This window comes from Camarhynchus parvulus, unplaced genomic scaffold, assembly GCF_901933205.1.
Source record: "Camarhynchus parvulus unplaced genomic scaffold, STF_HiC, whole genome shotgun sequence".
NCBI lineage: Eukaryota > Metazoa > Chordata > Aves > Passeriformes > Thraupidae > Camarhynchus > Camarhynchus parvulus.
In genome coordinates, this window is record NW_022148930.1 from 33,897 (window position 1) to 89,655 (window position 55,759).

Consider the following 55,759-nt stretch of genomic DNA (forward strand, 5'->3'; position numbering starts at 1 on the left):
TGAAAGATTTCGGCGTCCTGTGGCTGCTATCTGGTGCGAGTACGTCGTTCCTTTCTTTAAAAAATATCCCACATACGTAGTTTCTATTTTAACATTATGTTTTAACCTAGAACTATATTTAACACACTACTTAAAAAAATTAATACAGCATAACTTCCTAACATAAAAAAATAATACTAATTTTGATATTTGCAAAAAGCCAATTATAAAATACCAATTTTTCACAGCTGGTTAAAAATATTGCAAACCCCAGCCAGCAGATGTCAGGAGAGCGCCCTGTGAAAGAAAGATGGGTGTGTTTTGAACAAGAAAGTGAAACCAGCCTAGAGGAAACATTCAAAGAGAAAGAAGTGCAACTGAAAAGACAAAGGGGTAGAGAGGGACAAATATATGGAAATAATCTTTATATCGCTGTGGTTGAAAAGATGACAAAAGAATTTAATCTGACTGATTGTTGGGTGTGCGGGGGGATACACTGAAGTGAAATCTGGCCATGGGATGGTATCAGTTAAGGTCCCCTAAACACTTTAAAATGGATTCCATCAAGAAAAAGCGTAGTAATTCCCAAAAGAAGGGAAGGAGAGCGGAAGCTGAAATCAACAATAATCGGGGAAGAGTGTTGATCAAGAAAAGGGAACATGGATCCTATAGAAGCAGGAGAAACGCCATGTAAAACATCTCTGGCACCAAATGACACACACACACCAGGTGGATCCCAGAAACTCCCCGTTCATATTGGTCAGGAGGAAAAACTGAAAGTCGATGTGTATACAGTGAAAAAGAAAAAATGTTTGAGTGCTCAGGAGATTGTATCAACCCATTGTGGGTAAGAGAAAACCTATCCAGATCTTGGAAACATAAATCAAGCTTCTAATTTCTGGGATGGTTTTGGTTTGAAAAGGAAGTGAGTTGTTTGAGAGTTTGGTGGTTAAAGGAATAAGTGTTGAGATTGGAATATTGGCAATGGGTGTGGCCACGGAGGATATGGATACGCTTCTGAGAGGGGGTTAAAAGCAGAGAGCTCTCAGGGGAAGCTCTTTTAGCTGTGGTCTGTGGCAGAAGCCAGAGCTCTGCTGCTCAGCTGCGGGCTGAGCGGGGCAGGGGAAGCCGTGCGCCCGGGTGAGGGAGGTGAGAGCTTGGGACAGAGAAGGGCAGTGAAGGCTTCGGCAAGAGAGAAGGGGAGGAGAACGCTGAGAAGCAGCGGGCAGCTCTTCCCCTGCCCCGGGAGAGAGACAGAGAGCTCGTGCTCGTGCCTGTGTTTGTGCTCCTTGGAAATTCGCTATCATGTGCTGGCAGCACGGCTGCTGAGAAGGAGAAGGGGCGGGCGGTGCAGCGAGGGTGCAGCGAGAAGGGGCTGGGCAGGGCAGTGTCAGAGTTCCAGACAGGCAGAGCCCGAGATCTGAACTCTTTTCTCAGATGGTAGAAACTTTACACACGCTGATTATTCTGGAGCTGGGTGAGAAGAGAGATAGAGATGGAATAAAAAGAAATAGGCGAGTGTGATGAAAGTGTGTGCAAGTGAAAGATGTCTGAAGAGTCGAGAAGGATCCGAGGTGGGAGGAGATGATGGAGTGGCCTTTGGCTGGACTGTTCTTGCATAGCCACGGACAGAACTATTTTTTTTCTGTGACACAGAGAGTGCATTTAGGGGAGGCAATGGCTTGGAGCCAAGGGAGTGCAGTGATGTGATGTGGAGGAGCGGCGTGAACAGGGACACGTGAGGAGGGTGGTGGTGCCCTCGATCTTCAGTGAAGAAGAAGATCTCTGTCCTTGAGCCCCTCGCCCCCACGGGGTGAATTTGGGGGGACAGGTGTCCCGAAAGTGAGAGACTGTTGCTTTTATGGAACTGGGCAAAGCATCCTTAAAAGGGGAACCCCAGAAGCAGCTCTGGCCCATGTGCAGTGGTGAGAGCACTGGGCAGGGAAGGAAGATGTCACGATGGCAAATGATCTCCGGGCTGTGCCGCGTGTGACATGGAAACAGAGGAGGTCTCAACTGTGTTTCCTGGGGAAGCCTGTGGTACAAGAGGGACTCCTCTCTCCTTGATAAACTGAACATTGATTACCTGAACAATGGTGATGGACTGAGAGTTTGTTATCTGGAGAGCAGTAACTGAATTGAGAATCCAAAGTTCTGTCTTACTGTAATGTGTTAGAAATTCAGTGGTGGGAGGAAGAATGTTTCAGAAAGTTTTCATTCTGAGTTCTGTGTGTACTTCTTTTCATAAAGTTGTAGGCTAATAAAGTTTTTTTTTCTTTCTTCCTAAGCATGAGCCTGCTTTGCTCTATTTCTAATCACATCTCACTGTAGACACCAGAGACAATATATTTTCATAAATGACTTGCATTGTGCCAGCGTCAAACCGTGACAGGGATGCACCTAAAAAATTTATTTTGGATCTGTGGTAACGGTTACTGGGAAGGGTGGACAAGGAGTAGCACAATTGGAACAATAAATCCATCCTTTTCCATACTGCCTAAGGATGCGCAATCAAACTTGGGAGCTGACGTGGTTTGAGAGGAAGCAGGTTTTCCGGGATATGCTGTGGTCACACCAGCGGGTGCTCAGATTTTAACATTGGCACCTGGTTTGGCCACTGGGGCAGTGGCTGCGCCTCTGAGAGCACCGGGGTTAAAAAGCAGAGCTCTCCCCGGGGAAGCTCTCTTGGGTTTGCGGCGGGGAGAGTTCGGGTCTCTGCCCCGGGAGGTGCGGAAAGCCATGCGGCCGTGGGAGGTGGGCCCGACCCTGAGGGTGGAAGGGCGGAGGAGAGAGAGAGAGACACGGGGAGCTGTGGGGCAGCCCCCCAGGAGAGAGAGAGACACCGGGAGCTGTGGGGCAGCCCCCAGGAGAGAGAGAGAGAGAACATCGGGAGCTGTGGGGCAGCCCCCCAGGAGAGAGAGAGACACCGGGAGCTGTGGGGCAGCCCGGAGAGAGAGAGAGAGAGAGAGACACCGGGAGCTGTGGGGCAGCCCCCCAGGATAGAGAGAGAGACCGGGAGCTGTGGGGCAGCCCCCCAGGAGAGAGAGAGAGAGAGAGACACAGAACACCGGAGCTGTGGGGCAGCCCCCCAGGAGAGAGACAAAGAGAGAGAGAAGAGAGAGACACCGGGAGCTGTGGGGCAGCCCCCCAGGAGAGAGAGAGAGAGACAGAGAGACACCGGGAGCTGTGGGGCAGCCCCCCAGGAGAGAGAGACACTGGGAGCTGTGGGGCAGCCCCCCAGGAGAGAGAGAGAGACACAGCGGGAGCTGTGGGGCAGCCCCCCAGGAGAGAGAGAGAGACACCGAGGTGGGCCCAGCAAACTGTGGGGCAGCCCCCCAGGAGAGAGAGAGAGAGAGAGACACCGGGAGCTGTGGGGCAGCCCCCCAGGATAGAGAGAGACACCGGGAGCTGTGGGGCAGCCCCCCAGGAGAGAGAGAGAGACACCGGGAGCTGTGGGGCAGCCCCCCAGGAGAGAGAGAGAGAGAGAGACACCGGGAGCTGTGGGGCAGCCCCCCAGGATAGAGAGAGAGGGATCACAGCCTGTGCCTGGGACTGTTACCTTGAAATTTGATATCATGTGCAGGCCGCACAGCCCGGCCTGCGGAGAAGGGGAAGGGGGCGCAACGAGAAGGTGTCTGGCCGCTTGTAGGAGTCTTTAACCCCTTCTTGGACAATGAAAACGTTGCAGAGCATTGACCTTTGCTGGAGGGGAGGTGGAGTGGAGGAAGGAGAAGGAAACGGGCAAGTGTGATGAAGGTCTGGGCCAGTGAGAGATGTGGGAAGGATAGAGAAGAACCTTGGGTGGAAAGAGAAGATGGAGTGGCTTTTTGCTGGACTCTTTTTGTCCAGCCATGGACAGAACCGTGCTTCCTTGTGATACAGAGACTGCATCCGGGGGGGCAGTGCCTCAGAACCAAGAGAGTTCAGTGTTGAGACCCCTCGGCCCCAGGGGTGACAAAATGTGGGGGGCACAGGTGTCCCAAAGGTGAGACTGCGCTCTTTTTGGAACTGGACAAAGCATCCTTAACAGACGACCCTGGCAGCAGCTCTAGTCCGTGTTCAGTGGTGAGAGCACGGGGCATGAAGGGAAGAGGTCACTACGGCGCAGGAAGGACTCCTCTCCTCTTGAGGAACTGAGAATTGATTATCTACAGGGTGGTGATGGACCGAGAGTCGGGGATTTGGGAGACGGACGTATTGGAAATTTGGTGAGGGAGGAAGAAATGTGTTTGTAAGGTTTTCATTTTCCCCGTGTGTGTTTCTTTTTACTTGTAGTGTAGTTAATACACTTTTCTTTATTTCTGAGCGGAGGCCTGCTTTGCTTGTTCCTGGTCACGTCCCGCAGCAGAAACCAGGGAAAGTGTATTTTCATGGGGGCACTGGCATTGTGCCCGCGCCAAACCGTGACAGGAGTCCCGGTGTGTGATGGTCTGGCCTGAAAGAAACGGAGTTTAATTGGCAGAACCCAAAATTGTCACAATGACATTTGGACCCCAGAAAGGATTCTAGATCCTGATGGGCCGGCTGCCTGGGCCCAGGATGGACCCTGGGGGTACAGAACCCCAGAATACATGCTCAGTCCGATCATCCATCTACAAGCAGCGCTTGAAATCATGTCCCATAAACAACCCTGACCATCGATCTCCTAAAGCAGCAGCAACAACAAACACCATCAGTGATTCACCAGATTCACCCAGAGATCCCATTGGCAGCGGACTCCCTCCCTGCAGAGGAAGGAGGGATCTGCGGGAAATTTAATACTTGAGAATGGTGCCTAGAGATGGATGGACATGGTCATGTAATTAAAAACACCACTCAAAATATAGAAAACTAACCCATGTTGGAGCACAAAAATGGACCCCTCTGTTTGGAGACACGGATTGGTGGGACAACTTGTTCAGCTGGAACGGTAAACGGTGGAAGAAATTGGTCTGCTTTGTGCTGTGTGCACTGGCGAGTGTAATATTCCTGCCATGTGCAATTCCGTGTCTAGTCCGGACAGTGACCAGCATTGCCCGCAGCAGCATCGTGCTGCAAGGGAGCGTGGGAGGGAAAATGGTGAAAAAGCCACGTTAATGAGAGAACAGAGGGATCAGAATGCCAGAGATGTGCTTGAACAGCACGAGAAACTGAGAAAAGTGGAATTTGAACTCTAAAATGTTGATGCAGGCTGGAAGCCTGATCAAATAGTTAGAGGGGGGAATGGTAAAAAATAGGTTAGGGACTGTTGTAAAATAATTGATAGATCGTTAAGCATGTACTGTTTGTTTGGTTATTTTATTGTAAAAGTTATATTTCTTAAAACTACACTTTTTATTTATATAATTATATATTTATATGCATTTATTTTTATAAATTTATACATATAGATTTATATACAAGTATATATTAAATTGTCTATTATCTATTTTTATATATATACATTAAATATATGTTATATATACTATATACTATATACTATATATATATACTATATACTATATACTATATACTATATACTATATACTATATATTATATATTATATATTATATATTATATATTATATACCATACACTATATACCATACACCATATACAATATACCATATACTATATATTATATATATTATTATACATTATTTTTTATATAAAATATACAAAAATATATATTTGTATATATAAAATATATATACATATATATTTATAACTACTCTTTTTATATTTAAAAGAGTATTTATCAGAAATACGGTGCTCAACGTACCATAACACACCTGAGTAAAGTGCACCACCCACCAAGGGAAACCAGCCAGCCTGGACAGAGCTGTAATGAGCCAATCAGGCGCCTTAAACCTTCATGCAAATGAAGGATCCAAAAAGAAACCAATCCAAAGAGACAAAAAACAGGATAAAAAGGGGTTTCTGACGCACCGAATCTGTGCCGCTCCACCGGGGCCATCGCTGCTGGAGCAGCCCCAGCGCCGGCGCTGCAGCATCCTCGACAGGAACGCTCCTGCTCGGCCCGGGGCTCCCGTGCTTTGGGCCTTTCCTTTTCTTGTAATAAATGCTGAAATCACTTCAGCACCGGGAGCCTGCTCTCGTTTTCAACATAAAATTCAGAATTCCTGGCGCACACGAAGTTCAGGAATCCCAGGGCACACGGAATTAAGGATTTCCAGAGCACACGAAGTTCAGGATTCCCAGGGCACACGAAGTTCAGGATTCCCGGGGCACACGAAGTTCAGGATTCCCAGAGCACATGAAGTGCAGGATTCCCGGGGCACACGAAATTCAGGATTCGTGGGGCACACGAAATCAAGGATTCTTGGGGCACATGAAGTTCAGGAATCCCAGAGCACATGAAGTTCAGGATTCCCAGAGCACACGGAGTTCAGGATTCCCAGGGCACACGAATTTGAGGATTCCCGGGGCACACGGAGTTCAGGATTCCTGGGGCACACGAAGGTCAGGATTCCTGGGGCACACGGAATTCCGGATTCCCGTGGCACACGAATTTGAGGATTCCCAGGGCACACAGAATTCAGGATTCCCAGAGCACACGGAGTTCAGGATTCCCAGGGCACACGAAGTTCAGGATTCCCAGGGCACACGAATTTGAGGGTTCCCAGGGCACACGGAGTTCAGGATTCCTGGGCACACGAATTTGAGGGTTCCCAGGGCACACGAGCAGACGGTGATCGGTCCCTCAGCGCCGAGGCGCTCCCGCGGTGCCCGTGAATTCTCTCTGCAGCGACAGCCTGGCCGCCCTGCTCCGATGCCAAAGAGCCACAGAGAGAGGCTGCCCCCACCCCTGCCCCCATTCTCCCGGCATCTCTGTGCCCCCCTCCCAGAGAAACTCCCAAAAACCAGAGGATTCCCCCTCCCCGCCTTCTCCAGCACTCGGCCATCAGCGCCTCTCAGCAACTCCATGGGGAAAAATCCACACGGAACAAGGAAAGAACAGAAAATCCCAACCCCCAACAAGGGCTGGGGGCGGCTGCGCTGTTTATTTTCTAGAATCTTTCTAATCCATAGTTTTGTCTATGGAAAGATCTTGACAGTTTGCTATCTAGGCAGCAAGCTAAAGAATCTTCCTGTTACAAGACGCCAAATACCTGTCTTGGCCAATTACACAGAGCAAAGGAATATTGATAGTGATTCTCACCAATCAACATAAACACACGTAGCTTGAGCTAAAACAATGCTTGCTTGTTTGTTTATAGGAAGACAATGCATAAAACCCTATTCATAAGTCTAACTTTGCTATAGAAACTTTTTGCAACTTAGAAAGCTATTCTGAAATACTAAAACATAAATCTATTGTTCTATTCTTCATGTCTTCCCTAGACCTCATGTGTTGCATCAGCAATATTAATAATTCTGTCACAACTGAAGCCTGTCTGTTTTCCCACAAACCTAAAACCCTCTAACTTTATAGATTCTCACAGTGGCTGCGGTTTTTGGGGTCCCAGCGACACCCGGGGCGGGGTCAGTGCTCAGCAGCGCGGGGACCCCCAAACCACAGCCGGGTGTGAGAAACAAAGTTCACTCTGTGAAAATGGTAAAAGTTTAATTGGGGCTATAAAAGGATTTTGGCAATTGGCCAAAGAACTGGCCCCTAACTTAACCCATTGTTCTCCGGATCCGGTTCCACGGCAGGGCTACAAACACGTTCCTGAGTTCGGACATTATTCAAACATCCCCGGGAGGTTTGGGTGTTCCAGGAACTCCTGTTTGCTTTGAACCCCTGACTCGTCTGCAGCACATTCTGCAGATTAGGTCAATGTATTTGATTCCTGCTCCTGGTTCCATCCTGTTGTTTCACACCCCCTGATCAATTCAGAAATCCTTCTCAGGTTTGTGTCGCTGTTATCGTCACCTGGAGAGGCCGGGCCCAGGTGTGAGAAGCAAGGGAATTGTTTTGCACCTGAGTCAGTTACACAAAAGCATTTTAACATTGCAAAGTCTTATTTTAACATTTATTACCTATCTATTTAATATTTGTCTATTTTTAATATTTCAATGCCTATGATATAATATCGATTTATTACTCCAGCATCAAATCAGTGACATGGTGCACAGATAAACTGATCGATTATATTGTACCATTGGGCAGCTGCAAGGAATACCAATAATCAATAACCAAGTACTAGAGCAAAATACTTGTGAAAGTATTTTTTTGTACCAGCCAATACAAAATTGGAGTATTGCCAATGCAGAATGGCAAAAACCAATTATTAAATTGTCGTCTATGACCCAGCTCTGCTGGAGGAACAGTGGAAGGCTGGAAGCTGCTGAGGGGACTCAGTCACCCCTGTCACTTGTCCCTGAGTGTCTCTGAGTGTCCCTGAGTGTCCCTGAGTGTCCCCAGTGTCCCTGAGTGTCTCTGAGTGTCCCTGAGTGTCCTCAGAGTGTCCCTGAGTGTCCCTGAGTGTCCCTGAGTGTCTCTGAGTGTCCCTGAGTGTCTCTGAGTGTCTCAGAGTGTCCCTGAGTGTCCCTGAGTGTCCTCCGTGATTTTTCCTGAATATCTTCCGTACATGTCCCTGAGTGTCTCTGAGTGTCCCTGAGTGTCCTCAGAGTGTCCCTGAGTGTCTCTGAGTGTCCCTGAGTGTCCCTGAGTGTCCCCAGTGTCCCTGAGTGTCCTCAGAGTGTCTCTGAGTGTCCCTGAGTGTCCATGAGTGTCTCTGAGTGTCTCTGAGTGTCCCTGAGTGTCCCTGAGTGTCCTCAGAGTGTCTCTGAGTGTCCCTGAGTGTCCCTGAGTGTCCCTGAGTGTCCTCCGTGATTTTTCCTGAATATCTTCCGTACATGTCCCTGAGTGTCCCTGAGTGTCCTCAGAGTGTCCCTGAGTGTCCCTGAGTGTCCCTGAATGTCCCTGAGTGTCTCTGAGTGTCTCTGAGTGTCCTCAGAGTGTCTCTGAGTGTCCCTGAATGTCCCTGAGTGTCCTCAGAGTGTCCCTGAGTGTCTCTGAGTGTCCTCAGAGTGTCTCAGAGTGTCCCTGAGTGTCCTCAGAGTGTCCCTGAGTGTCTCTGAGTGTCCCTGAGTGTCCCTGAGTGTCCTTGAGTGTCCTCAGAGTGTCCCTGAGTGTCCCTGAGTGTCCTCCCTGATTTTTCCTGAATATCTTCCGTACATGTCCCTGAGTATCCCTAGACTGTCCCAGCATGCCCCTGAGTGTCCCCAGTGTCCCTGAGTGTCCCTGTGTGTCCTCCCCACGTGTCCCTGAGTATCCCCAGTGATGTCATCCCAGGAATGTCCCATCAGAATTTAGGGAAGTATCAATGAAAATTCCCGCAAAATTCCTCAAATTTATCTCCGACCCCACATGGGGAGGGGAGAGGGCACAGGTGGCGGCAACAATGACCCCAGTGATGTCACTGCTGCGATGACGTTGCAGCAGTGCTGTCACTGTCCTGCAGCAGCCTCGGGATGTCCTCAATGGCTCTTTGGCACCGCTCGGCCACCGCGCGGCTGCCGGGGCCATCGGGGCCACCACGGCCGTTATAGGGACTCAAGAGGAGGTCGTGGATGTCCCCATGTGTCCCCAGCAGGTGATGTTCGAACAGGAGGGTGCTGGCCTCCCACAGCTGCTCAAAGTTGGCCACTTTGGCCACCAAGGCCTCGGGGACATCGGGGGACGTCTCCTCTGTCTTCTCCAGGGTGACTTTGATGTCCCAGAGCCGGCGCTGCAGCTCCTCGCGGAAATATGTGGCACTCTTACCCGCATCCACCAAGCGTTCCAGCGGCCCCAGGGCCACCTCTGCCCAATTTCTCCTTCTGGTGGCCGCCGTCGCCCGCCTGGTGGGCACCACGGCCTCTCCCATGGCCTCGTTGGTGGCGGCAGCCTCCTGGGCCTCCTGTGCAGTCATCGCCAAGGCCACTTTCTCACTCTCCAGGGCCACCATCAGCTGCTGAGCCGTGGCCACCAGGCCGCTGCCAGCTGGCGCTGTTAGTGAGAGCCTGAATGAGAGATGTGGGTCTCCAGGCCTGCTGCAGCTGGAGGTGACAGATGTGGGCACAGGCTCTGACACCCAGGGCCCTGGACGGATGTAACACCTTGGATGTAATAATGTGCATTTTGAGGAGCTGCCTGGAGTCCCGCATCTCTCACTCAGGCTCTTACGGTGGCGCCCAACGTGGGGCGCTGTTAGTGAGAGCCTGAATGAAGGATGCGGGTCTCCAGGCCTGCTGCAGCTGGAGCTGAACGCTGTAGGCACAGCTCTGTCACCCATGACCCTGGACTGCTGTAACACCTTGGATGTGATAAACTGCATTTTGAAGAGCCGCCTGGAGTCCCGCATCTCTCATTCAGGCTCTTACGGTGGCGCCCAACGTGCGGCGCTGTTAGTGAGAGCCTGAATGAGAGATGTGGGTCTCCAGGCCTGCTGCAGCTGGAGCTGAACGCTGTAGGCACAGCTCTGTCACCCATGACCCTGGACTGCTGGAACACCTTGGATGTGATAAACTGCATTTTGAAGAGCTGCCTGGAGCCCCACATCCCTCATTCAGGCTCTTACACCCCCTCATCCACATCTGAGACAGAAGGGTCCCCCTGGGAACTCCGAGAGCTACAAAACCCAGACCTCCGCCAAATCGCGTCAAACTTTTTCCACTGCACCAGCAGTGACCCCACGTCCATCGTGCAATCATCAAAAAGCGCTTGGCCTCCCACGAGAGACCACGCCTCCCTAGAGAATGCCTCTGCAGGCTTGGAAAAAACCCCTTGCTGTCTGAAACACAGAAATAATGTTTCAAAATCACTCCAGGAAACGGAAACCCGTTTCCGCTCCATGAGACATTTCCAGAGGTCCAAAACCAGAGAACCCTCCATGAAACCCACAGGGGTTGCTCTCATTATCACAAGAGCTGCCGGCAAAGTGCCAAACGGCTCACAGTCACCACACCAAGACAAGCACGGGGAGTAAAACGATATGACCTGACCCACGGCTGTTCCACACACGGCGGCCACCCCATGTCCCTATAAGACATGAAATAACATGACACGGACACGCCGCTCTCCCAAGGTAAAAAAGAGCATTTTTAATTTCTGACTCCAACATTTACAGATTTCCAAAAGTGACAGTGGATTGGACGGTGAAAGTGCCGCCTCTCCAATGACACTGGACAATCCAACAGTCCATCAAATTTCTCCTCCTCCATAAAAGAATGCAAAACAATCAGTTATTTATATAAACTGTGTGAGAAAGTTTGTTACAAGAATGTAAACATCAGAAGGTTTAAAAAACCATAAAAACCAGGGCCACAGGGCATTGTTTTTTCCTTATCTCCTGTCACTGGGCCCATCACTGCCTTGCCCCGTGACTCAGAGATAACTCCCTCCAGGAGCCATTTCTCTTTGATGGGCAATCAGGGACCAATCATGACTCAGATCGATATCAGCCCCCTGGGAGATGCCCCGCCCAGGGGGAGGAGCTCAGCATCCCCACCTGGATACAATCTGGGCTTTGGGACAGAACAGGCAGCCCTTACCCACTGGTTTCCAGAGGACAAGAGCCACCAGATCTTCTCTATGGGATCACCACTTCAGCGAGACCATTTCATCTGGACAGCTGCCACCACCCTCACTAGCAGGGTGTCAGGATGTGTTCTGACTCTATCAGTGCTTTTATTTTGTACTACTGCATGTCTTTTGGGTTTATTTCCCTTTTCCTAATAAATTCCATTTCTGACTTGGAGTCTCTCACTGCTTTTGCTTTCTAACCAGAACATAATTTTGGTGCCCAATGTGGCACAGCAAGGTTTGTGCTCAAGGACCTGGTTACTCTGGGTGGGTAATGCAGAAGGACGGGGAAACCCCTTGTGTACCACAGGGAGACCGCATTTTAAGTGAGATCTGTGTTTGGTTTCATTCTGTATTTCATCTATATCTGTATCTATAAATCTATATATCTTTTATATTCATTATTATGTACATTATACATTTATATATCTTTTTCTTTTCTATTTCATGTATTTTGGGGTTTTTCCTTTTTCCTAATAAATTGCATTTCTGACTTGGAGTCTCTCGCTGCTTTTGCTTTCTAACCAGAACAACTGGCCACTGGCGATGGTTGTTTGGCTGGACTGACCAATTGGAGCCACGTGTGTGCTGTGACTGGCTGGCAAGGGCCATGGGTTTTCCTCAGCAGCAAAGTGTGGTATAACAAAGGGATCGATCAGCCTGCTGCAACCATGGAGTCAATGCTCATTATTCCCCGCTGGGCACCGCTGCTACGACAGGACTGATGATTTTTCTTTCAGCACTGCACAGTCCTTTTCCCAACGCCCCCATTTCTTACAGGATGCACTCTGAGCCTTCTCCACAGGGGAAGCTTTCTTGGGTGACTTTCCCTGAGCTGCCTTCTTGCCAGGTTGGGATTAACTCTTTCAGCTGGGCCCCTGTCTCAAAACACCTTCCAGGCAACCTCCAGCAGTTTATCCATGTCTCGAACTCCCTTTATCTTTTCTTCTTATGTCATTTGAAGCCTGACCCACACAAAACAAAACCAGATGTACTTTACCATCAGCTGATACAGGATCTAGATCACTATATTTGATGGCAGTTTGTTTATCAGTGTGTGATTCATCATCATTTTGCCTCACCTGGTGAAGCTTTGACCAATTCACAGCTTTACAGACCCCCTGTTTTAACCCACATTCCACGAGGCTTTGACATCATTTTAGTTTTGCCATCTGCTCGGGTGTATTTCCATCCCAGCCAGGGTTCCCAAGGGGAAATGTCTCAGTGACAGCGCCGTGAAGCAGCTCCCTGGCTGTGCTCCCCTCAGGGAACGTTGGGATGGATTTACTGACCACTGGTCTCTCGATGGGGTCAGTGATGTGTCTGACACAGAGTTCAGATCAGCCCAGGCTGATTTATAGAGTGGATATTAATTAATTAATTAATTAAATTAATTAATTAATTTTTCGTTTGTACAGTGCACACATGAACTGACAGATTATATTGCACCAACCAGCAGCTACACAGAATCACCGATAATCAATATCAGTACCAAATACCCTATCAGATTGCTGGTGATCAATAACCATGTGTGAAAGGCAATACAAAAGTGCAAAAGGAAATTATTAAATTGTCATTTACGACCTGGCTCTGCTGCAGGCACGGTGGAAAGCTGGAAGCTGCTGAGGGGACTCATTCAGCCCTGTCCCCTGTCCCTGAGTGTCCCTGAATGTCCCTGAGTGTCTCTGAGTGTCCCCAGTGTCCCCTGAGTGTCCATTGTCCCCTGTCCCTGAGTGTCCCCAGAGTGTCCTCAGAGTGTCCCTGAGTGTCTCTGAGTGTCCCCAGTGTCCCTGAGTGTCCCCTGAGTGTCCCCAGTGACATCGCACCAGGAATTCCCATCAGGATTTGGGGCAGTACCATGGAAAATCCCCCGACAATTCCCCAAATCTGTCTCAAACACTGCACGGGGAGGGCACAGGTGACAGCAGCGATGTCCCCGGCGATGTCTCTGCCCCTATGTGAAACTTTCCTGCAGCAGCCTCGGGATGTCCTCGATGGCTTTGTGGCACCGCTCGGCCACCGCGCGGCTGCCGGGGCCACCGGGACCACCACGGTCACCACAGGGACTCAAGAGGAGATTGTCAATGACCTCAAGTGTCCCCAGCAGGTGCTCCTTGGCCAGGCGGGTGCTGGCCTCCCACAGCTGCTCAAACTTGGCCACTTTGGCCATCAAGGCCTGGAGGACATCAGGGGACACCTCGTTTGTCCCCGTCAGGATGGCCTCGATGTCCCTGAGCTGCCACTCCATGTTCCAGCTGAACAAGGTGGCTCTGTCACACGTGGCCACCAAGCGCGGCAGCAGCCCCAGGGCCAGCACTGCCCAATGTCCCCTCCTGGTGGCTGCCACAGCCTCTGCCATGGCCTCATTGGTGGCCGCCGCCACCAGGGCATCGAGCATGGCCATTTCCCCGGCCACCTCCTCCCTGTCCAGGGCCACCATCAGCTGCTGCTCCGTGACCACCTTCTCACGGAGCTTGGTGGCCTCCCTGGCCAGCCAGTCCCAGCGTTCCACAAGCCTGGCCACCGACTCCCGCCAGGCGCTGGCCGCGGCTCTCACATCGGCCCAGGTGGCCCCAGGGGTGGCCCAGAGGGTGGCCAGGGCCCGGCACAGAGAGGGGACACCAGGGTGGCCCAGGGAGGTGACACCGCCGTGGTTCAGGATCGCACGGAGGCTCCGGGTGAAGTTCTTCAGGTCCTCATGCAGGGACTCTGGGCACTTGCGCGGGCACTCGGGCCTGTGTGGCCCAGTCACGGTGGCCACCACCTTGCCCAGGGTGGCCACCACGGCCACCAGCGCCTGCAGCTGCGGAGGGGACACCTGGGGAGGGCACAGAGGTGTCAGGGACCTGGTGGCACTTACGGCATCCTGCAGTGACCCCCGCGCCCCCAAGGCGTCCCATTTGTCCCCTCCATCCCTTTGTCAGTCTCTTGTCCCCGCTGCCACCCCCCGTGTCCCCCACAGTGCAGTCTCTGCAGTGTCGCCCCCCAACCCACCCCCCGTCACCGCTCTTGGAGCTCCACACTCACTGGGGACGCTTTGGGGACGCTCTGGGGACGCTCTGCAGGTCGAAGGAGCCTTGGGATGTCCTCGGTGGCTCTTTGGCACCGCTCGGCCACCCCACAGGCACAGGGGCTGGCGGGAGCACCATCGAAATAGAACCTGACGATGTTGCCAACTGTCCCCAGCAGGTGATCCTTGGCCAGGCGGGCGTTGGCCTCCCACAGCCGCTCGGCCACGGCCACCTTGGCCACCAAGTCCTCGGGGACATCATAGAATTTCTCCTTTGTCCCCTCCATGGCGGCCTTGATGTCCCCAACCCTGCGCTGCAGCTCCCGGGGGAACGCGGTGGCTTCGTCACACGCGGCCACCAAGCGCTCCAGCAGCCCCAGGGCCGCCTTCACGTCCTCTCTCACCACGCTGGCCCTCGCTGCCTTGCTGGCAGCCACCATGGCCTCTCTCCTCGCCCGGGCTTTACACCACCAATCCTCCTCCTCGCCCAGGGCCTGACCCAGCTCCATCGTGTTTTCCTGAGCTGTCCCATCACGGCCAGCCCTGCGCTGCAGCTTCCTCGCTCGGGCGGTGGCGATGGCCGCCATGTCGGCCACCTCGGTGACCACCTCCGTGCAGGTGTCGTGGAGCTGGGTGGCCTTCCTGGCCAGCTCGGCCCAGCTGTGCACAAGCACAGACACCGACCGGTGCCACTTCCTGGCTGCCATTGTCACATCGTCCCAGGTGGTCCCTGGGGTGCTCTCATAGTTGGCCAGGGTCTGGCTCAGGGAGGTGACAGCGTCATCATCATCGGAGGTGACAATTTGTCGCCACCAGGTGCCATCAATGCAGGACAGGGTGACCCAGAGGTCCTTGGTGAAGTTCACCAGGTCCCAGTACAAGTCCGCTGTGGACACGAGCATCATCTTGTCCCGCCTGGGCAGGGTGGCCAGCAGCTCGCCCAGGATGGCCACCACAGTGACCTGTGGCTGCAGCAGGGCCGGGGACAGCTGGGGAGGGGACAGGGGAGGTGTCAGGGACCTGGTGGCACTTACGGCCTGCTGGGCTGGCCCCTGCCCCAGGGCTCCTTTTTGCCCCTCCCTGGAGGGCTCTGCTGCCCGTCTGTCCCTCCCTTGTGCCACCCGTGCCACTTCCCTCGTAGCCTGTGCCACCCTCCTGTCCCCACTGCTGTCCCCTCTGCCACCCTCCCGCCAGCCCCCGTATCCTCTCCCCTCCCTCACTGCCCCTTTCCCCACGTTTCCCCTCCTCTCCCCCCCCGTCGCACCTCTTGGGGCTCCATGCTCACTGGGGACACCTTGGGGACACCTCGAGGAACGCTCGGCGTGGCGAAGGAGCGCCCGGCCGGCGCTCCGGTCCCGGCCCCCAGAACCGGCCCCGGGCGCGCCGAGAAAATGGCGGAGCCGCCTCAGGAGGTCGGAAAAAGGCGGGGTGGGGCGAGGTGGCCTCACCGCCCGCCCTTTCCCGACGCCACGGGCTCCTGATTTGGGTGTTTGGTGGATGTTTTCGGAGGGTGGGGGGGGGTCTGGATCACCATGGGGCGGCTCCCGCATAGACGGTTGCGCTGGTTGTGCCAAGGAGCGCTTCGGGGGACGCTGCTGGATTTTTGGGCGCTTTGGTTGAATCCCAAGGGATTTGGGCTCAGTCCCGGCATTGGCTGGATTTGGGTGCTTGCTGAATCCCAAGGGAGTCCCCCGGCATTTCCAGGCGGATTCCGCCGTTCCCGGCCGGATTTATGCAGGAACCCGGAGCGCTCTGAGGGACGGGCGGAGCTGCCCTCAAGCAAAATGGCGGCGATGCCTCCCGCCAGAGACGGGCAGTTTGCGCTGGTTGAGCCTAAGGAGCGCTCCTGGGGGACGCTGTTGGCTGGATTTGGGCGCTATGGCTGAATCCCAAGGGATTTACGCTCAGTCCCGGCATTTCCAGGCGAATTCCGCCGTTACCGGCCGGATATATGAGGGAACGCGGAGCGCTCTGAGGAGCGGGCGGAACTGCCCTCACCCAAGATAGCGGCGCGGCCTCACGCCAGAGACGGACAGTTTGCGCTGGTTGAGCCTGAGGAGCGCTCCTGGTGGACGCTGCAGGGTGTATTTGGGCGCTTTGGTTGAATCCCAGTGGATTTAGGCTCCATCTTGCTATTTCCAGGCGGATTCCGCCGTTCCCTGGATTTATGAGGCTGGATTTATGAGGGAACGCGGCGCGCTCTGAGAAGCCCATAGAATTGCCCTCAACAAAGATGGCGGCACAGCTGCCCCGTCGTGGAGTGCGGACCAATCAGAAGCCGCGCCTGGCAGAAGTACTGGCGGAAGTTTCCCCGCGGCGGTGTTGGCGGCCGCTTCCGGCGGCTACGCGATGCATTGTGGGCATTGTGGTCCCGGTGGGGCCCAGCGGCGGCGGCGGAGCGGGGCTGAGGCCGCGGGGGAGGGGGGCGGGCGGGAATTTGGGGGCGCCGAGGGAGCCCCGGGACCCCCTGGCAGCGCGGGATGGGCGACAGCGACCGCGGTCAGCACCGGGAGCGGCGGGGGGAAGCGATGAGGAGGGAGTTGGGAGGATTATGAGAGGACTGGGGAGGGCTGAGGAGATGTGAGGGGATTTGGGGGATTCTGAGGGGATTTTGAGGAGTTGTGAGGGGATTTGGGGAGTCCTGAGTGGTTTGGGGGCGTCCTGAGGGGATGTGGGGGTTTTGAGGGGGACTGGGGGGTCCTGAGGGGATGTGAGGGGTCCTGAAGGGATTTGGAGGGTCCTGAGGGGATCTGTGGGGTCCTGAGGGGATGTGAGGGGATTTGGGGGGTCCTGGGGGGGTTTGTGGGGTCCTGAGGGGATTTGGGGGATTCTAAGGGGGACTGGGGGGTTCTGAGGGGGTTTGTGGGGTCCTGAGGGGGACTGGGGCGTTCTGAGGGGATTTGGGGGGTCATGAGGGGTTTTGGGAGGTCCTGAGGGGATTTGGGGGGATCTGGGGTGTCATGAGGGAGAATTTGGGGTCCTGAGGAGAAATTGGGTGTTCTGAGGGGATCTGGGGGGTCCTGAGGGGGTTTGGGGGCTCCTGAGGGGGTTTAGGGGTCCTGAGGGGATGTGAGGGGTCATGAAGGGATCTGAGAGGGTTTGGGGGTTTTGGCGGCTTCTGAGGGGAAACGGGGGGTCCTGAGTGGGTGTGAGGGGTCATGAGGAGATGTGGGGGATCCTGAGGGGTTGGGGGTCCTGATGGGGGTCCTGAGGGAGTTTGGGGGGGTTGTGAGGGGGTTTGGGGTTGCTGAGGGGGTTTGGGGTGGATTTGGGGGGATCTGAGGGGGAATTGAGGGTCCTGAGGTGGTATGAGGGGATTTGGGGGGGTTCTGAGGGGATTTGGGGGCTCCTGCAGGAATCGGGGGGATTTTAAGGGGTCCTGAGGAGATTTTGGGTTGTCCCGACTTCGTTTTGGGCATCCCGAGGGAATCTGGGGGGTCCTACAGGGATTTGGGGCTCCCTGACTGGATTTGCGGCAATGTTGGGGGGATTTGGAGTCATTTTATGGTCCCTGACTGGAGTTTCGATTTTTTTGTGGTAATTTTGGGGTATTTTTTGAGTATTCCGTGGTCCTTGACTGTAGTTTGGGGGGATTTGGGGCTTTTTGGGGTAATTTCGGGGTAATTTCACCCCCGTTCCTTACCGGCCCCTTCCCGCCAATCCTAAACCACGCCCCCTCCGCTCTCCATTGGCCTCCTCCAACGTGGCCACGCCCCCAATCCTTACCCGCCTCTTCCCGCCCATCTCAGGCCACGCCCATTCCGGTCTCCATTGGCCGCCGCTCCCGGGGCCCCACCTTTTCCCACGCTCATTCATAATCCTTTCCCACGGCCTCCGCTCCGCCGCTCCCCATTGGCCGCCCCGCGCGTCCCCGCCCCCCTGTGGGCGTGGCTACAAGACCGATCGGCGTTTATTGAAAGGCTCCGCTCAGCGGCGGCCCCGGGGGGTGGAGCCAGCCCGGCCCCACCGGGGGGGCTCGGGGGGTCCTGGGGGGCCCGGGGGCTCGGGGGGGCCCCGGGGGGTGGAGCCAGCCCGGCCCCGGCGGGGCCCAACGCGGGCCGGGGGCTCGGGGGGCCGAGGGGGGGGGCTGGGGGCGTTTCGGGGGGGTTCGATCAATGGGGGAGGGGGCCCGGGGGGTGCCGAGGTGGGGGGCGGGGTCTGGTGAGTGTGGGGGGTCCCATGGATTGGGGGTCCTGGTGAGTGTGGGGGGTCCCATGGATTGGGGGTCCTGGTGAGTGGGGGGCGGTGAGGAGGGGGTCCCATGGATGGGGGAGGGGCGGTGAGTGGGGGGTCCTGGCGCACTGGGGAGGGGGCTCATGGACTGGGGGGGTCCCAGCGCTTTGGGGGTGTCGGTGAAGGGGGGGAGACAGTGAATGGGGGGTCCCGGTAAATTGGAGAGGGCTCCCTGGTGATAACGGGGGGTCCCGGCTGATAACGGGGGGTCACTGGATTGAGCCCCAAGGGACCCCCCGGTGCTGGGGACCCCCTGTGCCCCCCCAGCGCTCGGAGCCCCCCCGGTCCCGCTCCTGGCCCCCCCCAGTCCCGGTGCTGTTCCCGGGGGTCAAAGGGGAGGGGGCGGAACCCCCGTGATGGGTGGGGGGGGGCACAAAGGGGGGTCCGGGCCCGGTGCTCGGGGGAGGGGTCGGTACACGAGGGGGGTCCGGTCCCAGTCCCGGTGCCCGGGGTGGCGCTGCCCGGGGGTGTCCCGGTGCCCGGGGGGGTCCCGGGGTTCGAGGGGGGTCCAGTCCCAGTCCCGGTGTTCGGTGAGGGGGGGTCAATGCACGGGGGGTCCCGGTGCTCGAGGAAGGTCCAGTCCCGGTGCTGGTGCACGAGGGGGGCGGTGCAGGGCACGTGTGTTGGTACGGGGGGGGGTCCCGGTGCTCGGTGATTCGGGGGGGTCTCCGGTGGTCCCGGTGCACGAGGCTGGCGATGTTTGAGGGGGGGTCCGGTGGTCCCGGTGCTCGGTGATTTGGGGGGATCTCCGGGGGTCCCGGTGCACGATGGCGGGGGTCAATGCTCGAGGGGGGGTCCCGGTGCTCGGTGACGGCGCTGATTGATGGGTGGGGGGGTCTCCGGTGGTCCCGGTGCACGAGGAGGGGGCAGGGGAAACTCGAGGGTCCTGATGTCTGAGGTGGGGTCCCGGTGCACGAGGATGGTGAAATTTGGGGTTCCCGGTGCTCAGGGGGGTCCCGGTGGGTGCCCAAGGGTGGTGTGTGACACAGAGAGAGACCCCAGTGACACCAGGGACCCCCACACGGCGGCTGGGCCAGTCCTGGTGACACTCGGGGGGCTCTTGGTGGCACAAGGACGCCCCGCCCGAATGAATTTCTTCTGCACAAGGTCCTGGTGACACGAGGAGCTGGTGGCACCCGAGGGGCTCTTGGTGACACGAGGAGCTGGTGGCACTTGAGGAACTGGTGGCACTCGGGGGGCTCTTGGTGACACGAGGAGCTGGTGGCACTCGGGGGGGCTCTGCCACGAGGAACCCCCCCCGTTCCTCTTGGTGACGCGAGGACGTGGTGGCACCTGGGGGGCTCTTGGTGGCACGAGGAGCTGGTGGTGGCACTCGGGACCCCGGCACTCGGGCTGGGCTGGCCCCGGTGACGCTCGGAGCCCCCCAGATTCCTCCGGGCGCCACTCGGAGCCCTCGGTGCGCAGCTGGTGACACTCGAGGGGCTCTGGCACACGAGGACCCCCCCCAAATTGCTCTTGGTGACACGAGGTGATGGTGGCACGAGGAGCCCTTGCAGGGGGACCCCCCAAAATTCTCACACCCCAATCGCACGGGACCCCAAAATTCTCACACGGGGCCCCATTCCTGGACCCCAAAATCCTCAATTCGGGACCCCAACCCCACGAAATTCTCACACGGGGACCCCAATTCCTGGAACGGGGACCCCAAAATCCTCGCACGGGGACCCCCAAAATCCTCGCACGGGGACCTCGAAATTCGCACACGGGGACCTCGAAATTCGCACACGGGGACCCCAGATTGTCGCACGGGGACCCCCAAATCCTGGCCCGACCCGCACGAGGAGCCCTTTGCACGAGGACCGCCCCCCCGCCAAAAAATTCCTCGCGCGATCCCCCCCGGATTCCTCGCGTGAGAGAGACCCCCCCCCAGCGCGAGCCCCCCTCGCCTCCTCCTCCTCCTCCTCCTCCTCCTCCTCCTCACCCCGGGGGTCTCCGGGTGTTCCCCCCTCCCCCCGCCCTCCCCTTTCCCCCTTTTTTCCCCCCAGGGCTGGGGGGGTTTTGGGGGGACTCAAGGGGGGGTGCGGGTGCGGATTTTTTTGAGGGGGGGGGGTCCCGGCGACCCCCGGGGCGGGGGTCAGTGCTCAGCAGCGGGGCCGCGCCGCTCGCAGCCGTTGGCCGTGATCGGGGGTGGCGGGGGCGGAGGCGGGGGCCGCCCGGGGACCCCCCCGGCCCCCCAAATCACACCCGGGTCTGCTGCACCCACGGCGGAAAGCTGCCTCTCCTGCAAGGCACCGAGGGGGCTCATTCACCCCCCCGCCCCCGCCGGCGCCGCCCTCGGTGTCCCTGAGTGTCCCTGAGTGTCCCCGAGTGTCCCCTGAGTGTCCCTGAGTGTCCCCGAGTGTCCCCGAGTGTCCCCGAGCGCCCCCCGCCCTCCCCCGGGCGGGGCTCACTCACCTGCGGCACCGGCGCGGGGCCCTCGGGGCGGCCCCAAATCAACGCGAATCCACCCAAAACCAGCCCTGACCCGGCCCGGAGTTAACCCTGAACCCCTCAAGTTAACCCCGAACCCCTCAAATTAACCCCTGACCCCCTAAAAATAACCCTGACCTCCTAAAAATAACCCTGACCCCGAAAATTAACCCTGAACCCCTAAAGTTAACCCCGAACCCCTGAAATTAACCCCGACCTCCTAAAATTAACCCTGACCCCGAAAATTAACCCTGAACTCCTAAAGTTAACCCCGAACCCCTCAAATTAACCCTAAAGTTAACCCTGAACCCCTCAAATTAACCCCGACCCCCTAAAAATAACCCTGACCCCCTAAAAATAACCCTGACCTCCTGAAAATAACCCTGACCCCGAAAATTAACCCTGAACTCCTAAAGTTAACCCCGAACCCCTCAAATTAACCCTAAAGTTAACCCTGAACCCCTCAAATTAACCCCGACCCCCTAAAAATAACCCTGACCCCGAAAAATAACCCTGACCCCCAAAAGTTAACCCTGAACCCCTCAAATTAACCCCGACCCCCTAAAAATAACCCTGACCCCGAAAATTAACCCTGAACCCCTAAAGTTAACCCTGAACCCCTCAAATTAACCCCGACCTCCTAAAAATAACCCTGACCCCGAAAATTAACCCTGACCCTGAAAATTAACCCTGAAGTCCTAAAGTTAACCCTGAACCCCTGAAATTAACCCCGACCTCCTAAAAATAACCCCGACCTCCTAAAAATAACCCTGACCCCTCAAATTAACCCTGACCCCCTAAAATTAACCCTGAACCCCTCAAATTAACCCTGACCTCCTAAAAATAACCCTGACCCCCTAAAATTAACCCTGAACCCCTCAAATTAACCTCGACCCCCTAAATTAACCCTGAACCCCTAAAATTAACCCTAAAGTTAACCCTGAACCCCTGAAAATAACCCTGACCCCCTAAAATTAACGCTGAACTCCTCAAATTAACCCCGAACCCCTCAAATTAACCCCGACCCCCTAAATTAACCCTGAACCCCTCAAGTTAACCCTGACCTCCTAAAAATAACCCTGACCCCCTAAAATTAACCCTGAACCCCTCAAATTAACCGACCCCCTCAAATTAACCCTAAAGTTAACCCTGAACCCCTCAAATTAACCCCGAACCCCTCAAATTAACCCCGACCCCCTAAATTAACCCTGAACCCCTCAAATTAACCCTAAAGTTAACCCTGAACCCCTAAAATTAACCCTAAAATTAACCCTGACCCCCTAAAATTAACCCTGAACCCCTAAAGTTAACCCTGAACCCCTAAAATTAACCCTAAAATTAACCCTGAACCCCTCAAATTAACCCTACAATTAACCCCGACCCCTAAAATTAACCCTGACCCCCTAAAGTGAACCCTGACCCCCTAAAGTGAACCCCGACCCTAAAAGTCTCACCCCCAAATTAACCCCAAAAAATGAAGGCGGGGCGCCCTCGGTTTGTCCCCACCCCCTCCCAAAACTGAGGGGATTCGCCCCCAAAAATTGTCCCCCCCCCCCCAGCCCCAAAATTATCTCGGCGCTGCCTCAGTTGTCCCCAACCCCCCCTGAGCTGTCCCCGACCCCCCAAACTGTCCCCACCCCGGTGACAGGACATGGCACACGGACACGGGTGTCACCTCCCCCCCGGTGAGATGGGGACAGACACAAGACACGAGGATGGTGACGGTGACGCGGCGCCAGCGCTGGGGGACAATTGGTGACAACCCCCCAAACCCCCTCCCCAAACCATGGGGACAATGGTGGCACCTCCAGGGGGTGGGGACAGGGCCGGTGGTGGCACCTGAGGGGACATGGGGACACCTGGGGTGGTGTCCCAAGAGGGTCCCCAGTGTCCACAAGGGACATGGGGACACCAGGAAGGACATGGGGACACCAGGAGGGACATGGGGACACCTGGGGTGACGTCCCCAAAGGGTCCCCAGTGTCCATGAGGGACATGGGGACACCTGGCGTGGTGTCCCCAAAGGGTCCCCAGTGTCCCCAAAGGGTCCGCAGTGTCCACAAGGGACATGGGGACACCAGGAAGGACATGGGGACACCAGGAGGGACATGGGGACACCTGGGGTGACGTCCCCAAAGGGTCCCCAGTGTCCCCAGGGTGTCCCCAGTGTCCACAAGGGACATGGGGACACCTGGAGGGACATGGGGACACCTGGGCTGGTGTCCCCAGGGTGTCCCCAGTGTCCCCAAGGGACATGGGGACACCAGGAAGGACATGGGGACATCAGGAGGGACAAAGGGACACCGGGGACAGTGTCCCCAAGGGGTTCCCCATGTCTCTAAAGGACATGGGGACACAGAAGGGACAAGGGGACACCTGGATCCGTGTGCCCAGGTGACACGGGAGGGACACAGGAGGGACAGGAGGACACCAGGAGGGACATGGGGACACCTCGGTCCATGTCCCCAGGGGACATGGGGACACCAGGAGGGACACGGGGACACCGGGGGTGGTGTCCCCAAGGGGTCCTGAGGGACATGGGGACACAGGAGGGACACGGGGACACCCCGATCTGTGTCCCCAAGGGGTCCCTTGTGTCCCTGAAGGACATGGGGACACAGGAGGGTCTTGGGGACATCTTGGACCCATGTCCCCAAGTGTCCCCAGGTGTCCCCAGTGCCCCTGAGGGACATGGCAGGGACATGGGGACAATGAGCGTCTTGGGGACAGCTGGATCCGTGTCCCCAAGGGGTCCCAATGTCCTCTGGGGACAGAAAAGGGTCTTGGGGACATCTGGATTTGTGTCCCCAAGGGTTCCCAATGTCCTTGAGGGACATGGCAGGGACATGGGGACACAGGAGGGACATGGGGACACCTGGATCCGTGTCCCCAGTGTTCCCAAGGGAGGGGTAAGGGACATGGGGACACCCAGATCTGTGTCCCCAAGGGGTCTGTGGGGACATGGGGACACCTGGATCCGTGTCCCCAGTGTCCCTTGGGGACAGAAAAGGGTCTTGGGGACACCTGGATCCATGTCCCCAAGGGTCCCCAATGTCCCCTGGGGACACCCGGATCCGTGTCCCCAAGGAGTCCCAGTGTCCCTCAGGGACATGGGGACACAAGAGGGACATGGGGACACCTGGATCTGTGTCCTCAAGGGTCCTCAGTGTCCCTTGGGGACAAAAAAAGGATCTTGGGGACACCTGGATCCGTGTCCCCAGTGGTCCCCAATGTCCCCTGGGGACACTCCAGATCCATGTCCCCAAGGGTCCCCAGTTTCCCCTTGGGGACAGAAAAGGGTCTTGGGGACATCTTGGATCCGTGTCCCCAAGGATCCCCAGTGTGCCTGAAGGACACGGGAGGGACACGGGGACATGGGAAGGACATGGGGACACCTGCCAAGTGTCCCCAGTGTCCCTTGGGGCCAGCAGAGCGCTTGGGGACATTCCAGATCCGTGTCCCCAAGGGACCCCAATGTCCCTTAGGGACACAGGAGCGCCTTGGGGACACCTGGATCTGTGTCCCCAAGGGTCCCCAGTGTGCCTGAAGGACACGGGAGGGACACGGGGACATGGGAAGGACATGGGGACACCTGGATCCGTGTCCCCAGTGGTCCCCAGTGTCCCTTGGGGACACCTGGATCTGTGTCCCCAAGGGTCCCCAGTGTCCCTTGGGGACACCTGGATCTGTGACCCCAAGGGTCCCCAGTGTCCCTTGGGGACACCTGGATCTGTGTCCCCAAGGGTCCCCAGTGTGCCTGAAGGACACGGGAGGGACATGGGAGGGACATGGGGACACCCGTGAAGTGTCCCCAGTGTCCCTTGGGGCCAGCAGAGCGCTTGGGGACATTCCAGATCCATGTCCCCAAGGGTTCCCAGTGTCCCCTGGGGACACGAGAGGCTCTTGGGGACATGTGGGATCCGTGTCCCCAAGGAGGGTCCCCCTGTGCGGCCTGGGGGGTGACAGGGAGGGGACAAGGACCCACCTGGGGTGTCACCGGTGGCCGAGGGTCCGGTGCCACTGGCGGGGCCGGGCCGCGCTACCTGACGGACAGCTGTGACAAGAGAGACACGGGAGGGGACATCAGGGCCACCGCGGCCACCGCGCCGCGCGGGGACACGGCCCGGCCGGGCTGGCCCCGGGCTGACCCCGAGGTGGCCCCGGGGTGGCCCTGAGGTGACCCTGAAGTGACCTGGGGTGACCCCAAGGTGGCCCCGAGGTGTCCCTGAAGTAGCCCTGAGGTGACCCTGAGGCGACCCCAGGGGTGGCCTTGAGGTGACCCCAAGGTGGCCCCTGAGGTGGCCCCAAGGTGGCCCTGAGGTGGCCCCAAGGTGGCCGGCCCCTGGGGTGGCCCTGAGGTGACCCTGAAGTGACCCCAAGGTGGGCCTGAGGTGGCCCCGGGTGGCCCTGAGGTGACCCTGAGGTGGCCCCGAAAGTGACCCCAAGGTGGCCTTGAGGTGACCCTGAGGTGACCCTGAGGTGACCCCAAGGTGGCCTTGAGGTGGCCCCTGAGGAGACCCCGGGGAGGCCTTGAGGTGACCCCGAAGTGGCCTCAAGGTGGCCCCTGAGGTGGCCCTCGGGGTAGTCCTGAGGTGACCCCGAGGTGGCCTTGAAGTGGCCTTGAGGTGGCCCCGAAGTGGCCCCAAGGTGACCCCCAGGATGGCCCCAAAGTGGCCCCAAAGTGGCCCCAAAGTGGCCCTGAGGTGGCCCTGAGGTGGCCCTGAGGTGGCCCCGGGATGGCCCCGACCCGAGGAGGGGGCTCGGGAACGGCCCCGTCACTGGGGGGACACGGGGGTGGCCTTGGGGGACACCGGGGTGGCCTTGGGGACACGGGGGTGGCCTTGGGGACACGGGGTGGCGCTGTCCCTGGCGTGGGGGGTGGGGCGGTGTCACCTCCGCCCTGAAATGTCCCTCTGGTGTCACCCCGGGGGTGGCCCTGTCCCCTCTAGGGGTCACTTTGTCCCCACAGGGGTGGCCTTGTCCCAACCGGGGGTGGCCCTGTCCCTCCAGGAGTGGCCCTGTCCCTTCCAGGGGTCACTTGGCCCTGTCCCCTCTGGGGGTGGCCTTGTCCCCACTGGGGGGTGGCCCTGTCCTTCTGGGGGTCACTTTGTCCCCCCATGGGTGGCCCTGTCCTCACTGGGGGTGGCCCTGTCCCCCTCAGGTCCCCTCTTGGGGGGCACTTTGTCCCCTCTGGGTGTCCCGTTGTCCCCCTTGGGGGTGGCCCTGTCCCCCCGGGGCGCCGTCCCCCTGCGGGGCGTGCCCCCCCCCGCCCGTGCCACCACGTCCCCCCCAGGGGTGGCCTTGTCCCCTCATGGCCCCCAGAGGTGACAGGAGCCGCCCCCGAGGGTCCCCAACCCCCCCAGAGGGACCCAGAGACCCCAAAAATCCCCCAAAACCCCATATAACCCCCAAAATCCCCAAATAACCCAAAAATCCTCCTGGGGACACCCAGAGACCCCAAAATCCCCAAATAACCCCAAAAATCCCCCAAAAAACCCATATAACCCCCAAAATCCCCAAATAACCCAAAAATCCTCCTGGGGACACCCAGAGACCCCAAAATCCCCAAATAACCCCAAAAATCCCCCAAAAAACCCCATATAACCCCCAAAATCCCCAAATAACCCCAAAATCCCCCGGGGACACCCAGAGACCCCAAAATCCCCAAATAACCCCAAAAATCCCCGGCAAACCCCATATACCCCCAAAATCCCCAAATAACCCCAAAATCCCCACAAGACCCCAAATTAGCCCCCAAAACCCCCCCGGGCACACCCAGAGACCCCAAAATCCCCAAATAACCCAAAAATCCCCCCCCCCCACCGAATGCCCCAAAATCCCCACAACCCCCAATTATCCCCCCAACCCCCGGGACACCCAGAGACCCCAAAATCCCCAAATAACCCAAAAATCCCGCCGGGGACACCCAGAGACCCCAAAATCCCCAAATAACCCCAAAAATCCTCCTGGGGACACCCAGAGACCCCAAAATCCCCAAATAACCCCAAAAATCCCCACAGACCCCAAATTATCCCCCAAAACCCCCCCGGGAACACCCAGAGACCCCAAAATCCCCAAAAACCCCAAAACCCCCTGGGGACACCCAAGACCCCCCAAAACCCCCAAACCCCCCAAAAGCCCCCCAGACCCCCCAAAACCCTCCGTGGGACACCCAAAACCCCCCAAATACCCCCAGAGACCCCAAATATCCCCCCAAAATCCCCTAAACCCCCCCCCAAAAATCCCCGAATGCCCCCCATAGAGAACAAATAACCCCCCCAAAACCCCCTTAGGGACAACCAGAGACCCCCAAAACTCCCCCAAAACCCCCCAAACTCCCCTAGGGACACCCGTAACGCCCCCAAATACCCCCCAGGACACCCACAGCCCCCCCAAAATACCCCAAATAACCCTGAAAATTCCCCCAAATAACCCCCAGGACACCCATAACCCCCCCAAAATACCCCCCAGGACACCCATAACCCCCAAAATACCCCAAATACCCCCTCCCCCAAATTCCCCAAACACCCCCCTGGGACACCCACAGCCCCCCAAAATACCCAAACACCCCCCTGGGACACCCATAACCCCCCCAAAATCCACAAATAACCCCCCAAATACCCCCAGAGACCCCCCCAAAACCACCCCCAAAATCCCCAAACACCCCTCAGAGACAGCAAATAAACCCCCCCAAAAGTGCCAAGGGACACCCATAGACCCCCCTAAAATACCCAAATACCCCCCATAGACCCCCCTAAAATACCCAAATACCCCCATAGACCCCCCCTAAAATACCCAAATACCCCATAAACCCCCCTAAAATACCCAAATACCCCCATAGACCCCCCAAAATACCCAAATACCCCTAGACCCCTAAAATACCCCCTAACCCCCAAAATACCCCCATAGACCCCCTAAAATACCCAAATACCCCCCAAATACCCCCTAAAATACCCAAATACCCCCATAGACCCCCCCAAAATACCCAAATACCCCCTAAAATACCCAAATACCCCCCATAGACCCCCTAAAATACCCAAATACCCCCCATAGACCCCCCCTAAAATACCCAAATACCCCCATAGACCCCCCTAAAATACCCAAATACCCCCATAGACCCCCTAAAATACCCAAATACCCCCCATAGACCCCCCCTAAAATACCCAAATACCCCCATAGACCCCCCTAAAATACCCAAATACCCCATAAACCCCCTAAAATACCCAAATACCCCCCATAGACCCCCCCAAAATACCCAAATACCCCCCCATAGACCCCCCTAAAATACCCAAATACCCCATAGACCCCCTAAAATACCCAAATACCCCCATAAACCCCCTAAAATACCCAAATACCCCCCCAAAATACCCAAATACCCCATAGACCCCCCTAAAATACCCAAATACCCCCCATAGACCCCCCTAAAATACCCAAATACCCCCCATAGACCCCCTAAAATACCCAAATACCCCTCCAGGACACCCATAACCCCCCCAAATACCCAAATACCCCTCCAGGACACCCATAACCCCCCCAAACACCCAAATACCCCCCTGGGACACCCATAACCCCCCCAAATACCCCTCCAGGACACCCATAACCCCCCCAAAATACCCAAATACCCCTCCAGGACACCCATAACCCCCCCCAAATACCCCTCCAGGACACCCATAACCCCCCAAATACCCAAATACCCCTCCAGGACACCCATAACCCCCCCAAATACCCAAATACCCTTCCAGGACACCCATAACCCCCAAAATACCCAAATACCCCCTCCAGGACACCCATAACCCCCCCAAACACCCAAATACCCCTCCAGGACACCCATAACCCCCCCAAACACCCCTCCAGGACACCACACAATACCCCCCAAATACCCAAATACCCCTCCAGGACACCCATAACCCCCCCAAATACCCAAATACCCTCCAGGACACCCATAACCCCCAAACACCCCTCCAGGACACCCATAACCCCCCAAACACCCCTCCAGGACACCCATAACCCCCAAAACACCCAAATACCCCTCCAGGACACCCATAACCCCCAAATACCCAAATACCCCTCCAGGACACCCATAACGCCCCCAAATACCCCTCCAGGACACCCATAACCCCCCAAAACACCCAAATACCCCTCCAGGACACCCATAACCCCCCAAATACCCAAATACCCCCTGGGACACCCATAACCCCCAAATACCCAAATACCCTCCAGGACACCCATAACCCCCCAAATACCCAAATACCCCTCCAGGACACCCATAACCCCCCCAAACACCCCTCCAGGACACCAATAACCCCCAAATACCCAAACACCCCTCCAGGACACCCATAACCCCCCAAAAGCCCCCCAGGCCCCCCGCCCGCCCCCAGCGCGGCGTGGGATGGCCGATGTCACACGGAGCAGAGCAATGACATTGTAATTTCCACCTGAGCGTCGAGCAGCCGCCGCCGGCCCTCGGACGGGTCGTGGGCGCCCAAGTGATCCCTGCGCAGCTCCTGCTCCACCAGCATCAGCCTGCGGGGCCAGGCTTCACCGGGGTCATGCTGCCACCCCCCCGGGGACAGCCCCGGCCGCGCCCAGGGACACCCCCGGGGACAGGGGGACAGCCGGGGACAGGGGACAGCACAGGGACACAGCCGGGGACACCCCGGGGACAGGGGGACAGCACAGGGACACCCCCGGGGACAGGGGGACAGCCGGGGACAGGGGGACAGCCGGGGACAGCCCGGGGACATGGGGACACAGCCGGGGACAGGGGGACACAGCCAGGGACACCCCGGGGGACAAGGGGACAGCCGGGGACAGGGGGACAGCACAGGGACACCCCGGGACAGGGGGACACCCCACAGGGGGACAGCGGGGACAGCGGGGACATGGGGACACAGCCGGGGACAGGGGGACACAGCAGAACGGGGACAGGGGGACAGCGGGGACAGGGGACACAGCCAGGGACACCCCCGGGGACAGGGGGACAGCCGGGGACAGGGGGACAGCACAGGGACACCCCGGGGACAGGGGGACAGCCGGGGACAGGGGACACAGCCAGGGACACCCCGGGGACAGGGGGCAGCCGGGGACAGGGGGACAGCCGGGGACACCCCGGGGACAGGGGCAGCACAGGGACAGCCCCGGGGACAGGGGACAGCCGGGGAACAGCGGGGACAGGGGGACAGCCGGGGACAGGGGGACACAGCCGGGGACACCCCCGGGGACAGGGGGACAGCCGGGGACAGGGGACAGCACAGGGACACCCCCGGGGACACCCCCGGGGACACCCCGGGGACAGGGGACACAGCCAGGGACAGGGGGACAGCACAGGGACACCCCCGGGGACAGGGGGACAGCACAGGGACAGGGGGACAGCCGGGGACAGGGGGACACAGCCGGGGACAGGGGGACAGCACAGGGACAGGGGGACACAGCCAGGGACACCCCCGGGGACAGGGGGACAGCCGGGGACAGGGGGACAGCCGGGGACAGGGGGACAGCACAGGGACACCCCCGGGGACAGGGGGCCGGGGACAGGGGGACAGCACAGGGACACCCCGGGGACAGGGGACACAGCCGGGGACAGGGGGACACAGCCAGGGACACCCCCGGGGACAGGGGGACAGCCGGGGACAGGGGGACACAGCCGGGGACACCCCCGGGGACAGGGGACACAGCCAGGGGACACCCCGGGGACAGGGGACACAGCCAGGGACAGGGGGACAGCCGGGGACAGGGGGACAGCACAGGGACACCCCCGGGGACAGGGGGACACACCCCCGGGGACACACCCGGGGACAGCCCAGGGACATGGGGACACCCTGGGGACACCCCAGGGAGACCCAGGGACTTGGGGACAATTGCGGGGAGACACGTGGGCCACACTGTGTCCCCGTGTCCCCTGATGTCCCCATGGCCCCTGTCACCTCTGTGTCACCCACGTCCTACATGTGCCTGTGCCACCCCCACATCCTCCTGTGTCCCCTGTGTCCCTCTGTCCCCTGTGTCCCCAACGTCCCTCGTGTCTCTGTGTGTCCCCAATGTCCCTGTAGCCCTGATGTCCCTGTGTCCCCCTCCGTGTCCCTGATGTCCCCTGGCTGTCCCTGTGTGTCCCCAATGCCCCTGGCTGTCCCCGTCTGTCCCCACATCCCCGTGTCCCCTGGCTGTCCCCGTGTGTCCCTGTGTCCCCATATCCCTGTGTGCCCCAATGTCCCTGTGTGCCCCAATGTCCCCATGCCGCTGGCTGTCCCCATGTCCCTGTGTCCCCCGTCTGTCCCCAACATTCCCATGTCCCCGCTGTCCCCATGTGTCCCTGTGTCCCCATATCCCTGTGTGTCCCTATGTCCCTGTGTGCCCCCGTGTCCCCATGCCTCTGTCTGTCCCCATGTCCCTGTGTCCCTGCATGGCCCTGTACCCCAATGTCCCTGTCTGTCCCCATGTCCCCAGACCCGTGTTTGTCCCCAGTGTCCCTGTGTGTCCCCGTGTGTCCCTGTCTGTCCCCGCTGTCCCCGTGTGTCCCTCACCTGCCGATGATGCTCTTGATCTGCAAGTCCCTGTGTGCCCCTGGCCCTGTCTGTCCCTGTGTGTCCCCATGTCCCTGTGTGTCCCCATGTCCCCGTGTGTCCCCATGTCCCTGTCGTCCCCATGTCCCTGTGCGTCCCCATGTCCCTGTGTGTCTCCATGTCCCCTGTGTGTCCCCATGTCCTTGTGTGTCCCTGTGTCCCCATGTCCCTGTGTGTCCCTGTGTGTCCCCATGTCCCTGTGTGTCTCCATGTCCCCTGTGTGTCCCCATGTCCCTGTCTGTCCCTGTGTCCCCATGTCCCTGTGTGTCCCCATGTCCCTGTGTGTCCCTGTGTGTCCCCATGTCCCTGTGTGTCCCCATGTCCCCTGTGTGTCCCTGTGCGTCCCCATGTCCCTGTGTGTCTCCATGTCCCCTGTGTGTCCCCATGTCCCCAGTGTCCCTGTCTGTCCCTGTGTCCCCATGTCCCTGTGTGTCCCCATGTCCCTGTGTGTCCCCATGTCCCCAGTGTCCCTGTCTGTCCCTGTGTCCCCATGTCCCTGTGTGTCCCCATGTCCCCAGTGTCCCTGGCTGTCCCTGTGTCCCCATGTCCCTGTGTGTCCCCATGTCCCCAGTGTCCCTGGCTGTCCCTGTCCCCCATAGCCCTGTCTGTCCCTGTGTCCCCATGTCTCCATGTCCATCTGTCCCCAATGTCCCTGTCTGTCCCCATGCCTCCTGTCTGTCCCATGTCCCCTCAATGTCCCTGTGTGTCCCCAGGGTGTCCCCGCTGTCCCCGTGTGTCCCTCACCTGCCGATGACGCTCTTGATCTGCGAGTCCCCGTGTGTCTCTGTCCCTGTGTGTCCCCATGTCCCCAGTGTCCCCAGTGTCCCTGTGTGTCCCCAATGTCCCCGTGTGTCCCTGTCTGTCCCCGCTGTCCCCGTGTGTCCCTCACCTGCCGATGATGCTCTTGATCTGCGAGTCCCCGTGTGTCTCTGTCCCTGTGTGTCCCCATGTCCCCAGTGTCCCCAGTGTCCCTGTGTGTCCCTGTCTGTCCCCGTGTGTCCCCAGGCTGTCCCCGCTGTCCCCGTGTGTCCCTCACCTGCCGATGATGCTCTTGATCTGCGAGTCCCCGTGTGTCTCTGTCCCTGTGTGTCCCCAATGTCCCCGTGTGTCTCTGTCCCTGTGTGTCCCTGTGTCCCCATGTCCCGATCTGTCCCTGTGTCCCCAATGTCCCTGTGTGTCCCCAATGTCCCCGCGTGTGTCCCTGTCTCGTCCCCTGTCCCTGTGTGTCCCTGCAGGCCCTGCCGCATGATGCTCTTGGGCATACGCGAGTCCCCGTGTGTGCACAGCTGGCCTGTCCCTGTGTCCCCATGTCTCTATCTGTCCCTGTGTCCCCAATGTCCCCGTGTGTCCCCAGTGTCCCCTCGATGTCCCCATGTCCCCTGTCATCACCTGTGTGTCCCCCCGACACCCCTGCTGTCCCCGCTGTCCCCGTGTGTCCCTCACCTGCCGATGATGCTCTTGATCTGCGAGTCCTTGTGTGCCTCTGTCCCCGTGTGTCCCCATGTCCCCAGTGTCCCCAATGTCCCCGTGTGTCCCCATGTCTCTATCTGTCCCTGTGTCCCCATGTCCCTGTGTGTCCCCGTGTGTCCCTGTCTGTCCCCGCTGTCCCCGTGTGTCCCTCACCTGCCGATGATGCTCTTGATCTGCGAGTCCTTCTCCTGCTGCTGCTGCCGGAGCCGTTTCTCGCTGAGCTCCAGGCGCTGCTGGTACTGCAGGAGGATGCGGCTGGTCTGCTCCTCCTGCGTCACCAGGCGCCGCTCGTACTCCTCCAGCTTGCGGTTGGACATGTGCAGCCGCTCCTTCAGCGAGTGGATCTCCTCCTCGTACTCCTTCACCTGCCAAAGGGACACTGCAGGGCCCTGCCGCACCTGGCACACCTGGGCACAGCCTACACCCCGCTATGGGCACACCTGGCACACCTGGGACACCTGGGCACAGCTATGGGCACACCTGGCACACCTGGATCTCCTCCTCGTACTCCTTCACCTGCCAAAGGGACACTGCAGGGCCCCTGCCGCACCTGGCACACCTGGGCATACCTGGGAACCCCCTACACCCCGCTATGGGCACACCTGGCACACCTGGGCACAGCCTACACCCCGCTATGGGCACACCTGTCACACCTGGGCACACCTGGGCACAGCCTACACCCCGCTATGGGCACACCTGGCACACCTGGGCACAGCTATGGGCACACCTGGCACACCTGGGCAGAGCTGGGCACAGCCTACACCCCGCTATGGGCACACCTGTCACACCTGGATCTCCTCCTCGTACTCCTTCACCTGCCAAAGGGACACTGCAGGGCCCTGCCGCACCTGGCACACCTGGGCACAGCTACAGTACCTGGCGACACCTGGGGACAGTTACAGCACCTGGGAAAGCTGGGGATGCCTGATACACCTGGCCACACCTGGGCACACCTGGGAACCCCCTACACCCAGCTATGGGCACACCTGGCACACCTGGATCTCCTCCTCGTACTCCTTCACCTGCCAAAGGGACACTGCAGGGCCCTGGCACACCTGGCACACCTGGGCACACCTGGGAACCCCCTACACCCAGCTATGGGCACACCTGGCACACCTGGGAACCCCCTACACCCAGCTATGGGCACACCTGTCACACCTGGAACCCCCTACACCCAGCTATGGGCACATCTGTCAAACCTGGGCACAGCTATGGGCACACCTGGCACACCTGGGCACAGCCTACACCCCGCTATGGGCACACCTGTCACACCTGGGAACCCCCTACACCCAGCTATGGGCACACCTGTCACACCTGGGCACAGCCTACACCCCGCTATGGGCACACCTGGCACACCTGGGCACAGCTATGGGCACACCTGGCACACCTGGGCACAGCCTACACCCAGCTATGGGCACACCTGTCACACCTGGGAACCCCCTACACCCCGCTATGGGCACACCTGGCACACCTGGGCACACCTGGGAACCCCCTACACCCAGCTATGAGCACACCTGACACACCTGGGCACACCTGGGAACCCCCTACACCCCGCTATGGGCACACCTGTCACACCTGGATGTCCTCCTCAGACTCCTCCTCCTGCCACAGGGGACACCTGGGCACACCTGGGGGCACCTGGCATGCCTGAGATCCACCAGCATCATCTGCTGAGGTGCATGGGGTCATCTCCTGCGGCCTGAACACCTGAACATCATACCTGGATCCCTGAACACCTGAACATCTGCACACCTGGATCCCTGCACACCTGAGTTCCGCCAGGACCATCCCATGGATCCCAGAACATCTGGCACACCTGGGCACACCTGGATACTGGAATATCTGCACACCTGAACACCTGCACACCTGAACACCGGCACGCCTGAGCTCCACCAGCATCATCCACCCGATCCCTGCACCTGAGCACACCTGAGCACACCTGTACCACTCACACCTGAGGGCACCTGAGCACACCTGGATCCCTGCACACCTGGGCACATCTGAGCACACCTGTATCATTCACACCTGTATGAGTCAAACCTGTGTCACTCAGTCACACCTGTACCAGTCACACCTGTGCCAGTCACACCTGGGCACACCGGAGCACACCTGTGGCAGTCACACCTGAGTCCCTACCCGGTCCAGCCGGCTCTCGTCCATGGACTTGGAGCACTCCTTGAGCTTGTGCCCCTCACACCTGGGCACACCTGGGCACACCTGGGTCACTCACACCTGTACCAGTCACACACCTGGGCACACCTGGGCACACCTGGGCACACCTGAGCACACCTGAGCACACCTGTACCAGTCACACACCTGTACACTCACACCTGAGTCCCTACCCGGTCCAGCCGGCTCTCATCCATGGACTTGGAGTACTCCTTGAGCTTGTACCCCTCACACCTGGGCACACCTGGGTCACTCACACACCTGAGCACACCTGGGCACACCTGGGTCACTCACACACCTGAGCACACCTGGGTCACTCACACCTGTACCAGTCACACACCTGGGCACACCTGAGCACACCTGGGCACACCTGGGCACACCTGAGCACACCTGAGCACACCTGTACCAGTGACACACCTGTACACTCACACCTGAGTCCCTACCCGGTCCAGCCGGCTCTCGTCCATGGACTTGGAGTACTCCTTGAGCTTGTGCCCCTCACACCTGGGCACACCTGGGTCACTCACACACCTGAGCACACCTGGGCACACCTGGGCACACCTGGGTCACTCACACACCTGGGCACACCTGAGCACACCTGGGCACACCTGGGCACACCTGAGCACACCTGTACACTCACACCTGAGTCCCTACCCGGTCCAGCCGGCTCTCGTCCATGGACTTGGAGCACTCCTTGAGCTCGTACCCCTCACACCTGGGCACACCTGGGTCACTCACACACCTGGGCACACCTGGGCACACCTGAGCACACCTGTACACTCACACCTGAGTCCCTACCCGGTCCAGCCGGCTCTCGTCCATGGACTTGGAGTACTCCTTGAGCTTGTGCCCCTCACACCTGGGCACACCTGGGTCACTCACACCTGTACCAGTCACACACCTGGGCACACCTGGGCACACCTGGGCACACCTGAGCACACCTGGGCACACCTGTACACTCACACCTGAGTCCCTACCCGTCCAGTCGTCCCATGACTTGGAGCACTCCTTGAGCTTGTGCCTACACTGCACACCTGTACTAATGTAAGTCACACACCTGACACCTGACACCTAAGAGAACCTGTACACTCACACTGAGTCCTACCCGGGTCCAGCCGCTCGTCCATGGACTTGGAGCACTCCTGAGCTTGTGCCCCTCACACCTGGGCACACCTGGGTCACTCACACCTGTACCAGTCACACACCTGGCACACCTGGACACCCAGGCACACCTAGCACACCTGGGCACACCTGTACACTACACCTGAGTCCCTACCGGTCAGCCGCTCGTCCATGGACTTGGGTACTCCTTGAGCTTGTACTCCTCACGCTGCGAAGGGACACCGGGGACATCGGTTGGACATCAGGCCACCGTAGGCCCGACGCCGGGGGACATGGGACAGCGAGGGGACATGGGGACACCGGGGGACATCGGGGGACAGGGGGACATGGGACATGCGGACACGGGGACATAGGGACAGTGGGGGATATGGGGACATCGGGGGACATGGGGGACACGGGGACATGGGACATGGGGACATGGGGACATGGGGACATTTAGGGACAGTACACAGGGACAGTGAGGGGAATATGGGGACAGTGAGGGGACATGGGGACATCGGGGACACAGGGACAGTGAGGGGAATATGGGGACACGTGGACAGGTGGGACATGGGGACATGGGCAGGGACACGGGGGACACAGGACAGGCGTGAGGGGACATCGGGGGAATGGGGACATGGGACGTGAGGGGACACAGGACAGTGAGGGAATATGGGGACAGTGAGGGGACACCGGGACATGGGACAGGGGACATGGGGAATATGGGGACAGTGGGGACACGGGGACATGGGACAGTGAGGGGACATGGGGACATCGGGGGACATGGGACAGCGAGGGGACATCGGGGACATCGGGGACATGGGACAGTGAGGGGACACCGAGGGGACACACAGGGGACATCGGGGACATGGGACAGTGAGGGGACATGGGGACATCGGGGACATGGGGACACCGGGGGGACATTGGGGACATTGGGGCATAGGGACAGTGAGGGATATGGGGACATCGGGGACAGCGAGGGGACATGGGGACATGGGACAGCGAGGGACATGGGGACATCGGGGACATTGGGGACACCAGGGGGACATTGGGGACATCGGGGACATGGGACAGTGAGGGGGACATAGGGACATTGGGGACACAGGGACAGTGAGGGGACACACAGGGGACATCGGGGACAGTGAGGGGACATGGGGTCATTGGGGACATCGGGGACACGGGGACAGTGAGGGGAATATGGGGACATGGGGACACCGAGGAGACACGAGGGACATTGGGGACATCGGGGACACGGGCACAGTGCGGGGAATATGGGGACGTGGGGACAGTGAGGGGACACGGGGGGTCGAGGGGACAGGGGAGGGCATGGGAACAGTGAGGAGACATGGGGACACAGGGACACGGGGACAGTGAGGGGACAGACACAGGGACACGGGCGACACCCAGGGGACGCAGAGGAGACACGGGGGAACAGGGAGGGGACACAGGGACAGAACATGGAGGACAGAGACATGGGGAACAGTGGGGGACACGGGGACAGAGGGGACACAGGGACAGGGGAGGGGACACGGGGACAGGGAGGGGACACAGTGTGGGGACACAGGGACATAGGGACATGGGGACAGTGACGGGACATGGAGACACGGGGACAGGGAGGGGACAGGGAGGGGACATGGGGACAGTGTGGGGACATGGAGACAGTGTGGCAACACAGGGACATGGGGATAGAGAGGGGACAACGTGGGGACAGTGAGGGAACAGCGTGGGGACACAAGGACAGCATGTGGCATGGGGACATGGGGAGAGTTAGGGGACACAGGGACAGTGCGAGGACATGGGGACAGTGACGGGACATGGTGACACCGAGGGGACACAGGGGGACAGTGAGGGGACAGGGAGGGGACACAGGGACAGTGAAGGGACACAGGAACAGTGAGGGGACACAGGGACATGGTGGCACGGGGACAGAGAGGGGACACGGGGACAGTAAGGGGACAGTGAGGGACATGGGGACAGTGAGGGGACACGGGCACATCAGGGGAATAGGGGGATGTGGAAGAGATGGGGGACACGGGGACCACAGGGATAAAGGGGGACATTGGGGACACACCGGGCAGACACACAGACATGGGAACAGGGGGACATGGGGACACAGGGATGTGGGGACACAGGAGGACACAGGGGGACACAAAGATGAGTTCAGTTCCCCCCTTCAGCACCCTGTCCCCAGCGTGTCCCCATGTCCCCCAATGTCCCCTCTGTCCCCCACACCCCACACATCCCCAAGCCCCCATATCCCTGCGTGTGCCCAATGTCCCAACGTCCCCATGTCCCCCAGTGTCCCCATGTCCCCCCGTATGTCCTAATCTCCCCAATGTCCCCAATGTCCCCCACAACTCTCAATGTCCCCCCATGTCCCCCAGTGTCCCCATGTCCCCACAACCTCCCAACACCCTGCACATCCTCAACCCCCAATGTCCCCAGTGTCCCCCACACCTTCCAATGTCCCCGATGTCCCCATATTCCCCCCATGTCCCCACACCCTCCACCACCCTTCACATCCCCAACCTCCTGTATCGCCCCACGTCCCCACTGTCCCCCCCCTTCCCGCTGTCCCCCCTGTCCCCGCTGCTGTCCCCCCGTCCCCTCTCTCCCCGCTGTTCCCTCTCTCCCGTCTCTCCTCGCTGTCCCCGCCGCTGTCCCCTCTGTCCTCGCTGTCCCCGCCGCTGTCCCTTCTGTCCCCGCTGCCGTCCCCGCTGTCTCCCCACCCGCCGCTGACCCCTCTGTCCTCGCTGTCCCCGCCGCTGTCCCTCTGTCCCCGCTGTCCCCCGTGTCCCTCTGTCCCCTCTTTCCCCACTGTCCCCCACCCTTTCCGCTGTCCCCGCGCTGTCGCCGCCTCTGTCCCCTCTTTTTCGCTGTCCCCTCTCTTCCCGCTGTCCCCTCTGTCCCCGCGCCGTCCCCCCTCTGACCTCACTGTCTCCTCTGTCCCCGGGCTGTCCCCGCACTGTCCCCACCACTATCCCCGCTCTCCCCGCACTGTCCCCTCTGCTGTCCCCTCTCCCCTCTGTCCCCTCTGCCCCCTCGCTCCCCTTTCCCCTCTGTCCCCACAGTCCCCGCTCCTGTCCCCTCTGTCCCCGCGCTGTCCCCGCCGCTGTCCCTCTCTCCCCTCTGTCCCCTCTGCCCCCTCGCTCCCGCTTTCCCCGCTGTCCCCGCCGCTGTCCCCTCTGTCCCCGCTGCCGCCCCGCTGTCTCCCCAGTCCCCGCCGCTGTCTCTGTTCCCCCCCCTTTCCGCTGTCCCCGCGTGCGCCGCCTCTGTCCCCTCTGTTTTCTGCCTCTTCCCTCTGTCCCTCTGCCCCGCCCCGGGTCCCCCCTCTGACCTCACGTCTCCTCTGTCCCCTGTCCCCCGTCCCCACCACTATCCCCCTCTCCAGTCCCTCTGCTGTCCCTCTCCCCTCTGTCCCCTCTGCCCCCTCGCTCCCGCTTTCCCCTCTGTCCCCGCGCTGTCCCCTCTGTCCCCGCGCCATCCCCGCGTTGTCCCCTCTGCTGTCCCCTCTGCTGTCCCCGCGCTGTCCCCTCACCTGCTTGGTGATGGGCGGTTTCATGCTGGCCACCGAGGCCTCCTTGGCCAGCGAGGGCTGGCGGGAGCGGGCCGGGCCGTAGGCGGGCTCGGGCGAGGCCAGCAGGTTCCCGCTGGCCGGGCGCGGCTTCTGCGGCACCCCCAGCGCCTGCGGCCCCCGGCCCCCTTTCCCCGCCCGCGACCCCCGCGGGGTGGGCGGCGGGGGCGCCCCGATGGTGATCTGGGGGGGCGCCAGCGTGTCCTGGAGCGACAGCTGCCTGCGCCCGAAGTCGCCCCCGGGCCGCCCGAACTCGTCGCTGTAGCTGTGGCTGTGCGTGATGTGTTTTTGGGGAGGGGTCGCCAGCTCCTCGCTCTTGCTGTAGCCGTGCAGCGGCGGCGGGGCGACGCCCCCCACGTAGTGTCCCCCGTCCGGCGGGCCGCCCCCCTCGCCCCTCCCGCCGCCGCCCCCTCCTCCTCCGGGCCCGTCGGGGCCGCGCAGGGGCCCGTCGGCGGCCAGGTGGAAGAGCGGGTTCTGGAAGGAGAGCGGCACCCGCAGCTGCGGCCCGCCGGGCTCGGGCACGCCCAGGCGCGGCGGGGCCAGGCTGGAGGCGCTGCCCTGCGAGAGCCGCCCGGGCCGCAGCCCGCCCTGGCCCGCGCCCCCCGGCGCCGCGCCCCCGGCCAGCAGCTCGGCCGGCAGGCTGGGGATGCTGTCCACGCGTCCGTCCTGCAGGTCCAGCATGGAGACGCTCTTGCCCACGCCCAGCGCGCCGCCGCGGCCGCCCTCGGGCTCGGTGAGGTCCGAGCTGCTGGTGCAGTAGGCGGGCGAGGAGCGGGCGAGCGGCGGGCGGCTCAGCACCAGCACCTCCGGCGGACCCTTCTCCTGCGGCGGCGACGGCAGGCGCGGCACGTCCATGGAGCTGCGGGACGGACGGACGGACGGACGGACGGACGGACAGGGGGATGGACGGGGGGAGGGATGGGGATGGGGGTATGGGATATGGGGGTATTGGAGGGGTGTGGGGTGGGGTGGGATGGGGGTGGGATGTGGGGCGAGATAGGGGGTATGGGGATGTGGGGCAGGATGGGGGGCAGGATGGCGGGTATGGGGATATCAGGGGGATATGGGGGATAGGATGGGGGTATGGGGATGTGGGGCAGGATGGCCGGTATGGGGGTATGGGGGATATTGGGGGGGTGGGGTTGTGGATGGGGGTATGGGGATGTGGGTGCAGGATGGCGGGGTATGGGGATATCAGGGGGGATATGGGGGGATGTGGGGTATGGGGATGTGGGGCAGGATGGGGGGTAGGGTAGGATGGGGGTATGGGGATGTGGGGCAGGATGGCCGGTATGGGGTATGGGGATATTGGGGGGATGTGGGGTGGGATGGGGGGTATGGGGATGTGGGGTACGGGAATATGGGGTGGGATGGGGGGTATGGGGATATGGGGTAGGATATGGGATGTGGGGATGTGGGGTGGGATATGGGGCAGGATGTGGGGTACAGGCACGTGAGGTAAGGGGATGTGGAGTATGAGGATACGGGGTAGGGGGATATGGGGTGGGCAATGTGGGATGGGGATGGGGATGGGGATATGGGATGTGGGATATGGGATATGGGATGGGATATGGGATATGGGATATGGGATATGGGATGTGGGATATGGGATGTGGGATATGGGATGGGATATGGGATATGGGATATGGGATATGGGATGTGGGATATGGGATATGGGATATGGGATGGGATATGGGATGTGGGATATGGGATATGGGATGGGATATGGGATGTGGGATACGGGATACGGGATATGGGATGGGATATGGGATGTGGGATATGGGATATGGGATATGGGATATGGGATATGGGATGGGATATGGGATATGGGATATGGGATATGGGATATGGGATATGGGATGGGATATGGGATGTGGGATATGGGATATGGGATATGGGATATGGGATATGGGATATGGGATGGGATATGGGATATGGGATGGGATATGGGATGGGATATGGGATGTGGGATACGGGATATGGGATGGGATATGGGATGGGATATGGGATGGGATATGGGATATGGGATATGGGATATGGGATATGGGATATGGGATATGGGATATGGGATGGGATATGGGATGTGGGATATGGGATATGGGATATGGGATATGGGATGTGGGATATGGGATATGGGATATGGGATATGGGATGTGGGATATGGGATATGGGATATGGGATATGGGATGGGATATGGGATATGGGATATGGGATGTGGGATATGGGATATGGGATATGGGATATGGGATGGGATATGGGATGGGATATGGGATATGGGATATGGGATATGGGATATGGGATATGGGATATGGGATGGGATATGGGATGGGATATGGGATATGGGATATGGGATATGGGATATGGGATATGGGATATGGGATATGGGATGGGATATGGGATATGGGATATGGGATGTGGGATATGGGATATGGGATATGGGATGGGATATGGGATATGGGATATGGGATATGGGATATGGGATGGGATATGGGATGGGGATATGGGATATGGGATATGGGATGTGGGATATGGGATATGGGTATGGATATGGGATATGGGATATGGATGGGTATGGGATATGGGATGTGGGATATGGGATGTGGGATAGGATATGGGATGTGGATATGGGTATGGGATGTGGGATTGGGTGGGTATGGGATGGTTGGGATGTGGGATATGGGATATGGGATGTGGGATATGGGGGGATATGGGATGGGATGGGTGTGGGTATGGGATATGGGTTGGGTATGGGATATGGGATATGGGTTGGGATATATGGGTGGGGATATGGGATTGGTTGGGATATGGGATATGGGATTGGGATATGGGATATGGGATATGGGATATGGGATATGGGATATGGATATGGGATGTGGGATATGGGTGTGGGATATGGGATATGGATGGGATATGGATATGGGATATGGGATATGGGATATGGGATATGGGATGGGATATGGGATATGGGATGTGGGATATGGGATATGGGATATGGGATATGGGATATGGGATATGGGATAGGGATATGGATGGGATATGGGATATGGGATATATGGGATGTGGATATGGATATGGGATATGATATGGGATATGGGATATGATATGGGATATGGGATGTGGATAGTATGGGATGGATATGGATTGGGATGGGATATGGGATATGGTGGATATGGGATGGGGATATGGGATGTGGGATATGGGATATGGGTATGGGATGGGTATGGTGTGGGATATGGGATACGGGATATGGGATATATATGGGATATGGGATACGGGATATGGGATGGGGTGGGACATGGGGAGATGGGATGGAGATATGGCGAGGGATGAGGGGCAGTGGCATTGGGGACGGGGGATGAGGGCACACGGGATGGGGAACACACACGGGGTGAGGGCGGTTGGACACAGCCCCAGATCCGTCTCTGGGATCATTGTCCCGCTGCTGTTCCTGTCCCGTCCCATCCCCTCCTGTTCCATCCCGGGCCTGAACGTTCCTGTTCCCATCCCAAACATTCCCATCCCCATCCCAAACGTTCCCATCCCAAACGTTCCCATCCCAAACGTTCCCATCCCAAACGTTCCCGTCCCCATCCCAAACGTTCCCATCCCAAACATTCCCATCCCAAACGTTCCCATCCCAAACGTTCCCATCCCAAACATTCCCATCCCAAACATTCCCATCCCATCCCAAACGTTCCCATCCCAAACGTTCCCATCCCAAACATTCCCATCCCAAACATCCCCATCCCAAACATTCCCATCCCAAACGTTCCCATCCCAAACGTTCCCATCCCAAACGTTCCCATTCCCATCCCAAATGTTCCCATCCCAAATGTTCCCATCCCAAACGTTCCCATCCCAAACGTTCCCATTCCCATCCCAAATGTTCCCATCCCAAACATTCCCATCCCATCCCATCCCAAATGTTCCCGTCCCCACCCCTGTCCCCGATCCCAGTTTCATCCCCACCCCAATCCCAATCACCATCCCCATCCTGATCCCAATTCCCAAACCCCAAAAACCCCAAACACCAAATCCCAAATCCCCCAAACCCCAAACCCCAAACCCCAATCCCCAATCCCCAAACCCCAAAACCTCAAACACCAAACCCCAAATCCCAAACCCCCAAATCCCAAACCCCAAACCCCAAACCCCAAACCCCAAAACCCCAAATCCAAACCCCAAACCCCAAACCCCAAACCCCAAACCCAAAACCCCAAACCCCCAAACCCCAAACACCAAATCCCAAATCCCCCAATCCCCAAACCCCCAAACCCCAATCCCCAAACCCCAATCCCCAAAACCCCAAACCCCAAAACCCAAACACCAAACTCCCAAACCCCAAACCCCAAATCCCAAACCCCAAAACCCCAAACCCCAAACCCCAAACCCCAAATCCCAAACCCCCACCCCAAACCCCAAACCCCAAATCCCAAACCCCAAAACCCAAATCCCAAACCCCAAATCCCAAACTCCAAAATCCCAAACCCCAAAACCCCAAACCCCAAATCCCAAACCCCAAATCCCAAACCCCAAAATCCCAAACCCCAAAATCCCAAACCCCAAATCCCAAACCCCAAAATCCCAAACCCCAAATCCCAAACCCCAAAATCCCAAACCCCAAAATCCCAAACCCCAAATCCCAAAACCCCAAAAAATCCCAAACCCCAAAATCCCAAACCCCAAAATCCCAAACCCCAAAATCCCAAACCCCAATCCCAAACCCCAATTCCCAAATACCCCAAATCCCAATTCCCGAACCCCAAGCCCCCAAACCCCAAATCCCCCAAACCCCAAACCCCAAATTCCCAGGCCCCACCCCTCACCTGTTGAGCCCCCGGACCATGTAGGACTGGAGATCCACAGAGCTGCGGGACAGGTGAGGGACAGGTGAGAGCCGGGTGAGACACCCAGGGACACCTGGGACAGGTGGGGACACCAGGGGGACACCCCAGGGACAGGTGGGACAGGTGAGGGACACCAGAGCAGGACAGGTGACACCCCCAGGTGAGGCCCAGGGACACCTGGGACAGGTGGGAACACGGGGGGACACTGGGGCAGGACAGGTGACACCCCCAGGTGTGACCTGGGGACAGGTGGGGACCCCAGGAGGACCCAGGGGGGGACAGGTGACACCCCCAGGTGAGGCCCAGGGACACCTGGGACAGGTGGGGGAAGGTGGGGACACCAGAGGCACGCTGGAGCAGGACAGGTGACACCTGGGACAGGTGGGGACACCAGGGGGCACAGGAGGTGACAGGTGACACCCCCAGAGACACCTGGGACAGGTGGGCACATGGGGGGACATTGGGGCAGGACAGGTGACACCCCCAGGTGACACCCCCAGGGACACCTGGGACAGGTGGGAACACCAGAGCAGGACAGGAGAGACCCCCAGGTGAGATCTGGGGACAGGTGGGGACACCACACCAGGGGGACAGCAGGGAGCCAGGTGACTCCACTGGGGACACCTGGGACAGGTGGGGACATGTGGGGACACCAGGAGGACACCGGGGGGGACAGGTGAGACCCCCAGGTGAGACCCAGGGACACCTGGGACAGGTGGGGACACCAGGGGGATGCGGGGGGCACAGGTGAGACCCCCAGGTGTGACCTGGGGACAGGTGGGGACACCAAGGGGACACCAGAGCAAGACAGGTGACACCCCAGGTGAGACACGGCATCAACAGGTGACACTGGGGTCACAGGTGGGATGTGAAGGTCCCGCAGGTATTTGGGGTCACAGGTGGGCGTGGCCACCCCAGGTGAGACCGAGGGCCACCAGGGGAGACCAGGTGAGATGGAGGGGTCACCTGGGACACACAACAGGACACGGACAGGGGGTGTCAGGTGAGACCGAGGCCCGCCAGGTGAGACAGGGGGGCACTTTGGTCACACAACCAGCCAGGATGGGGAGGTGGGGCCACCCCAGGTGAGGCCAGGTGAGACAGGGGAGCACCTTGGCCGCGCAAGGGGACACAGATCGGGGGTGGCAGGTGGGTGGGGCCACCCCAGGTGAGACCAATGGTCACCAGGTGAGGCCAGGTGAGACGGGGACACCTCGGCCACGCAACTGGACACGATGGGGTGGTCACAGGAGGGTGGGGCTACTCCAGGTGAGACCAGGTGAGACCTCAGCCACACCAGGGGACACGGATCGGGGGTGACAGGTGAGAGCAAGGGCCACCAGGTGAGATGGAGGCATCACCTTGGCCTCACAACAGGACACAACAGGTGGGTGGGGACACCAGGTGAGGCCAGGTGAGACAGGGAGACACCTTGGCTGCACAACAGGACAAGATGGGAGGGTGGGGCCATCCCAGGTGAGACTGAGGGTGACCAGGTGAGGCCAGGTGAGATGGAGGGGTCACCTTGGCCTCACAACAGGACAGGACAGGTGGGTGGGGCCAGCGCAGGTGAGGCCAGGTGAGATGGAGGGGACACATTGGTCACACAAGGAGGGGTGGCAGGTGGGTGGGGCCAGCCCAGGTGAGGCCAGGTGAGACCTCAGCCACACAAGGGGACACAATGGGATGGGTCACAGGTGGGTGGAGCCACCCCAGGTGGGCCAGGTGCCACCTCAGCCCCACAAACAGACCCGAGGGGAGGGCGGGGCCGGGCAGGTGCGCTCACCTGTTGAGGTCGCGCACCAGGTAGGGCTGCAGGTCGGCCGAGGGCCCGCGCAGCACCAGCCCCTTGGGCGGCAGCCGCTCGCCCTGGCTGGGCTGGCGCTGCAGGTGAGGGTTCCGCAGCGCCACGCTGATGTCGGTCAGCAGGCGGGGCAGGGGGCCCAGCTTCAGCAGCGCCTCCTGCGGGACAGGTGAGAGCACCTGAGTGCACCTGAGTGCACCTGAGTGTGCCTGGGAACACCTGAGTGCACCTGGGAACACCTGAGTGTGCCTGGGAACACCTGAGAGCACCTGGGGGCACCTGAGTGTGCCTGGGAACACCTGGGAACACCTGAGTGCACCTGAGTGCACCTGGGATCTCATCCAGGGGTACCCCAATGACTGCAATGGGGCCCAGCTTCAGCAGCGCCTCCTGCGGGACAGGTGAGAGCACCTGAGCAAACCTGGGAACACCTGAGAGCACCTGGGAACACCTGAGAGCACCTGGAACCTCAACCAGAGCAATCCCATTGATCTCCCAATGACTGCAATGGGGCCCAGCTTCAGCAGCGCCCCCTGCGGGACAGGTGAGAGCACCTGAGCAAACCTGGGGGCACCTGAGTGTGCCTGAGTGCACCTGGGAACACCTGAGTGTGCCTGGGAACACCTGAGTGTGCCTGGGAACACCTGGAACCTCAGCCAGAGCACCCCACGACTGCAGGGGCCCAGCAGCCTCCTGCGGGGACAGGTGGGAGCACCTGAGAGCACCTGGGGGCACCTGGGGGCACCTGAGTGCACCTGGGATCTCATCCAGGGGTACCCCAATGACTGCAACAGGGCCCAGCTTCAGCAGCGCCTCCTGCAGGACAGGTGAGAGCACCTGAGTGTGCCTGGGAACACCTGAGTGTGCCTGGGAACACCTGAGTGCACCTGGAACCTCAGCCAGAGCAACCCCAATGACTGCAACAGGGCCCAGCTTCAGCAGCGCCTCCTGCGGGACAGGTGAGAGCACCTGAGTGCACCTGAGTGCACCTGAGTGTGCCTGGGAACACCTGAGTGTGCCTGGGAACACCTGAGTGCACCTGGGAACACCTGAGTGTGCCTGGGAACACCTGAGTGTGCCTGGGAACACCTGGGAACACCTGAGTGCACCTGAGTGTGCCTGGGATCTCATCCAGGGGTACCCCAATGACTGCAATGGGGCCCAGCTTCAGCAGCGCCTCCTGCGGGGGGGACAGGTGAGAGCACCTGAGTGCACCTGGGAACACCTGAGTGTGCCTGGGAACACCTGAGTGTGCCTGGGAACACCTGGAACCTCAGCCAGAGCAACCCCAATGACTGCAACGGGGCCCAGCTTCAGCAGCGCCTCCTGCGGGACAGGTGGGAGCACCTGAGAGCACCTGGGGGCACCTGGGGGCACCTGAGTGCACCTGGGATCTCATCCAGGGGTACCCCAATGACTGCAACAGGGCCCAGCTTCAGCAGCGCCTCCTGCAGGACAGGTGAGAGCACCTGAGTGTGCCTGGGAACACCTGAGTGTGCCTGGGAACACCTGAGTGCACCTGGAACCTCAGCCAGAGCAACCCCAATGACTGCAACAGGGCCCAGCTTCAGCAGCGCCTCCTGCGGGACAGGTGAGAGCACCTGAGTGCACCTGAGTGCACCTGAGTGTGCCTGGGAACACCTGAGTGTGCCTGGGAACACCTGAGTGCACCTGGGAACACCTGAGTGTGCCTGGGAACACCTGAGTGTGCCTGGGAACACCTGGGAACACCTGAGTGCACCTGAGTGTGCCTGGGATCTCATCCAGGGGTACCCCAGTGACTGCAACAGGGCCCAGCTTCAGCAGCGCCTCCTGCGGGGGGGACAGGTGAGAGCACCTGAGTGCACCTGGGAACACCTGAGTGTGCCTGGGAACACCTGGAACCTCAGCCAGAGCAACCCCACTGACTGCAACTGGGCCCAGCTTCAGCAGCGCCTCCTGCGGGGACAGGTGGGAGCACCTGAGAGCACCTGGGGGCACCTGAGTGTGCCTGAGCGCACCTGGGAACACCTGAGTGTGCCTGGGAACACCTGGGAACACCTGGGAACACCTGAGTGCACCTGGGATCTCATCCAGGGGTACCCCAATGACTGCAATGGGGCCCAGCTTCAGCAGCGCCTCCTGCGGGGACAGGTGAGAGCACCTGAGAGCAACCTGGGAACACCTGAGTGTGCCTGAGTGCACCTGGGAACACCTGAGTGTGCCTGGGAACACCTGGGAACACCTGAGTGCACCTGGGGTCTCATCCAGGGGTACCCCAATGACTGCAACAGGGCCCAGCTTCAGCAGCGCCTCCTGCTGAAGAGTGAGAGCACCTGAGAGCACCTGGGGACACCTGAGTGCACCTGGGGGCACCTGAGTGCACCTGGGGGCACCTGAGAGCACCTGAGCAAACATGGGGGCACCTGAAACCTCAACCAGAGCAACCCCATTGATCTCCCAATGCCTGCAATGGGTCCCAGCTTCAGCAGCGCCTCCTGCGGGCAGGTGAGCGCACCTGAACACACCTGAGCGCACCTGAGCAAACCTGGGACCTTATCTAGGGGAACCCCAATGACTGCAATGGGGCCCAGCTTTAGCAGCACCTCCTGTGGGACAGGTGAGCACACCTGAGTGCAGCTGGGGTCACCTGAGTGTGCCTGAGTGCACCTGGGCACACCTGGGCACACCTAGGCACACCTGAGTGCACCTGGGAGCACTTGGGACCTCATCCAGGGCTATCCCAATGACTGTGACAGGGGCCCATCTTCAGCAGCGCCTCCTGTGGGGACAGGTGAGCACACCTGAGCAAACCTGGGGGTACCTGTGTGCATCTGGGAGCACCTGAGTGCACCTGGGGGCACCTGAGTGCACCTGAGCACAACTGAGGAACCTCACTGACTGCAACAGGGCCCAGCTTCAGCAGCGCCTCCTAAGGACAGGTGAGCACACCCGAGCACACCTGAGCGTGCCATGGGAACACCTGAGTGCACCTGAGAGTAGCTGAGCACACCTGAGTGGACCTGGGCACCTCATCCAGGGTTACCCCAATGACTCTGACAGGGGCCCAGCTGGGGGCACTCAGCACACCTGGGCACACCTGGGGAGCTCACCTGGGCAGCTGGGACCCCTGGGACCTCACCTGGGGGGTCCTCAGGAAGCTCCCATGGTGGGACACGGCTTGGGGGGGGGGGTCACCTGTCCATGATCACCCCCCAGGTGAGGCTGTGGCTGCACAGGTGAGGCTGTGCCCACACAGGTGAAGCTGTGGCCGCACAGGTGAGGCTGTGGTGGGCTCCCCAGGTGTGCCCAGGTGCGTTACCTTGCTGAGCTGGCTCATGACCTCCCAGAGCAGCACCTGTGCCATGTCCCTCCCCATCACCACCCACCAGGTGTCCGCCAGGTGAGGCTGTCACTGCACAGGTGAGGCAGTGCCCGCACAGGTGAGGCTGTGGCTGCACAGGTGAGGCTGTCACGGCACAGGTAAGGGGCTCCCAGGTGCGTTACCTTGCTGAGCTGGCTCATGACCTCCCAGAGCAGCGCGTGCACCATGTCCATCCCCATCACCACCCACCAGGTGTCCCCCAGGTGAGGCTGTCACTGCACAGGTGAGGCCGTAGCTGCACAGGTGAGGCTGTCACGGCACAGGTGAGGGGCTGCCCAGGTGCGTTACCTTGCTGAGCTGGCTCATGACCTCCCAGAGCAGCGCCTGCACCACGTCCATCCCCATGGCCACCCCCCAGGTGACACTAAGCCCATACAGGTGAGGCTGTGGCTGCACAGGTGAGGCTGTCACTGCACAGGTGAGGCTGTGGCTGCACAGGTGAGGCTGTGGCTGCACAGGTAAGGGGCTCCCAGGTGCGTTACCTTGCTGAGGTGGCTCATGACCTCCCAGAGCAGCGCCTGCACCATGTCCCTCCCCATCACCACCCACCAGGTGACGCTAAGCCCATACAGGTGATGTTCTCACCGCACAGGTGAGGCGTGGGGCTCAAGGGGGCGGTGCGTTACCTTGCTGAGTGTCATGACCTCCAGAGCACGATGTTCCCATCACCACCCACCTTCCCAGGTGAGGCTGTCACTGCACAGGTGAGCAGTGCTACAGGTGAGGCTGTGGCTGCACAGGTGAGGCTGTCACGGCACAGGTAAGGGGCTCCCAGGTGCGTTACCTTGCTGAGCTGGCTCATGACCTCCCAGAGCAGCGCCTGCACCACGTCCATCCCCATGGCCACCCCCCAGGTGACGCTAAGCCCATACAGGTGACGCTAAGCCCATACAGGTGAGGCTGTGGCTGCACAGGTGAGGCTGTGGCTGCACAGGTAAGGGGCTCCCAGGTGCGTTACCTTGCTAAGCTGCTCATGCCTCCCAGGCCACCATGTCCATCCCCATCACCCCCACCAGGTTTCCAGGCTGTCCTGCACAGGTGAGGGTATGCACAGGGATGTCCGGCACAGGTAAGGGGCTCCCAGGTGCGTTACCTTGCTGAGCTGGCTCATGACCTCCCAGAGCAGCGCCTGCACCACGTCCATCCCCATGGCCACCCCCCAGGTGACGCTAAGCCCATACAGGTGAGGCTGTGGCTGCACAGGTGAGGCTGTCACGGCACAGGTAAGGGGCTCCCAGGTGCGTTACCTTGCTGAGCTGGCTCATGACCTCCCAGAGCAGCGCCTGCACCCGCCATCCCCATGGCCACCCCCAGGTGATGCTGCCATGCTAGGTGAGGCTGTGGCTGCACAGGTGAGGCTGTCACGGCACAGGTAAGGGGCTCCCAGGTGCGTTACCTTGCTGAGCTGGCTCATGACCTCCCAGAGCAGCGCGTGCAGCGTGGACAGCTCGCGGCCCAGGTCGATGTAGCCCTCGAAGCTGGTGCTGTTGGTGAGCGTGTCCAGGTTGGAGATCTCGTACAGGAACTGCTGCATGCTGGCCCACTCCAGCTCCAGGAACTCGTTCATGAACGCCATGTACTCCTCCTTGCTCCCGAACCTGCGCAGGTGAGCGCAGGTGAGCGCGGGGCCGGCAGGGGGGCGGGGACACCCAACAGGTGAGGGCGGGGCCGGCAGGTGGGCAAGAATACCTCCAGAAAGTGAGCCCGGTGCCTGGGGACACCCAGCAGGTGAGGGTGGGGCTGGCAGGTGAGCCCCAGCAAGTGAGGGTGGGGCTGGCAGTTGGTCAGGGACACCTCCTGCCATCAGGTGGGCAGGAATATCCCCCAGCAGGTGAGGGCGTGGCCGCCAGCTGGGTGGGGACACCCAACAGGTGAGGGCGGGGCTGGCAGGTGGGTGGGGACATCCCCAGCAGGTGAGAGTAGGGCTGGCACATGGGCCCCAGCAGGTGAGGGTGGGGCTGGCAGGTGGGCAGAGACACCTCCTGCCATCAGGTAGGCAGGGACACCCCCAGCAGGTGAGGGCGGAGCCAGCAGGTGGGCGAGGCGCCCCCATCAGGTGAGGCCAGCAGGTGAGCCCCGGCAGGTGAAGGGTGTCCCCAGTGTGAGGGGTGGGGTGGCAGGTGAGGGGTGGGGAAGGGTGGGAAGGGGGGTTGTCCATCATCCATCATCATCTGTTGTCATCCATTGTCATCCGCTGTCATCATCATCGCCATCATCATCATCATCATCGCCATCATCATCATCATCATCCATCATCATCATCATCATCATCATCATCCACCATCATCACCATCATCATCATCATCATCCATCATCATCATCCTACATCCATTGTCATCCTCCATCATCAACCATCATCCATCATCCATCATCATCTGTTGTCATCCATTGTCATCCGTTGTCATCATCATCGCCATCATCATCATCATCCACCATCATCATCACCATCATCATCATCATCCACCATCATCATCATCCTTCATCAATCCATCACCATACATCATCACCTGTTGTCATCATCCATCATCATCATCATCCAGTGTCATTTGTCATCCATCATCGTCACCCATCATCATCTTCCATCCATTGTCATCATCATCATCATCCATCATCCATCCTTCATCCATCATCATCCATCAACCATCGTCATCATTGTCATCATCATCGTCACCACCCATCATCCATCATCACCTGTCATCCATCATCATCATCAACCACTGTTATCACCCATCATCATCCATCATCATCCATCATCATCCATCATCATCCATCATCCGCCATCCATCCATCCATCCATCCATCCATCCATCCATCATCCATCATCATCTGTGATCCATCATGACCCACCATCCATCATCATCATCATCATCAATGACTGTTATCATCCATCCATCATCATCTGTCATCTGTCATCCATCATCGGGCATCATCCATCGTCATTTGTCATCCTTCATGACCCATCATCCATCATCATCCATCCATCATCAGCCACCATCCATCATCATCAGCCACCATCCATCATCATTTGTCATCCCTCATTGTCATCAACCATTGTTATCACCCATCATAATCAATCATCCGTCGTCATCTATCAGCCATCATCATCCATTGTCACCGTCATGTGTCCATCATCATCTGTCATCCATCATCCGTCATCATTTGTCATCCATCGTCTGTCGTCATTTGTCATCCTTCATGAACCATCATCCATCATGCACCATCCATCATCATCATCAACCACTGTTATCATCCATCATCCATCCATTATCCATCATCATCTGTCATGCGTGGTTATCTGTCATCCATTGTCATCATCCTTCATCATCATCAATTGTCATCATCCATCATCCATCCATCATCACCTGTCGTCCATCATCCATCATCCATCATCACCTGTTATCCATCATCATCAACCACTGCTATCATCCATCATCCATCCATTATCCATCATCATCCATTGTCGTGATCCACCATCCATCCATCATCATCTGTCATCCATCATCCAGCATCCATCATCATCATCACCACCATCCATCCATTATCATCCTTCATTCATCATCATCTGTCACCCATGGTTATCTGTCATCCATTGTCATCATCGTCATCATCATCCATCATTGCCATCATCCATCCATCCATCATCTGTCATCCATCATCCATTGTCAGCCATCATCCATCATCATCTCTCATCCATCATCCATCCATCATCACCTGTCACCCGTCATCCGTTGTCATCCACCATCCATCCATCATCCATCGGCATCATCCATCATTCAGCATCCATCATCATCATCAACCACTGTCATCATCCATCATCCATCATCCATCATCATCATCCGTCATCATCATCCATCATCCATCATCCATCATCATCCATCCATCATCATCAACCACTGTCATCCATCATCATCTGTCATCCATCATCATCTGTCATCCATCATCATCATCAACCACTGTTATCGCCCATCATCCATCTGTCATCCATCATCATCTGTCATCCATCATCATCATCAACCACTGTTATCGCCCATCATCATCCATCATCCATCATCATCCACTGTCATCATCCATCATCCATCTGTCATCCATCATCATCTGTCATCCATCATCATCATCAACCACTGTCATCACCCATCATCCATCTGTCATCCATCATCGTCCATCATCCATCCATCATCATCTGTCATCTATCATCCATCGTCATCATCAACCACTGTTAACATCCATCATCATCCTTCATCCATCATCCATGGTTATCTGTCATCCATTGTCATCATCATCATCGTCATCCATTGTCACCATCCATCATGCATCCATCATCATCCCCCTTCCATCATCATCTGTGATCCATCCTGACCCACCATCCATCATCATCATCATCATCATCAAGGACTCTTATCATCCATCCATCAGTCCACACCCATCCATCTCCGCCCATCCCCCCCTCCCTGCCCCCACCCCTGCCCGGTCCCTCCCGCCGCCGTTGCCGCCCTCACTTGGTGAAGTTGGCCAAGTTCTGGATGACCTTGGCGATGAGGGTCAGCGTCCGCGCCGTCTGCTCGTCGGGGTACTCCTGCATGAGGCCGAAGAGGCTGGGGGACATCACGGCGGGGCACAGGAAGCGCAGGAAGAGCGAGGCGCTGATCAGGCGGTCGGCGATGTCCTCGCGCCCGCGCTCGGCGCAGCGCAGCCGCCACGAGGCGAACACCTCCTTCAGCTCCCGCGGGAACACGCTGCGCGCGGTGGGACACGGCGTCACGCGGGCCTCGGGGACGTCCCGGGGCGTCCCCACCGCGTCCCCGCACTCACCAGTGCGAGTTGACCACCTTGCAGAGCGCCAGCTCGCAGCACATGCGCAGGTTGGCCTGGTGGTCGGCCAGCGTGGAGGCCGAGCACTTCATGGGGTCCACCTCGCAGTTCTCCTCCGACTCGTAGAGCGCGCGGATGAACTCGCCTGCGGCACGGCGCGGGGACACCGAGGGGACACCGAGGGGCGGGGGGAGAAGGGACCCGGCCGTGTCATGGAGGTGGGAAGGGACCACCCAAGGATGTCATGGTGGTGGTGGTGGAACATGGCCATGAGTGGGGACCTCCCAGAGATCTCATGATGGTGCCAATGGAACCTAGCTACGAGTGGGAACCACCCAAACATCTCATGATGGTGGTGATGGAACATGGCCATGAGTGGGGACCTCCCAGAGATCTCATGATGGTGCCAATGGAACCTAGCTACGAGTGGGAACCACCCAAACATCTCATGATGGTGGTGATGGAACATGGCCATGAGTGGGGACCTCCCAGAGATCTCATGATGGTGCCAATGGAACCTAGCTACGAGTGGGAACCACCCAAAGATCTCATGATGGTGGGGATGGAACATGGCCGTGCGTGGGGAACACCCAACTGTGTCATGGCCATGAGTGAGGACCACCCAATGATCTCATGATGGATGGAAGATGGTCATGAGGGGGGACCATCCAACCACGTCATGGCCATGAGAAGGGACAATCCAATGATCTCATGATGGTGGTGATGGAACCTGGCCATGAGTGAGGACCACCCAATGGTCTCATGATGATGGTGATGGAACTAAACTGTGAATGGGCACCATCCAATGACCTCATAGCCATGAGTGGGGACCACTCAAGCATCTCATGATGACAAGAAGGAGCCACCCAACCATCTCATGGCCATGAGTGGGGACCACCCAATGATCACATGGCCATGA

At 58.9% G+C, this 55,759-nt stretch overlaps 2 protein-coding genes across 2 annotated transcripts; both read right to left on the reverse strand.

The window, feature by feature from the left end:
- Window positions 1–13,275: 13,275 nt before the first annotated feature.
- LOC115917175 lies at window positions 13,276–15,782 on the reverse strand. The gene is made up of 3 exons (XM_030970906.1): window positions 15,745–15,782; window positions 14,498–15,469; window positions 13,276–14,288 (listed from the first exon to the last, which is right to left on the reverse strand). Exons 1-3 carry the CDS (start codon window positions 15,757–15,759, stop codon window positions 13,425–13,427), a joined length of 1,851 nt encoding a protein of 616 aa, XP_030826766.1. The 5' UTR covers window positions 15,760–15,782; the 3' UTR covers window positions 13,276–13,424.
- A 5,026-nt stretch (window positions 15,783–20,808) lies between these two features.
- Window positions 20,809–54,985, reverse strand: LOC115917174 (ras/Rap GTPase-activating protein SynGAP-like; the record flags this gene model as incomplete). Its single annotated transcript, XM_030970904.1, has 13 exons — window positions 20,809–20,955; window positions 29,579–29,666; window positions 33,326–33,537; window positions 35,785–35,845; window positions 35,982–36,056; window positions 36,126–36,225; window positions 36,319–36,412; window positions 39,981–40,875; window positions 44,843–44,884; window positions 46,650–46,825; window positions 51,428–51,629; window positions 54,528–54,764; window positions 54,841–54,985. Coding segments are annotated over 13 exons (2,474 nt in total), but the record flags the coding sequence as incomplete, so codon positions are not given.
- Window positions 54,986–55,759: the final 774 nt, after the last annotated feature.

Bases quoted from the DNA above. Each gene is read 5' to 3' on its own strand.
- LOC115917175 (XM_030970906.1), bottom strand. The intron at 14,289-14,497 runs GTGAGTGTGGAG...TGCCCTCCCCAG, and splicing joins GCGTCCCCAAAGCGTCCCCA to GTGTCCCCTCCGCAGCTGCA.